Source organism: Helianthus annuus, chromosome 15, assembly GCF_002127325.2.
Source record: "Helianthus annuus cultivar XRQ/B chromosome 15, HanXRQr2.0-SUNRISE, whole genome shotgun sequence".
In the NCBI taxonomy this organism is placed as follows: domain Eukaryota; kingdom Viridiplantae; phylum Streptophyta; class Magnoliopsida; order Asterales; family Asteraceae; genus Helianthus; species Helianthus annuus.
This window is the reverse complement of record NC_035447.2, coordinates 21,964,735-22,036,823: the sequence shown is the minus strand read 5'-3', so window position 1 is coordinate 22,036,823 and position 72,089 is coordinate 21,964,735. Positions and strand designations below refer to the sequence as shown.

At 36.0% G+C, this 72,089-nt stretch overlaps 3 protein-coding genes across 3 annotated transcripts; all 3 read left to right on the top strand.

Annotated features, from left to right (window-relative positions):
- Positions 1–26,074: 26,074 nt before the first annotated feature.
- Positions 26,075–27,491, top strand: LOC118487430 (replication protein A 70 kDa DNA-binding subunit C-like). The gene is made up of 6 exons (XM_035984269.1): positions 26,075–26,227; positions 26,332–26,599; positions 26,713–26,812; positions 26,908–27,035; positions 27,162–27,246; positions 27,326–27,491. Exons 1-6 carry the CDS (start codon positions 26,075–26,077, stop codon positions 27,489–27,491), a joined length of 900 nt encoding a protein of 299 aa, XP_035840162.1.
- Positions 27,492–33,749: 6,258 nt separating this feature from the next.
- On the top strand, positions 33,750–43,852 carry LOC110913425. Its single transcript, XM_022158257.2, has 11 exons — positions 33,750–33,800; positions 33,914–34,225; positions 34,322–34,729; positions 34,851–35,045; positions 37,941–38,013; positions 38,562–38,801; positions 38,906–39,157; positions 39,256–39,694; positions 39,799–40,739; positions 40,883–42,103; positions 42,189–43,852. Exons 1-11 carry the CDS (start codon positions 33,750–33,752, stop codon positions 43,850–43,852), a joined length of 5,796 nt encoding a protein of 1,931 aa, XP_022013949.2.
- A 5,909-nt stretch (positions 43,853–49,761) lies between these two features.
- LOC110911018 (cyclin-D3-3) lies at positions 49,762–52,178 on the top strand. Its single transcript, XM_022155582.2, has 4 exons — positions 49,762–50,342; positions 50,996–51,200; positions 51,413–51,543; positions 51,774–52,178. Exons 1-4 carry the CDS (start codon positions 49,899–49,901, stop codon positions 52,044–52,046), a joined length of 1,053 nt encoding a protein of 350 aa, XP_022011274.1. The 5' UTR covers positions 49,762–49,898; the 3' UTR covers positions 52,047–52,178.
- Positions 52,179–72,089: the final 19,911 nt, after the last annotated feature.

The following is a 72,089-nucleotide window of genomic DNA, read 5'->3' as shown; positions in this document are numbered from 1 at the left end:
CTTGCCAAGCAATCAATCCTCCTCCTTTTTAACTTTTTACCTTTGTAAATATTAAGAGGACTTTTTGGGTGAAGGGTTAGGCTTGGGTTAAAGGTGGGTGGTTGGGTTAGTGGTTAGTAAAAGGGCGAAAATCGTAAAAAGCGTCGGTTTTTGTGATACGCCTTGTTTTTAGTGACTTTTTATTTTGAAGTATTTCTCCAAACAAGCTTTTATATAGCTTTTGTTTGTTCTTGACTTCATCATATTTTTTTTTGATAAGTCACATAAAATAGCGAGCTTACGAAAAACCGAGCTTGTTACTAAAATAAAGGGTGAAAAATAAAAAAGGGTTTTTGGTGGGTAAAAAGGGTTTTAGGGTAATGAAATGAAAGGTTTAGGCTCAAATGGGCTAGCTAGGGGGATTTTGGGTAGGTGGTAAAAAAATGAAAAATAATGGTGTAGAAAGAAAAATATGGTTAGTCCTAATGCCTCCATCACTTACTTACTTGGGTTTAAGTTGGTAAGGACCGGGAATGTATCGTCGTGGCAAGTTCTAGAGTTCTAAGAACCAAGCGGCTATTCACACAAGAAACGAAAAATGAGCATTTAGTCTAAAGATGTATATTTGTATGCTCAATAAAGGCTCAAAACTCACTTTTGTGGGAATGGGTTTTTAATGCGATCAAGTATATAATCGAATTTTTAACTAGACTTGTTATGCCATTTCGTAAGTTTCTTATGTTGGTTCTTTGTTATCACGACGCTATCGGTTGTAAATTTGTAAAAATATAACCTTTTTAGAACTTGTTATTCCCAAATTAAACCAAGACAAGTAAAAAAAACGAAAAGTTTTTGAAAAAATTTGGGGTGTTTAGCGGTTCCAATAGAGTTTTGTGTAAGGCTTGTATTTAGGATTTGCAAAATTCAAGGTTTTAGCATCCCCCCACACTTAAATTACACATTGTCCTCAATGTGTCCCAAAAATAAGGTTTTTGGTTGATTAGAATGTGTAAAAGTGGGTTAAAAAGCAAAGATTTATGTTACTGGCATCCTGGACACGGCCCCGTGGTGACCGGGCACGGCCCCGTGGTCAGGTGCCAGTAACAGAAATTAAAGAAATAAGACAGAAGCCTGGACACGGGGGCGTGTCCGCTGAACACGGCCCGTGTTCAGTTACCTGAACTGTGCGTTTTTCTGCAGGTGGCTCAGCACGGGGCCGTGTTGGTTGGGCACGGCCCGTGTTGAGCCTTCTGTGATGGAGATTTGTGTCGGGTTGCTCTGTTCTTTGTGCATGGGGCCATTTTTCTCGTTCCCTTTTTCATCCATTACCACCATGAGTGTGTTTTATTCTGCAAATTAAAACTAAAAGATTAAACTAAACTAGGGATAGTTCCGCGGAATGCCTCCGTGGTGCGCCACGTTTATAAGGGTCCTTGGCTAGACCCAATGCGAGGTTATATGTTTTCTGAGTGGGATGCCTGGCGTCCCATGTTACACCGTCGGAGAGCAGCATCCAAGCTCGAATCAATAACCTTCATGTAATTGACCGGGTCGTCGTCCTCTATTCTCTTCCCAACTCCGAACTTCACTTCATCATCCCCATACCTCAAGGTGAGTGTCCCGTCATTCATATCTACCACTGCTTGGGTGGTGGCAAGGAAGGGTCTCCCTAGTATGAGGGGGACCTCGGTGTCTTCCTCCATATCGAGTATGACAAAGTCAGCTGGATAAACGAATCTGCTTACTTTTACCAAGACATTCTCGATGACACCTTGTGGGAATTTGACGGATCGATCAGCGAGTTGTATGCTCATTTTTGTAGGGCTCGTGGTTCCTAAGCCGAGTCTTTTGAACGTTGATGAGGGCATGAGGTTAATGCTAGCCCCAAGGTCGGCTAAGGCATTACGAACGGGTGATTCCCTTATTGAGCAGGGAATCGTGAAGCTTCCGGGATCGATTTTCTTTTGGGGAAGTTTATTGAGTACGAGGGCGGAGCATTCTTCGCCTAAATTGACTAATTGCAAACTTTCAATTTTCTTTTTATGTGTAAGGAAGTCCCTCATGAATTTAGAGTACTTGGGCATTTGGGTTAGGACTTCGATAAAAGGAATATTGACATGCAATTGTTATAACAGACTTTCGAACTTTGCGAATTGCTCATTGGTCTTTTGACGAATTAACCTACCGGGGTATGGAACTCGAGGAGCCTTGATAGGCTCTGGTGACGGAGGGGAGTTCTTTTCCTGCAGAGGTGTGGGTACTGTTTCTTCCGTTGGTGGTGGCACTTCTGCAGGCCCTATGGTGCGGTTCCGTAGTGTGATGAGGTGAACTTGCGCTTTTGGGTTCGTTTCGGTATTGCTAGGTAATGCGCCTTGCGGTCTCTCGGCAAAATTTTGAGCTATTTGATTTAATTGTTTTTCTATGTTTTGAATACTAGCTTGTTGATTTCTAAAATTTGATTCTAATTGTAGAAATCTTTCCGAGTTTTTCTTATCAGTGTCGGAGACGAGGCGAGATACAGTATCTTCGAGCCTTTCTCGTCCACTTTGTTGTTGAGTGAAATTTTGTGACTCATTTCTTGGTTGCTGAAAGTTTGTTCGTTGGGTTTGTTGGTTACTACTATTGCCGGGTTCCCTCCAACCAAGGTTTGGGTGGTTTCGCCATCCTTGGTTGTAAGTTCCCGTTGGGGGACCCGACGGCCTAGGTCTATTATCAATGTAGTTTACCATTTCTTGTTGATCGTCTGTTTCTTTCATGTAACTCCAATTTTCATGTGACCCACCACACCCTTCACAAGCCATAACCGAGACTGTTTTTGTCATTTCCAATTTTTTTATCTTTGAAGAAAGGGCCTCGATTTGGGCTTGTAAAGAAGTGCTTTCATCGACCTTATGGGCGCCCGGGGCGATAGACTTATTTCCCCGGGGGGTGTGCCATTGAAAATTGGTTTGAGTAATTTTCTCAATTTGATTATATATTTCGTGTGGGGGTCGATTACCTAAAAGTCCCCTGGAGCTAGAATCAAGTGTCTGCCTAGTGTGTGGCAACAATCCATTATAGAAAGTGGATACTTGTTGCCATATTGCGAGGCCGTGATGGGGACACTTGCGTAATAACTCCTTGAACCTTTCCCAAGTTTCATATAAGGCTAGGGGGTATGGGGTTCGTCCCCACCCCCGTCGAGCTCCGGCGACGCCGGCAAGCCAACCCGCCCCCCTCCGTCCCCGTCCTCTCCGGCGTTATCTAGACGATCTCGACGATCCATTCTGGTGGGCCCCTTTGTTTAAAGTTACAGAAACATTCAACAATTGCAGAAAAAACAGTGGGGACCGTTTGACTAGATGACGGTTAAAAAAAAATTCAAATTCAGAATTTAAGATCTAACACATGCGATGAACAAGAACCTGGTAAAAAAGGTGATATTTTTCCTGTTGATTGTTGCAAATTCTTGATCTTTCTGGTCTTAAACACCACAAGGAACAAAACCCAGAAATCTTTTTGCAAGATTTGTAAAAATTGAAGAGAATTTGAGAGATTTGTGAAGAACAAACCCTAGAAATATTGAAAAGGGGTCAAAAATGGGAAGAGGGGGGTGGGTGGAGATCTTTGAAGATAGATAAAGTTTGGGGTTTTGACGAAGTACAGGCAAATATGACAATAGCAATTTTTTAAAGTTTATCTCTTTCTTAACAGTTTGTTTAAAGTTTAAAATTTTTGTTTAAAGTTTAAATTTTTTTAACAGTTTATATGTTTTGTTTTTATTTGTTAAATGTTAAAAAAAAGTAGAAGATTAAAAAAATTAAAAAACTAAAAAACATAAAAGTGGTGGGGAGGACTATGACTAGGACCATCCTCCATACCCTCTAGTTTTGTGAGATGGACCATCCTTGGGGGGACTATGACGTAGCGCCTACGTGGCGGATCATCCTCCCTTGGAGGACCATCACCATACCCTCTAGCCTAAGGATTCCCCGTCCTCTTGTGAATATGTATTAATTTCAGTCATTAACTTAGCAGTTTTAGCGGGAGGGAAATACTTATATAGAAATTTTTGGGCTAGTTCATCCCAGGTGTTTACCGAACCAGCTGGGAGGGCGTTGAGCCAAGCTTTCGCTCGGTCTTTTAGTGAGAAGGGAAACATACGGAGGCGGATGGCGTCGTTTGATGCTCCATTGATCCGAAAGGTATCACATATTTTCAAGAAATTAGTTATATGTAGATGGGGATCCTCGTCCGCAAGCCCATGGAAGGTTGCAGAGTTTTGGAGCATTTGTATCAAATGCGGCCGAAGTTCGAAGTTATTAGCTTCGACATTCGGAGCATTGATAGAGGCGCCTAGATTACCTACGGTGGGTCGTAGGTAATCCATAAGGGTACGTTGGTCCGCCATTGGAGGTGGGTCACCCGAAACCTTCTCTTGGTTTTTGGCTTTTAACCTTTTTCTGAGAAAGCGTTCGGGTTCTTCTAGTGGTTCTTTTATGTCTTTATTGGAACTGGAGCTCATACACTACGTGAGGTTGGCGTCGGGTTCCAAGTCCTACAATAAAAACAGAAAAGAATGTTGGTCAGAAGGTTCACCACGGCCCCGTGTTTAGCGAACACGGCCCGTGGTCGGAGTTTCAGTGATTGTTTTCTAGATCCCAGTTACTGGAAGTTGGACACGGCCCCGTGTTGCACCGGCACGGCCCCGTGGTCAGCCTTCTGTAACTTGGAAAACAAAAACTGCCAGTAACGATGCTGGGCACGGCCCGTGTCCGACCAGGCACGGCCCGTGCTGAGCCCTGCAGAAGCTGAAAAACTAAGAAAAATCCTAAAAATTAAAAAGAAAAATAAAAATATGATTAGGCCGTTGATTCCTAACTTTCTTAAAATCCTTGTGTCCCCGGCAACGGCGCCAAAAACTTGATGTGCGTGAAGTGTGTTATATTTTTTTGATGTATATTTAAGCCCCTTTTACACTTTTAGCCAAGTTTTAAATTTATAAAACACGATATTTACTAACACTAAACACACATATGGGCAAGTGCACCCATCATGGACGTAGTATAGTGTTGGTAAGATACCGAGGTCGTCCAAGGACACAAGAGCTTTTAATACCGCACGTCTAATCAAATCAAAAAGTGAGAAAAATGTTTTTAACTAAGAAAATAAAAACTAACTAAATGCTGAAAAATAAAATAAAATAAAATAAAAACAGATAGACAAGATGAATCACTTGGATCCGACACGTGTATTAGTATAACCTTTGATTATTTTCGCACTTTTGCACTTGTTTAAGAGATTATCTTAGTTATTGTAGTAGGCCCCTCTTTTGAAGGCGACGTTACCCTCAACCCAGTAGTTTGAGTCAGCAAGGATACAATCCTAAAGGGTCGGATTATTGAAAGATAATGAATTAAGTTATTAATGCAAATTGTGGTAGGCCCCGCTTTCGGCGGTGACGTTACCCTCGGCTAAGTAGTCTGAGTCAGCAGGGATACAGTCCTAAATAGCCGGGTTATAGTATTAATAGTAGTTAACTTATGAGGGGGTCAAAGAGTTTGGATCCCCGCCATCCAATACCTATGGGCATTGAAGGAGATCCTACTAAATTTGACCCAGGTCCCAAGCAGGACCTCTAAACGCTGAACAAGGGCAAGACCTTTACCAAACCGTTCCCTTAACCCCCGACCAGGTAGCCAACATACCTCCATATAGACCGTGGAGATATGAATGGTGAAAATCTTTTATTTTATATAGACAGTAAAATAATGCCAAGACACCACGGACAAACGATAAGGAAAGATCACCTTCAACATAAGCAACTAGTTATTAAAGTCATTAATACAAAACCAAATAAAAAGTGCAAAAGATTAAAAATAAAAAGTATTATACTAAACACTTGTCTTCACCAAGTGATGTAAGAGACTTAGGCAAACATGGCCTTGATTATCAAGAACTCTTACGATCAATCTTGGATCCCGAGACGACTCACACACTCTACGATGGACAATGGATGATGGTGGTGGATGATGGTGTTATGGTGGTGGTGGGTGGTGGATGAAGTGTGAGAGAGGTGGTGTGCCAACGGATGAGATGGAATGAAACCAAGCACTCCTATTTATAGGCTGAACAGAAGGCTGGGCACGGCCCCGTGTCCGCTGGACACGCCCCCGTGCCCGTCTGACACTCTCTCTCCTCATTAATTGTAATTCGCAATTACAATTAATGCGCCTGCTGTACTTTCACCACGCCCCCGTGCCCGCTGGACACGGCCCCGTGGTGGGCAATGGAAGCTTCTATAAGTTTGTCTTTTATGCTGCTTCTTGGGCACGGCCCCGTGCTGGCTGAGCACGGGGCGTGTTCAGACTTCTGCTTTCTCTTCTTTGCCTTGGAGGATGCCGTTGAGGGTCCGGGCAGTCTACTTTTATTCCTTTTCTTGTATTTATGCTAGAATTAGTTGTCTTTTTGCTTCTTTTGTGAATTTGAGCTCATTTCATCCTGAAAATACAAAAGAAAGACAAAAACACTCTTTTTCCAACATTAGTACTTAAAAAGGGTTAGTTTTATGCCTTAATTGATGTGATTTATATGTTGTATTTTACACACATCACAGTCCAATGACTTTCTTGGTTCAATAATCCGACGATAGGGCCCACAGATCTTATACCCACCCGAGATCGATCTCTGGATCACACATGATAAAAGCGCTTCTTTAGACAATCTGGGATTATGTTCCGTTTCTTCAAGATTTACGTCTGATGTCCACGTTTGATCACATTTGACTTCATCTGCGGCAGTTCAATGACTTTCTTGGTTCAATAATCCGTTCAATATCAGCGTTGTTTATCACCCTGTGTGAGCATTGGAAGCCCGACAAACAGTCTTGCAATTACATCTTCAATCGAGACTGCATTATTAATTATAATGAAGCAATGAAGATTGAATGTGCAAAACCGCAACCGTTTTTTACTACGGAAACGGTGGCTATGGGAAATACAAACCTGACACGAACCAGAATGGACTCAGACTCATACTACCCTTGTCGTTCCGTATTTTCTCCTTTTCTAATTCTCGAAGAATCTCGTAACGTATGACACATGATAAAAGCGCTTCTCTAGACAATCTGGGATTATGTTCCATTTTATTACAATCGTGAGTTGGTCAAACCTTTCTAAAAGTAGAAAAAAATAAAACAAAAGAAAGTGTTCCTCTTGTTACCAAGCATGTCATCTGAAACAATTAACAGGACATTGTTAAAAGGGGAAATTTATTGGAACACCTGACTGAGAGAAACTTCTTCGAGCTAATTGTCGATATCTCATCCTTCTGTTGTTCAGTACTTCCGAGACGATTCAAGTTATTTCAGTTATTTTTGTTGATTCAGTACTTCAAGGCATGCCTGTTTGATGACCGAATAGAGATCCAAATTGTGAGGAAAGATGACCGAATAGAGAACAAGTTCACCGCAGAATGAGACATTTCATAGAGAACAAGTTCACAGCAGAATGAAATTTTATTGAAAACTTCTAAAAATGTTAATTTCTGGAGAAATTAGCGACGGAGAAACTGTTTGAATTTGTGGATTTCGGTTGGTTCAGAAACTTAACAAGAGAAGCAACTAAAAAGCGGTGAACGGTATTTAACGTACACACCACATTCGAAGATCCTTGCATTAGACACAATTTGTTGGAATTTGTGGATCAACAGAAATAACTGAAATAACAGCTTCGGAATCTATTAAAACGATCCTTGTTCATCATTGTTCTTGAAGATGAAGATGGAGAAACGAGGGTTTATTCTCTTTAATCTATTAGAACGATCCTTGTTTTGAGAACCTGATTCTGTTGTTCAGTACCAACAGAATGCGTACACAAATAGTTCTAGTGTGATCCAGAGGTCGGTCTTGAACGAGTCTAGAACACTTGTAATCCTCAACCGGCTTTGAAACCAGACGGAATCTATGAAGAAACTGTTCGATTTCACGGTGAGTGGAGAAATTAGCGACGGAGAAACTATTGGAATTTGTGGATTTCGGTTGGTTCAGAAACTTAACAAGAGAAGCAACTAAAAAAGCGGTGAACAGTATTTAACGTACACACTGCATTCGAAGATCCTTGCATTAGACACAATTTGTTGGAATTTGTGGATCAACAGAAATAACTGAAATAACAGCTTCTGTTGTTCAGTACCAACAGAATGCATACACAAATAGTTCTAGTGGACGAAGCAAAGAGACCGCCTTGTTAATTTTAATGAAGCAATGAAGATTGAATCTGCAAACCGCAACCTTTTTTGACTACCGAAACGGTGGCTATGCGAAATACAAACCGCAATCGTTTGTGACTATGGGAAACTTGGACATCAGACGTAAATCTTGAAGCAAATATGTGGTCCCCAATTTGCGGAACATAATCCCATATTGTCTAGAGAAGCGCTTTTATCATGTGTCATATGGTAACAAGAGTGTGTTGTTCCAAGATTAATTCCAATTGCAGTTTTTTCAACTCTCATGTTCCAAATGCAGCTGATGAAACCGGAGCTGTTATCTTGGTTGTTCAGGACTTTCGTGATAAACACAATGTTCATCTTCGTTATCCTTTGCTTTCTGCAATTCAAGCAGGCACAAATGCTAAACGTACCGTTATTACATCCGAGACGATTCAAGTGAGTCCTATGAAGCAAGTGTCGGTCTATTCAATTGAGAGGAATCATTGCATTACATCCCTGTTGAAAAACATAATCGATAAATTTAGGGAAAATGGGGTTGAAAGATGATGACCCAACAGTGGAGGATCTCATTCTACAGCTTCGATAAATTCAGGGGTATTCTCAAATAATGTTTCCTAGATGTTTGAAGACCAACAAATGTCCAAAGTGCTGCTTTTTCGTTCGCATGACGGAAAGCTACCGCGTGATAGGAAGCTACATTGCAAAAATTAAAAAATTAAATCGACACCCTCAATACGCATCGTATAGGCCTATACGATGCGTATTACTTTTTTGGTAGGGGACAATGTCAACCTTTGGCAGACATAGAAGTTTGAACCCACCTCAATACACATCGTATAGGCCTATACGATGCGTATTGAGGGTGTCGATTTAATCCCCCAAGGTGTGCCAATAATAAGACTCTATTTATAATACTTCAGTTAGCAACTTATTTAAAGAGAATGAAAAGAAAAAGTGATACATAAGATAAATATGTGACAAAACATAATTATAACTTACAGTTTTGGTCAATATTTAAAAAGCAATTTTATAACTTTAACCAGAGCATTTAGCAAGCTACTTAAGCCCACTCGTTTGGTGCGGAAAATGATTTCTTTATGGGGGAAGTAGGATTTTACGGGTTTCACATGCCTTGATCAAATATTTTCTTAGATTATATATGACAATGTTGGGATTAAGAAAATGGTTCTCCTCGGTATGATGTATACATTCATTTGGCTGTTTTGAAAAGACAGAAACGGCAAGGTTTTTCAGGGAAACAAATGATCAATTAACAAGGTGTGTGATGAGATTGTTTCATCCTTGTTTAACTGGATTATTTATAGGTCGAAACACAACGATTGGAGCTGGGTGATGTGGTGCAATGACCCGCTTAACTGTACTTCATCTTCTGTTTTATTTTCTTTTCTCTTGTTTGTGAGCTTCTGTGTGTTCCTGTTTCCAGTGTTTCGCTGGAGGATTTTTTGTTTTGAGTTTATGTAATATTATGTCGTTCTAAAATAAAACCTCGTTAGAGGGGAGGGGTGTTGATGGGCTAGCGACGTGAGGAAGAATGGATCTTGTGGGGACCACCAAAGGGGAAGGAAGGATTGGTTGTTGGGTTTTGATTTTCCGGGTGATATTTTTTGGTTGGTGAACTTCGATCGAGAGTATGAAGAAGGCAAACTAACAATTGTTTTAAGAGTAAACTGCAATTTTACCCCCTAGGGTTTAAGCCAATTGGCACTCTGACCCGCTCCATGGAAATAATTGCAATTTGCCCCCCCCCCCCCCCCCAACGTTGACGTTCTGTCGCAATTTTACCCCCTGCCGTCAGTCAACAGTTGTTTGACTGTTATTGATAAGGGTATTTTGGTAATCTTACCCCATATTTATTATTATTATTATTATTGATAAGGGTATTTTGGTAATCTTACCCCATATTTATTATTATTATTATTATTATTATTATTATTATTATTATTATTATTATTATTATTATTATTATTATTATTATTTATAAAATCAAATTATCATCATCATCTTCAAGTATCACAGATCCATCATCATCATCTTCAAAATAACCTCACAACATACACCAGATTTACATCATCTTCAACATACCGACTCCATCTGTGTTAGATTTGAATCGCCCCACAAGACAACAAACTCTGCTTCAACTCTTTCATTCTCTTTTGATTTACAATAGCAGCAACACTTAATTGTTGGGTGATGTGGTGGGTGCAGCGGTGGTTATCGATCTGCAAAAAAGGCCACCTAATACTGAAATCGATCTGCAAAAAAGGCCGAATAGGGCTCATGAGCTTCAGCCACACCCAAATTCGCCTCAAACGTGAGTCTGCAACGATTCAGGGCCATTCAGGTAGAAATTGGCACCGCAGGGAGATGAAGAAGCCGCCATTCAGGTAGAAATTGGCTCCACCACTTCACCTCCTACCGAGTAGGTTTGATTAGCTTCATGTTTGAGAGATTTTATTTAACATAAAAAAGAAGCTCTGTTTTTATTTTTTTTTAACCTTTGGGCCCTGTTGCTTTAAGAATCGGTGACAGAGATTCTCTTTTATGATTATTAGATTCCCAATGTTACCAGATTGATTGATACCAAATACCCCATTTGAATGTTTCGTTTTCACCATGTGTTTTTGAGATATTGTTTTTAATTAATCAAGTTAAGTAAATTTGCCTGAATATCTCTGTTGTTCAAAGAGGCTACCATCTTCGCCGTAGTTAATTCGGATGAATTTGTTGGCAGATTTCAGCACATTGACTTGAAGATGTCATGTGTGGGTAGAAATTGCTATAATTTGTGAATTTAACTTTCGTGAATTCAAGAAACTGAGAGGAATTTGATGGATAAAAAAAGTATTTCTGAACAAAAAGAGTTAAATATCAATGTGGAAGGAAAGAGTTAAATAGCAATGGTGTGTGAAGTTTTTGAGGTGTTGGTCATATTTAAATCATGCAACAGGATGCAGGTATCTCCTTTGCTTGGAAGAAGTACATGTTACGTTTGATCATCCATCCTAGTTGTGGAGGTGGTGGTTGGTGGGGGAGATGGTGGTGGTGATAGGTGGTGACAGTGGTGGTTGATGGTGGTGGTGGAGGGCTTATGAGAGAGGGGGTAATATTACAAAGTAGAACAAACCATAGGGGGTAATATGAAAGGGTAACATAGTCATTTCACATTCCATTTAAGAGATCTGTTAACTTATTTGACGGCTGGGGGTAAAATTGCGACAGAACATCAACGTTGGGGGGCAAATTGCAATTATTTTCATGGAGGGGGTCAGAGTGTCAATTAGCTTAAACTCCAGGGGGTAAAATTGACGTTTACTCTTGTTTTAATTAAGAATTTTCGAAATACCCCCTTAGGTTAAAAAGTATTCACATATCAAACCCTATGATTTGTTTCAAGTGAAATTATAACCAAAATTTATAAATTCTACTTTTTTAGTTATTTTAATTTTTTTATAATTATAATTTACCCTTTTTTTGCTGTTCAAAAAAACTATTTACGTTTTTTAGTTGATTTTTTTTTTAATTTAGTTTACACTAGGTTAGAACCCCGTGTATTACACGGGTTGAATTAATATAGTTTTATATATCAAATAATAAAAAATTTATATCTTTAATAAAAACATGTGTATTGCAGTGCACCAGTTGAATAAACCCATGTATTACATATGTTGAATAAATATAATGTAATCAGTTAACATATATAGTCGTTAAGATATGTTTTAAAAAAAAAATAAACATTGATGTTCTATTTACCTATTAAAATATGAGAGGATTAAGAAATATTGGGATTATATTTTCATGTCAAAATTAAAAATACAATCTTAATTAACTATGTCAGGATTAGAATGTATTGGAAACTTTCTTCAGCTATATACATATTGTAAAACTTTACGCTAAAGCCTAAAAATGTCTAATAAATAAATTGCAATACATTGTAAACCTTTTTTAAACGATGAGGATAAACTTTATTTAAAACATTTATTAAATATAAATAGATTTAGTTAAATTACTCTTAAATATTATTATTCGATAATGATATCTTGTTAGAATTTATTGTTTTGGGTATCGCATTTAATCTATAATAATTCTACAACTTTTTTTTTTTTAATTTACGCCTCTCGGTAGCGTTGGTATAAAGATCATCGAGGGTACAAATTGCAAGAAATAACTAAAAGTTTAAAAAAAAAATAAGTTAGAAAACATATTAATAATGTATACATGGATAAGGTAATGTATAGCATACCATCTAGAATGTTAGATAAAAAGGTTTTTTCCTTACCACCTACAAAAGAGTTAGTCATATGTTGTATTTTTGCTATTTTACGTGTGTTACATTATAGTTTACAAATAAAAATACGTGGATCTCTCATATATTAAATATTAATATTGAATCATATTATTCCGCTTCTCTTTCCTATAAAATAATAATATTAAATCATAATATCCTTTGATCTCTTATTTATTTAATATTTCTTTTCTTCTTATTAATAACCATTTAGTATTTCATTAATCCAACCATGTGTAATACACAAGTTTCTAATCCAATAATAGATATATAAAACATAGTAAAATATTATAACACGTGTAATACACAAGTTTCTAACTTAGCAATAAAAAAAGTAAAATGTTATAATAAGTAAATGATACATCTAAGTTAATTTTTTAAAAAACATATCTTGACGCTTGTATGTGTTAATCATTTAAATTGTATTTATTCAACCCGTGTAATAAATGTGTTTATTCAATCCTTGCAATACACAGACTTTTAAAAAATGTAACTATTTTGTTACTGATATCGGGTTCTAAGATATTGTGTGTGTATATATATTAGAAAATATAACTTACAAAAGGTGCTAAAAAGTAGAATACTTATATATACTTTTATATATATGACTTCTTAATAAATCATATATCCGTAGTCATCTTCAACGTAAATAAAACAAACTTATCATATACATATTATCTTCAAGTTAATATTTTCTTTTTAAATTACGTTAATAAAAAATATTATCAAATAACATATGATCTTTAACTTAATAACTTGTTATAATTATTTAAATTTGATAAATAATGTAGGGATAATTGAGAAAAAAATATTTTAGGTGGGAAAAACCTATCTATCTCACAGAGAATAATTTTAATAATTATATGTATAGATATAGATTATTATTTTTAGTATTATTAATAATTTTAATCAATTAATGAGAGAATGACAAGTGTCCCCAAACAGGTTTCTTTTATTATATAGTATAGATTAAAAATGAGGAATAAACAAAATTACTTGCATTTTGTCGTTAAAAAAAATTATCCGAAAACTTTTCTTGGAAGTTCAAATGGTCAAAGAATAGCTTTTTATAATTGTTTGGCCTTTATAATTTATAATAATAAAAACCTGATTGAAAATATCAATAATCACTTTTTGTTAAATCCACGTCTCTATAATAGTTACATAATAATTTATTTTCCCAAATTACGACGTATACTTTATTAAAAGTTTATTAGGCTAGAGCGTATGGGGTTCGTCCCCACCTCCGTCGAGGACCGGCGACGCCGGCACACCATACACCCCCTCCCCCCGGCCCCGTCCTCTCCGGCTTGCACTTGACGTTGGCGACAATCCAAAAACATGTGGGCCCCTCTAAAAAATTACCGTTAATTAAAAAAAAATTCACCAATTTCAATTTAAAAACCAACTGTCAATTCACCATTTTATATAAATTTCAACCCCATTTTTACCTCCATTCACCATTTTAACCCCCTTTTTCTGATCTCTCTCCCTTTATTTTTTATAAATCATCATCCACTTTTATAAAGTTATATTCTACCATGGATCCCTTCAACAACCCGAACAATCCCAACAACCCGACGCAACCGAATGTTTTTTCAGTTCCGGGATATTATCCGACGATCGAACCGAACCAATTCTCCCAATATTCGTCAAACGCCTTTGCCTCATTCCAACACTCACCGAACCAATTTGCTCAATTCTCTCAAAATCAAGCCCTTCAACAAATGATGATGCGGGGTGCTTTTAATCTCCAACCGAACCCGACGCCACCCGTTCAACCCCAACCGATCCCGATGCAACCCGTTCAACAATCCGAACCCGATTACGATGTGGAAGTTGTTCCCGAAACCCAACCGCAAAAAGAAAAGGGCAAACGAAAAAAAGGCAAGCAAGTGGTGGTTGAGCAACTGTCCAAACCAAAAGCGAAACCGTAGGCGCCAATCGAAGAAGAAGCCTTAGCTAAGGCTTACATAGGCACGTCTACACACCCGACAAAAGGTTCGTAAAACTAACTTTTTTTTTTAAGTTTATATTTTTTTGAATTAGTTTTTTATTTTTTGTAACATATTTTTTTAACATATTTTATAGGTAATAATCAAACGGGTGATGGGTTTTGGACCAAGGTTTTGGCGAAGTTCCTTGAGCTAATGGACCAATGCCTGTATCGAGATATCAACTCGGTGTCATCAAAGTGGCGAAAAATGAACGGGTTCGTCAATAAGTTTTGCGATGAATATAATAAAATATATTCAAGTGGGCGTCATAGCGGCATGAGCGACGAAGATGTGTTTAAAAAGGCATTGGAGATGTACAAGGCGAACAATGGTAATACCAACTTCGCACACGTTCGCGCGTGGGAAGTTTTGCGAACGCACTAAAAATGGGCGCCGATTCCCAACGAGGTGGAGATGGCGAAGCGGCAAAGGATATTGGAATCGGGTAGTTTTAGCGCCGGTGGATCGGACGCGAGGTGTCACATAAACTTAAATGATGACACCGAGTTCGACGAAGAAGAATACGCCGTACATGAAGTGGAGCGTCCACCGGGCCGGGACAAATCAAAGAAGGAGCGGGCGAAGGGGAAAGAAAAGGAAAAGGTGGACCCGAAGATGGACGATTTTATGGAACACTTTAAAACGTACATGGACGTGTCGGCCCAAAAGGCGAAGGCGAAGGAGCGGGCCATCGAAGAAAAGACTCGTGTGGCGGAAGAAAAGTTACGCGAAAAGGTTCGATTGTCCAATGAGAAAATCCGAATTTCCGATGAAAAGATTCGGCTCAAGGAATGGGAAATAATAACGATGGATGTCGATGAGTATCCCGAGCCGAAACGTTTGATGTTGAAAAAACTACAAACCGACATCATGAAGAAGCATCAAATTATTTAAGTCTATGTTTTTTTATTAAGTTTATGTTTTTTTATTAAGTTTAAGTTATTTTTTTATATGCATGCATGCATGCATGCATGCATGCATACATACATACATACATACATACATACATACATACATACATACCGAAACACAGACGTACATATTAAGAAAGAGAAATATTCCGTTTATTGTCGCGCAACGCAGGCGATAGCCAACTATAGCCCGAAGGAAATCTTTTATCTTCTTGCCGGGAAAGAGTTTTGAGTTGTTGTACCAGCTCAAGATATGTTTTTAATATTAATGAAAATATTTAGTTAATTTATTTGTTAAATGTTAAAAAAAGTAGAAGATTAAAAAAATATAAAATATAAAAGTGGTGGGGTACGATCATCTAGGACCATCCTCCATACCCTCTAGTTTTGTGGGATTGATTATCCTTGGGAGGACTATGATGTGGCGCCTACGTGGCGGATCATTCTCCAAGGTAGGACCATTACCATACCCTCTAGCCTTATTGTTCCAAACTGTGACTGATTGGAATTTTATCATACTTGAGTTTTATGTGGAATTTTTTTTTAAACTTAACTTTCATTAAAACAAAAACCAAAAACACCAGCCACCTATTTCCAAGACGGAAATAGGAAGCCGAAAACCTCAATATTCATTACATCAAATCAAAAGAACACCACCTATCCTAGGTGTGTTCAGAATTCATTTCGAATTCGAAAAATTCGAAATTCGTTTAAATTGGATTCGATTATCAAGAATTCGTTTCGATTAAAAGAATTCGAATTTGAATACGAGTCAATTATATCGAATACGAATTTATAATTTCAAATTCGATTCGATTTGAAATTCGAATAAAAATTGTACATTTTTATTTATTATTTTTATATAATGCATATATAACTTTTGTTAAGCTATACTCTAAATTATTTTCAAATTTTTTTTCCAAGTATTAAAATTACCCATTATCAAACCCATTACATGGACCATAACTAAAATCTAAGTAATAAATCTATCAATAGATTTATAACACTAAAAATATTAACTTGTAATGTGGAGTGGTTATTCCTGACTTCTCGTTTTGAATTTTAGACCTATGGTACTTGATGGATGGGTTTAGGAATGTGATTTATATGTGTTTAATGTCTAATCTTATGCATATTTGGTTGTTTATATGTGTGGAATTGGATAACTATGAGAAAATGATGTTTTGCAGGTTAAATACGAAAATTGGATGAGTTTTGGGGAATGTTAATGGATTGAAAATGAAGATATTAGAAGATGGCATGATAGAGGGTTGAATTACGAAGACGTGGGCGAAAACGGTGCGTAAAACGGAGCTAAAACGAAGAAGTTATGAAGAAAACAATTTTGGAAGAATCTGCTGAAACTGTAAGCTACGGTTCACCAACCGTAAGCTACGGTTGGGTGCTGATGTTGGTCAGAATTCTGAAACTGTAAGCTACGGTTCCCAAACCGTAGCCTACGGTTGGGGTTACGAAAAAAAGACGCAAATAAGGTTATAGGGTATATATTAGGGTTTGTGATGTTGGTATTCATCATTTATCATCTACAATCGATTGAGGGCACTCCAAGACTCAATTTTCAAGGCTTCTTTCACCCAATTCCATCAAGATTCTTCATCCGATCATCGAATCAACCATGATTTCTTCATCAATTCAAGCTTTTGAAGATTCTTTGTGCGAGATGAGCGGCTAAACTTTTTGTGGTTTCTTCCGGATGGAGGGTTTTTGTAAGTTGATTGATATTATGTGTTGACACAATCGTTTTACCTGGTGATCTAAGCATTCGATGCTTTTCACCATTGATTTGATTTCTTGATTGTAAACAGTTACGTTTATTTAAACCTTAATTTCTAAGCATTCAGTTCCCGAGAGTTCTAGTAATTGGGATATATTTGACATGGGGTTAGGGTTTGTAAATTGTAATTGATAATCATTCGATAACCTCCCGTTATGTATTGACCGGAGTACTTAGTCATTGGTTATCACAATTAATGAATAAAAATTAACACCTATGTCTATGTAGGTAACGATTATACACATAGTTGAAGTTAATTGCAAAACCTGAAATCTGGAGGAACCATATTTTCTCTCATTGATTTAAAACACAAATTTTATTTGTTAATTTAGCTATTTCTCACAATCAAACAAACTGTTTTTCCCATTCAGTAATAGTTAATCAACCCTTTTCACTACGACACTTTCCACAGTCCTCCCTTGGTTCGATACCCTGCTTATTCTATACTAATAGTTTAAATAGGTTTTTGCATGTCCTTAACGACAGACATCAGTACTTTATTTGGAACTTCTTAATGTGATATCATGCTTTATGGCTGCTTTAATATTTATGTTTCATTTTGATAGAATTTTACATGGTTTTAAAGAATCTGAATTAAATCGAATTTATTCGAATTCGAATTTTTAATCGAATACGAATTGGGTTTTTTTATTCGAGTACGAATTCAAATCGAATTTGGTAAGTTTTAATCGAATTCGAATCGAATACGAATTCAAGAGAAAATAAAAAATTATTCGAATGATTCAATTCGAATAATTCGAAAATTCGATATTCGATTCGATGAACACCCTAACCTATCCCAATCAACTACACTACCTTTAAACCCATGTTTATACCACAAGAATCCCAACGTCTTAATATCCGCAATCATGTGCACAACCTTTGGCTCCTTACCTGAGAATATAGTTTCATTCCTCGCCTTCCAGGTCCTCCAACAAGCAATTATGATTATCCCATGAAGCACCATCTTCTTATTCCCGGGTGTGTCGCAGTGCTCGTGCCATTCCACCAAATCATTAACATGAAATAAAAATGTACCTGGAATCTTGCACCATGTCGAAATTCCTTGCCAGATTCCTGCTGCAATAGCGCAACCCATAAGGAGATGCTCAATAGTTTCATCACTACTCTCGCACCACGCACAATATTGATTATCTATCCAAATGCCACGTCTAATCAATGCCACCTTAGTAGGAAGGCGATCCAAGAACGCCCTCCACATAAAAATATTGCATTTAATAGGAACCCACTTACTCCACGAGAAGCCAAAGCGCCCAAAATTATTATTATCCGCTCCACGTAACCACTTCTTGACCGATGCCACTGTGAACCAAGATCATCACTGACTCTCCAAACCCAACTATCTTGCTTATCTTCTAACCGCACATTCTGCAACAACATCTCCATTTGATTTTTGGCCTCAATCTCTTCCACAGAAACTAGAGGTCGGCTCCATTCCCAAAACAACACCCTAACATTGTTTTGTAATCGCACTCTATCACAAACAAGCGACCGTTTATTTCTTTCAAGCGTGAAGAAAGTCGGAAATTTATCTTTTAACGAGTCGTCGCACACCCACGTGTCTACCCAAAAACGTATTTGCTTTCCATTGCCAAGTTGACCCCGAATCATACAACTAAACCCGAAACCTTGGACCTTGTGTTTATTCCAAAACGTCACACAATTCTTCCAAACACCGATAATAAAACCATTAACCGGCGCAACTCCCCAACTTCGACTAGCACCATGAATAGACACTATGACTCTCCTCCATAACGCCTGTTGTTCATTATAAAACCTCCACAACCATTTACCAAGCAATGCTATATTATTGACATCCAACCATGCCATCCCCAAACCACCCTCCCGAATAGGCTTTGTGACGACTTCCTACGCTACCCAACTCATCTTCCTTACCTCATCCGAACCACCTCATAGGAAGCGCCTAATAAGACCTTCCAAAGTATTAATTATTTTGACCGACGCTTTGAACATAGAGAAATAAAAAGTAGGCAGACTGTCGAGAACCGATTTAATTAACATCACCCGGCCACCAATAGATAAGGTATTAGCTTTCCATTGAGTTTTATGATTATTCCAAACTGTCGCTGATTGGTATTTTATTATACTTAGAGGCTGTTTGTTTACCTTTTAATGAGTCTTTTAATGTTTCAGACATCTATCTTACTGGTTCAGCATTTAATGGTTCAGACTGTTTGTTTCGTGAGCAGATGTCTGAATGGTTCAGACATTTGCCTCTGAATGGTTAAGTATTATATAGAGTCTGAATGGTTAAAACCTCTAATCTGAATTGGTCAGACATTTTCCTCTGAAGGGTTAAGCGTTACACTGCCTCTTAATAATTCTGACCTCTTACTGGTTCAGCACTTAACCATTCAGAAGTTGCCAAACAACCCCTTAACTTTTAAACACATAACCCAAAACTCTTTAGTTTAAGGGTTATTAGATTTTAGTAATCTAAATTTTGACCAATTGGCCGGTAATAATTTCACCTTAAAAATTCCTCCTGTCAATTTCAACTTGCAAACTATTTTCCTCCATCAATCTTTTTCTAAATGGGTTAACCCAGTTAGTTTATATTGATGTGAACGATGACATGGATGATGATGTGGATATACGATGACGTGGATGATGATATGGATATACGATGACATGGATGATGATGTGGATATGTCTCTCTCATCCCTTTCTCCCTCTACTAGGGATGGCAATCAAAGTCGAACCTGATGGGTAAATCCGAAACCCGACACATTTGGGACGGGTTTAGGGTCAGATAATCTGGTTTGGGACAGGTTTGGGACTAGTTTTTGATAATCTGGTTTGGGACAAGTTTGGGACTAGTTTTTATTTTTTCGCGGGTTTGGGATTTGGTGATATACCCGTTTACCCGATTGTATACCCGATATAATTTCTTTTATAGTTTTAAATATGTAAATATGTAAAGATATGATACATCTATTTGTATACATATATGTATTTTATTTCGTATGCATTATAGTTATTTAGTATATTTTTATAGTGATAATGCTAATTAGTAGTTACCGATAGGTTTTTGGTCAAGTATACCCAATGGGTATTTTTTTTTTAAATTAACGGGTTTACCCGAAACCCGCGGGTATACCCGATACCCGATGTGTATTTATCCTCTAGAAACCCGATGGGTTTTGGGACGGGTTTGGGACAAGCTTATCTAACCGGGTTTGGGTTTGGGATTTCCTAAACCCGTCCCAAACTCGACCCATTGCCATCCCTGCCCGTTACATTCACCACCGCCATCCCTCTCCCTCTACCTCTCTACCTCCACCACTACCAGCCACTCACAACCACCACCATCCCCCCTCTCTTTACTTTCTCTCTCTACCTCCACCACCACCACGACAGTTCTTTCGGGTCTAAAAGTGAACACAACAGTTCTAATGTATTAGTAGTGATTTCACCAATGTTGGCCTCCTCAAGCTTTCTCTTTTTTGAATCCTACATGTTTTCTCTTTTCTAAAGGATTTTGTGTCAGAGCAAGTGTGTTGTCGGGTTAGAACCCCCGAAACTGAAGGGTCATGGGCGGTACATTAGAAAACGGATCAAATATCAAATAATGTCGGATAGTTGAGGTGGGTGGTAGCAGATTGTAGTTGTGGTAGAGGTTGTAGAGGGAGAAAGTAGAGAGAAGAAGAATAAGAAGATAGAAGAGAAAGGGTGGGTTGGTGGTGGCTGATGGACGTAGAGGGAGAAAGGGGTGAGAGAGACATATCCACGTCATCGTATATCCACGTCAACCGTGTCATCATCCACATCAACATAAACTAATTTGGTTAGAACCGAGTTAGAAAATGATCGATGGAGGAAAATAGTTTGCAAGTTGGGACTCGCAGAGGGAATTTTTTAAGTTGAGATTATTCAATTGGTCAAAGTTTGAATTATTAAAATTCAATAACCCTTAATTTAAAGATAAACTAGAATTCCGTCACATAATCAATTTTGTGGTATAATATTTATGTTTTTCTTTGTAATAAAATCATCTATCTAGCCATATCAAGGTGTATAAAATAGTGTTCTTCAGGTAAAATTGAAGGTTAAAATCATGCGATGGACGGTTTATGTTTTCTTGGAGTTATTATAGTCTAGTTCTAAAACTTTTCCTATTTTTATTTTAAATTTCTAAATATTTTATAATAGTTATTTCCAAAAATACTTATACGCATATTTTTAATACATATAAAGTGTCGCTAAATTTTGCATCTACGTGTCTATCACACCCTGACTTTTGCGGAAGCGTAATTATGTGTGACTTGCTTAATATCATTGCATTCAATCATAACAATCAACTGTATGATAAAACCAAGATGTTCATCCATAGATAGTCTTAAAAACATTACATGCAACATTGTTTTAAATCCCAAAACACAGACTTCGCGTTCAGAATACAACACCAACAAGTTTTAAGTTCCATAAGGACTTCACAAAAGACACTAATGAAAACTAGGCTTTGGAATATGCATCCTATCTAGGATAGGATACACACACCAAATAATTCGACACCAGATGACATCTTTTATTCCAAACAACACTTGAAAACTTCAACGCCCGCCAGATCCATACTTAGTTTCCTGAATTACATGTAGTTTGAAAACATCAACAAACGTTGAGCGAGTTCATGTGTTTAATGTGTGAGCTCGAATAAACCTTGGAATCATTATAAGTAAGTATGTATGTATGTTTGTAAATCCCGGTATGAAAGCAACAAGGAAAACAGGTCATTAATGTTTGCAAGGCCATTAATATGTGTGACGTGATGGAGGAAGACTCAAACCTAGAAAATTTTGTCTCCGGCAATAAGACATAGTCACCTCATGGGCCAAACCCCGATCCACATGGGTGTGGGCTCGCTACACCGAAAATAGATCTACCACTCATGTCCCTCGGTCCTACAACGAGGATTAATGGTCTTAAGCGTTGTACCCACCACTCACATGATCTAGCCAGTACCCTTCCTTTAGCTAACCACACCACATATAACCGTTTGTAAACAGTTTGTAACATGTACTTCAACCCCCAAAATTATAAAAACCAAAAAACAGTTTAAAGAAAAGGGGGACATGAAAGTCACAGTTTTGCGTTCTCATCCGACTGTAACTCAAAAGGCCTTTTCTGTGTACATGACTACTGACAAACCATACTAAGGTCTATTGTCGAAGCGGGTCGTGCTTGACTTAGTATTAATTAGTAGTCTTTGAGTTACTGTTCATCGTGTCTTCAATATATTCCAAGTTATATAATTATTTTGTTAAAATAACGTTTCAAATCTTTGGACTAAGCTGGCAAAATGGCCAAAACACAGGGACTAAAATGACATTTAACTCTATATAAAACTATGGAAACAAGTTAACTTGTGGTTGCATTTGATTTAAAACGATATATCATAGTAGGTTTAGGTTCATCTGTGAAGAGTCCCCTTGATTGATAGTGAACTGTGTGAAGTAATCCTAGCCCTTGATTAAAATCAATGGCCATGATTTGATAAAGATTTGATGATGAAAATAGATTAGTGTATTTTACGATTTGATGATTAAATCAATGGTCAGGATTTGTTCAATCAGTTCACAAATATACCAGTGTTCACTCTAGAACCCCACCCTATCATAGTACGTGTGTAATTAAAACAATATCATTAATTATTTACAAATTTCAAAATAGAACTGAAATGTTGTTGGAGTGCCCGATTTGTTTGACTAGCACATACAAGTTTGCGAATCTGTCCCTTGTTTGCCATTACAACTTATTTACATAGATCCCAAAATTACATATACACGCACATGTAACTACGTACATATATACATGTATACAAAGAGGTTTATGGATACATGCAAGGTTATATACGCACATTTCTGCCTATGCAAGCATTTGTCCACACACAAATAAATGTATATGTACATCACCATTCAACTATGAAGTGGACCAAACACAACAATTGAAAGCTGTAGGGTTCACTGTTATATTACCAACCAATCTAGAAGTTCTGGCTAGTAGATATATAGGTGGACACAAGAAGTAGGTTTCTAGGCATTTAATTGTTTTATGTGCAGTGGTTTTTGTCCAAAATATAAATCTAGTTTTATGACATGTAATATATTCAGTACTTGATCCTCTAGGGATTGAGGGACGGCCTACATATATAAGCACAAAATGTGTTCATTTCGGTATTATGTAAAATATAATTGTTGTTAGATTATGATTTAGGACAGAAGAACCAAGATTTTGATACAGTTATTGGTACATGATTACTCGAATATATTACCTTCAAGTACAAAGATCAATTAATGGACAAGTTGAAAAAAAGTCATTAATATTGGATTCGTTCACCATCGAGCCTTTTGGTTGAGTGGTAGCCTCATGACTTTTCAAATGGGAGGTCACGAGCTGAGTACCGGTTAGTTGCTAATTATGTGGCAGGTGTGACGGGTCAAATGTTCAGAAATCAACTCTACTCGAGATGTACTTAAACACGTGCGTTCCTGCTGCTTATCTTTTAAAGGCGTTTCAATGATTAAGGAAATGTGTGCTCCAGAAGCTTACACTTCTCAACACCCACCAAACCATATGAATTAGTATACTACCAAATACTTTTCAACAAAATTAAAACTTCAAACATGCTTAAATACAAATTTGTTTTAGAATACGAGTTTTCATATGATCTAGCTTGCTCATGGTTTCATGAGCTTAATCTTTGAAACCAGAGTGATTTATACGAAACAATTTGATGTGCATGTGAAGGGAAATGTTTGGTCAATCTTGATGGTGGGTGTGAATTGATTATTTAACATTTTTTTCGTAAAATATGTTCTATTTAGCAAATAAGTAAGGTGGTGTTTGTTTTTTTAAAAAAGATCTGCGCAACCTCTTATGTCTGCGCCGCACAGACCATTGACCACACGCAGACATTGTCATCTGCAGACTGTTTGTTTTTACTAAGACGTTTCATTAAAAAACGTCTGCGTGAGCTCTTCTTGGTGCAGACTTGGCCCAACCACTTCTAAGATTTTTAACGTCTGCAAAAGGTTAAGCACCACCACGTCCACCACCACCATTACCATCACCACCGTCCACTACCCACCACCGTCAATCACCACCACCCACCACCACCGTATACCCAACCATCGTCCACCACACCACCCACCACCACTTATATCAAGTTCGTTAAAACCCACGTGGAACTCAAACTTAAAAAGCGCAAACAAGATCTCGGCTCGTAGTAGTTTTTTTTCCTTTCCAAAAAAATAAAATGTAATAACAATCCCACTAATATTAAAAGCTATATATATCAATTCTAAATACGAGTACCATTAACTAATAACGTTAAGGATAAAAAATTGAAGTAATTACGTGTGAAAAATCGAAAATCACTGTTTTATTGTAATCAACAGCATTCTATTAAATTTAGTATGGTTTACAGATTATTATTCAACAGACTAAAATAGTGTTATGATTTACTAAATACAATTTTTTATTTAAACCTTGAAAATGGATGAAATCTATATATATAATAAATGAATTAGATGTGGGACACGTGTCCCTACATCATGCAACTACATGGATGCTTTTGGCGGGAAACAATAGCCTCAAAGTAGATATTCGCATTCGGATCCCGTGTTGGGTATCCATATGTTGATTTGTGACCCGAGTATATAAAGACTTAAACAAAAACCCTACCTAATTGAAACCTATCAATTCTCCCATCTTCATCGGCCGACTGTGGTTGTTCTACTCTCGCTCACACGATCTTCAATCTTATATTCATTCATTCATGATCATTCCATATGATTCAAGGTTTGTATTATGTATATTTTGTTTCACTGATGATTTCCCCTAATTTCTGTGTTTACATTCGATGATTAACTTAGTTAGGGTTTACATCCGTTGATTGTTGATCATTGTAACTGATTCAACCTTTGTATGTTTCGTATTTTAGTTAACTTTTCATTTCTACATTTCTTATTACACTTTTCGTAAATCACATTCTCACAAGTGTTTTAACATTTGTATGTTTCGTATTTAGTTTTTACATCCCCTGATCGATTTTACCTTAATGTTTGTAGGATTTTATTGAGATTTGTCTTTAATTTATTTGTAAATCACATATAATGGTGTTGTTTATCCTCCATTACTTAACTTTTACATCCCCTGATCGATTTCGTCTTTATGTTTGAAGGATTTTATTGAAGTATTTCTTTTATTTATTTATAAATCACATATAATGGTGTTGTTTATCCTCCAGGTATAGATACGTATCAGAAAATTATGTTATTTGACTTATTGGTATAGATTTGTATAGATTTGTGTCTTTCTTTGTGTTTACATCTGATCGTTATTCCGTATATAGTAGCAGAGTGCAATTCTACAATTTCGTGTTTTTGACTTTTGCAGTCTGCTGTTACTCTTTATGTGTACCCAAATTTTAAATTGATATGTTATTTTAAATTTTAGCAGTCCGTATACAGAAAAAATATTCTATGTACGTATCAATCACATATACAGATTTAATAAATCTTCTATGTAGGGTTTTTTTAACTGCTGAAATGTTTTTTGAATTTTGTAAATGATTATACAGAAAAAACAGACCGTATAAATACAATGTATATCTTATATTAATTGCATGATTTTTAAAAATTTTCAAAACGTAATAAACTAGGAAATTGAATCTTCTATATTTGAAATGTAACCGACAATCATTTCTTAAAATAATATGTGATTGATTGTCTTTTTTAAACTTCCAAAAATACTTACCAATCATTCCAAAAAATTTACATTGCGTAGTTTATAAATTAGTTTACGGATTAATAGATAATACTTGTATACCACTTCAATGGAGAACAATAAGATTACTATGTTCCGGTCACTCGATGCTCACCTAACTAACTACACCATCAAGGCGAAGATCATATCATTGTGGCATAAAAAAATGAATGGTGATGAAAAGCAAGTATATCGAGTTGATATGGTTTTGATGGATGAGGAGGTTACTGTTTTTATTTTAGTTTATGAAACTTCCTAACAATTTATTATAGATTTTTTGTTATGCATGTTGATGAATTTAAATACATTATGTAATTTTGATTTCAGGGTTCGTTTATGCAATGTAGTTGTTTGAACAAGCTTTTCAAACGCTTCCTCAAGCATTTGGTTGTTGATGACTGTTTATTGATTTACAAACCATCTCTTGCGAAAGATACTACAAAGATAAAGGTTACGGGAAAGGATCAGAAGCTATCTTTGTATCCATTCAGTTCTCTTCTTAAAATAGATAATTGGTCTGGGCCTCGGTACTATTTTCGTTTCACTGATTTTAAATCTGTGTTGACCAAAAAGGTTCCAGCGAATACTCCTATAGGTATGGATTATATACCAGTTATAGTTAACTTGTCTGTATTTATATCTAAACTATGTTAATACTTTTTAAAAAGTCAAACGTATATTAAACTAACACATCTTTCTTTTTCGTAGATTTTCTTGGATATGTGGTTGTGTCTTATCCTATTGAGGATGTGGATAAAAAGGATGGCACTAAAACCAAACGAATGAACCTAACTCTCAAAGATCTCCAGTACTCACTTTAAATACATTACATATATATACATATATATATATTTTATATTATATAAGCTTTTATTCTTAAAATGTAAACAATTTATTGTACAGTGATACCAAGATTAGTCTTACATTATGGGAAAACTATGCAATCGAGATGTCCGATTACATGAATGGTAAGGACCGAGAAGATCATGTGGTTCTTCTTGTGCATTTTGGCACGGTAAACATCTATCAAGGTACTCATTTGAAATAAATTTAATCAAGAAACATAGAAAATTTTCATCTATTTTAATTTCTTATATATATACTAATAAATAAATATGCTATTTATGTTCCTTTTCCATTTGCATAACGATGTTCAGAAAAAGTTGGCCTTACCAATATGTTTGAAGCAAGTCGTCTTTTCATGAATTCTGATATTGATGAGATAAGAGAGTTCAAAGAAAGGTATTTCTGAGTCATTTTCGAATTAAAGTTAAACTGTCATTTTTGATTTTTCTTTTTAAATACATTACTCCATTTCTAGGTATGTTGAGAAGGAGTTTTCTCAGTCGTCTTCAAGTAAACAGTCATGTTCTCAAGTGATATCTAATGTTGAAGAACAGTTTTTAAATGCTGGTGACTTTGTGTTCAATGCTTTCATTTCTTCCATTGAAGTGGTACATTTCCTACATCATGTATTTAATCGTTAATTGTGGCTTATATTCTAATTGTTTATTATAATAGGAAAAGAAGGTTGTCATCGTTGGTACTGTTATTGCAATATCAAATAATAAGCCTTGGTACTATTTAGCATGCAATCACTGTAAGAAACAAATTGAAGAGAGATCTCAGCTGGTTGAAAAAGAGGATGGCAGCTTTGACGTTTTAGATCAGAATATCATTGAGTGTTCAAACGGTGATTGCGAGGCTGTTGAAATTACCCCTATTCATCGGTATAATATATATCTTTCAAACTACTGGTTTTTTTGTAGTCATACATAAGATATAATCTAAGTGCATGTTTGGATTTTTGTTGTTTATTGCTGCCTACTAGATACAAGATACCTCTAAGGGTTCAGGATTCGACAGGGACTGTGTCTTGTACGTTGTTTGATTATGAAGCTATTAAGCTTTTTAAGAAAACCGCCAAACAACTCCTGGATGTTTATACAAAGGTACACCATTTAACTATTTTTCCTCAATTTAAATAGCTTGACAGTTCGATTGAAGGAGGCTTTCAATCAACTCCTGGATTTTTTTAATAGGTTGACAGTTCGATTGAAGGAGGCTTTCAAGCACTTCCAGATGAGTTTGATACGCTGATCAACAGAAAGTTTGCTTTTCAAATCAAAGTTTCCAGTTATAACATTGCTAACCAGTCGGAAAACTATGGTATTTCTATGTTATCTTCTGACGATGACATACTCTCAGCGCTAGAGAAAAAATGGAAAATTAATGAGGTATATTAGTAGTACCCAAGAAATATCTCTATTATAAACATCTTTTAATTCCACCGAGCACGCTCCCCGCGGGTGATCCAATCACCGTTTTTCTTAATATACAATTTTTTTTATCTATATGTTTTTTTGAGTAGGTTGATCAGTCTGAGTCAAATGTTCAATCACTGTCTGATTCGGTCAGTAATGTAAAATTCATATCCAAGGTAACATTTAAATTTTGCACAGTGTCACTTAACTTAATACATTAATAACCATAGAAATTAATTTTGAATGTTATTATTTTATTTATTCTGCAGGAATCACAATCTGTAATTGGTGACAATGTTACACCAGAGCATGTTGATGTTGCCGATCATGGTCAGTCAATGTTGGAAAACGTCAAACGTAACCTTCAAGAAGTTTATGATGTTGATGCTGTTGACAGTTCTTCAAGTAAACGTCCGAACATTCCGGGTGATGTTGAAATAAAAGATGCTATCAAGTTTGACCTCATCACTCCAAAATTAGAGAAATGAAGGAATCTGCCCATGGTCTTAATTTGAATTTCCATTTTACAAATTTTTAAGACTTATGTGTTGGAATAAGGCATTATATGCTATTGATGTTTTTATGGATTTCATTTTGACAATTTGTTGGAGGTATTTAAGGTTTTTTATATTTTCATTTGGTGATATCTTATGCTTTATTTGTAGTTGATTTTTGGTAGTAAATGTACCGGAAAAGGTGTTTTGAATATCACGTTATATTCATACTTTTGAGTTGATTAACCTTGATTAACCTCAAGCAGTTAAAATGTTGTTGCTTCAATGAGACTTTTTAAGAATCTCTACTTCGATACCATTTTCACATATTCATAAAAGTATAGAATTTGTGTTAACCAATTTTATTATGTTTATAGTTGTTATCTAAAATTATTTTATTAATACACACTTATCCTAAAATAAGAACTGATGCATAATCAATTTTGTGTGAGTCGCAATGAAGTTTCGCCATTATGAAAAGACTATTTTTAACACCTAATATAATTATGATAAACTAAGTATGTATTTCAACTCGATAACTCTCACTATAAACTGACCCCGTATCACAAGTTAAGAAAGTTATATGTAATACACATGCTAAATATGGTATGATGTGTCATGTTATAGTGGCCTTCGATAATGAGATGGCATCACCATAAGGGTCTTCACATTGGTTATCCCTACAAAAAAGAAGGTACTACAGCGAAATGAATGAACCTAACTCTTAAAGATCTCCCATATTCACTTAAAATACATTATATATATAGTTACATATATAACTGATATATTGAATAAGTTTGTATTTTCAAAGTTAATATATTTCTTGTACAGTCATATTATAAGTCAATTTCAATAACTTATAAAGTTTAAAACTTGATCTTACAAATTTATAACATATTCCACCTTATATGCAATAAAACCCACCAAAAATACATGTGTATCAGCACTATATATAGGGGATATTTTAGTAATATATCTCACACAATATATCAGTTATTTCTATTCCTTCATCACGAGTACCAAGGAAACCTTTCATCTTCTACAAGTTCATCAAAAAACCTCTAAATCTTCATCGGTAATTTCATGTATTTTTCATACCTAAACTGGTGTTTGTGTATTATTATCATCTTATTTACTTTAAATGTAAACCTTCCATGTCCGATTATGTATCTATACATGCAATCGCATACATGAATCTTTTCTTTGTCTTCATGTATTATTTCTGGTTAAATGATTGATTACATCTCCGATTGGTGTGTTTTTTCATCTTTTTTACTGGCAGTTATTTGTTCTTTATGTTAATAATCTATGTCTTCAATCGTATACAATTATTTGGTATAAGGTTATCTCGAATCATATGCTTGGATAGTATGTTTTTGTTGATGTTTTATCTCTGAGTAAACCGGAAACCAAAACAATTTTCGAGATTGTTTGGTCTGGATGATAATAACAAATGTCTTCATTCGTATACAATGGATTTTTGTTTATATGGTTAAGGTATAGTGATCGAAATTATTTGGTTTGACATAAACTTATTTGAAGATTTCGTTTGTTTTTAATGGACTATGTTTTGATTAGGTTTACTTTTGATGGTTAGATTTGGCAATTTTATATAAAATGTATCTATTCTTTTATTGTCTTTTTTTTTTTAATATTTTTTTAAAAGCCTGTTGGCAGTGTTAAAGTTGTTCTACTATGGTTATTGTATGAAATTTTACTATTACAAAATATTTGCTATTCAAATGATACTTATGAAGTGTTTATACAACAAGTTTATATGCGATCGTTGTTTGTTCAATTTTTAAATTTTTTATGTTTTCAGCGTATTAAGGATAATGGATCGTATTGGTGATGACATGTTGTTTGAAGAAATTTTATCGAGACTACCTTCAAAGGTAGTTTCTCAATTCAAGTGTGTTTGCAAACAATGGTGTTATGAGTTATCTACACCAAAGTTTGCTTTAATACATACACGACGACTTTCAAAGTTACAACAAAAGAAGCTGCTGTCTTTGGATGAACATACCATTGTCGTTGACGACATACTATCTGGCAACTTGGAGGTCGATACCAGAAAAGTCATCAATTTTCCATACGATGTCCAGCCATCAAGACTACTAATTATAGCATCGTTTAACGGACTGATGTTAGTTTGCATTAGGCGGACTGATGCGAATCAGCTCGTCCTTTGGAATCCAACAACTCGGCGTTTTAAGTTGATATCGGACGACTATTTTAGTCGTTATTTTGGTCGACATGACGATACGGGTGGGATGTACTTTGACGAGAACAACGATCTGAAGGTTCTTCATATTAACTGTTTCGCAGGTGCAGTTACAGCTCGTGTATACTCACGATATAATGATTCATGGAGAAATCTGAGTTTCATCAAAGGATGTCTGTTTGGTTCAAACTTTTATTCATGGTCGACTGGAATTTATTCAGGCAACACAATTTATTTCACTGCTTCTAATTACTGGATTCCTCCTGGTGAATGTAACATTGTTGCATTTGATGTTGTATCTGAATCCTTCAGTATTCTTCGTTTTCCTGAACGTATTCAAGCGAATCCTTGCCAAGTGCATTTTATAACAATTTCGAACAAGCTACATGGCATTCTTGTGCGATATTCTGATGAGGTAATTGCAGAATTGGTGAAATACGAAGATGATGATTGGATAACGGTTTTTTACTTTCAGCAATGCTCGCAAAGTTCAACAGTTGGAGCCGCACCAAAGGACGAATATAATTCAAGAGAATAAGTGGTTGGTAACAAGTATTTGGGGAGATACAGTTGAAGTTCAAATGTCCAACGAATCTTTGAACTACATTCAACAACTTTAACAGCTTTAACGGACCTAAAGGCGCATTATATATGGAGACAATCGTTTCGCCTTTCCGTTAGGAAAATGGATTTAAATTGAAAGTATTTTCTGTTTTGTTTATCGAATTATAGTTATTTGTTTTAAGTGTCTTGTGTTTTATATTTTGGTTACCTTAATATTAATAGAATTATGTCTATTGCTTTTAATGTTTATTTTTGTCCAAAATTTTGGTTTATTAAATTACATATGTTTGCATACATTGTGGTGATATTCCTTCTTTAAATAATTAATTACCGTAAGTGAATCTGAAACAATAAAAAAAAATAAAAAAACAAAACTTCCTGAAGTATAATCTCTATTTATTTATTTTTAAAAATTATAGATATTATTTTCTAACACCACAATTATCGTTAAACATTAATCTCCAAACATTATAATAATTGTATTGAACGCGAAACATAAAAGTTAATAATTACATAACAAACTTTAAACACTCATGGATGCCAAATTTTAATTTGACTTAAACCGAATACAAGATTTTGTTAGGAAGGGAGAGAAGACACTAATTAGTTTACTAATTTGCTATATGTATTTGTAATTCAAATATAATTTTCCCTCTCCTCGATGTTCCAAGTTATATTTATGTTTTCGAATTGATTAACGTTGATTAACCTCATTTAGTTAAAAATTTGATGATTAAATGACACTTTTTAAGAATCACTATTTGGATACCATTTGACATATTATTAAAAGCTTACAATTTGTTCATGCAGTCACAAAGATGTTGCCCCATTTTGAGAAGAATATTTTTATCACCTTATACAATTATTATAAACTAATTTTCTATTTCAAGTTGATAACTGTCAATGGAAAATTACCCCTCTCCCGAGTTAATAAAGTTATATATAAGACAATCCGTTGTGGGGCGAAATTTTTAAAAAAACATTGCAAAATAACGCCTTAAAAAGCCGCCAACCCCATTACATGGGGCGTTAAACTTTAATAATTTTGAAAAACAATCCTAATAGCTTTTGAAACAAAACGCCCAATACCCAAATTGGTCCAAAAGTTTCTTTTTGACTAACCAAAGTGGGGTGACTTTAGTGGTCCATGTGGTTATCCCTACATAAAGGAAAGCACTACATCCAAATGAATGAACCTAACTCTCAAAAACTCCCGTACTCACTTTAAATACATTACATTTATATAGATAGAAATATAAATTGCATATTGTATAAGTTTGCATTTTCAAATTTAAAATATCTAATGTACATGGATACACATATTAATCACTTTCAATACATTATATATTTTTTAATTAAAACTTACAAACCTTAAACATGTATCCGCGAGACAGAGGACTAATACCCGACCCGCCCAACCATTTTGTTAACCGGACTATTATAAATAGATATTTTAGTAATAATAACCACAATATCTCACCTTTTCTAAATCTCTCAACACAAGAACCAAGGCATACTTCATCTTCAACAAGTTCATCAAAAATATCTCAAAATCTTCATCGGTAATATCATACATTCATAGTTAGGTTTCCATCTGCGATTATGTTACCTTAGATTCAATCGCATATCTGGATCGTTTTTTTGTGTTCATCTTTTAATTCTGGTTAAATGTTTGATTTCATACCCGCTTTGTGTATTTTTTTTCATCTTTTTTACTCGAAAATCTTTGTTCTTTAGGGTAGTAATCAATGTCTAGAATCTTATACGAGTTTTTGGTATAACATTTTAAGTATGTATAATCTTAGATACTAAGTGTTTGTTGATGTTAAATTTGTCTCTCATTTAACCGTAAACCAAAACAACAATCGGAATCGTTTGGTCTGTAGTTTAGTAATCTATGTTTGCAATCTTGTACTTTTATAAAGTTGTTTATATTGTTATGGTACAATTATCGAAAGTATTCGGTTAGACATAAACTTATTTTGAAGATTTCGTGTTTTTATTAATGGATTTTGTTGTGATTAGGTTAACTGTTAATGGTTAGATTTCATGATTATATAGATACATTTTTTATTTATAATTTTTTTTTTATATTTTTTTAACATCCTGTTTGAAGTATTACAATTTTACTATTATCTTTTGCCTTTATAAATATTAAACTAATGGTGTCATGTTGAAGGCATAAGTAGGAAGAACGAAATGGTTTATGGATTTGCTGCTCGTGTCCATAACAAGGACAGAAAATCGTTGGTTAGTTTTAATCTTATAAAATTTTGGACCAACATAATTCAATTTTTACTTAATGGTTGTTGCTTATTCATGTTATAATTAACATTAACATTACATACTGTGTTTCTTTATAGAAACTTCCGGCATTATATGGCGACTGGATTAAAACATTCAACTACCCATCTAAGAATGCTGTCATCCGCACTGTCGATGGGATGATTTTCAAAGTAAAAATTATTAAGATTGCAGGCGACTACTTTCTGTATAACGGGTGGCTTGATATGGTCACGTCTTTGAAGTTACCGTCATCTGCCTGGGTGGTTTTCCAATATGAAGAAGCTTTATCTTCGTTTCGTCTCATCTACTTTTATCAAGACATAAATCTTGCGCCGGGAGAGTATTTCTACTACCAACCTGGAAATCCTTGGGACCGTGATAACTGCATGGTACGTATCCCATTTTAAATTCTATGTGTTTAAAATTTTGAAGTGAATAATTGTTTTGAACGTTTGAACTTATATATGTTTGCATATCACGTGTAGTATGTGAGTAGGTTGTTTGTTGATCACAAGATGCTTTCAACTTGTCCATATTATCCTGTTGTGGTACGTTCCTCTTGTAATCGGAAATGGTTCGTTCGTATGGATATTTTTGACAATGATATCTATATTACAACTGGTTGGAATCGAATCAAGAAGGAGATGTCTATTACTGATCATCATTTGGTCGTTTTTGAAATGGTTGATTTGCATACATTTGAGATTAGTGTTTTCTGTTGCAAACCCACCCTACTAACTCTACCACCAGAACTTTGTGTTGTCAAAGAAGAACCTACAAATGAGGTGATTGATATTTCTGATGATGACTTGCCTAATCCCATTCCGGTAGTTGGTGTTGAAGAGAGTACGGACGATGAAGTACCGGTTGTATTTCGCGTTGACAATCATTATGTAAGTTTTTGAAATTTACATATTACTTCTGCAATTGCATGTGTTGTTTTGTATTCATTATAAATCGATGACCAATTTAATAACCAATATAAATATTTAATTATTTTATTTTTATTCGTAGCGACTAAAAAAGAAGTGGGCACAGTTGCACGGTTTGGATCGTAAAAGGGATTTGATTATTAAGGACTCTGCCGGTTTTACTTGGGACGTGTCAATTGGTGTCGAGCACTCTGAAGGATATCCGCACTATAACGTGACTGGTATGAAGAACTTTGTTCGAGACAAAAAGTTAGTCAAAGGTTCCGAATTTCATATGGTATACGTAAAAAGTAAAGGTATCTTGATTTACCGTTGACGTGGTGGTGCTTGATCGGATGTGTTGGGTGTTAAAAACAGTATTCTTATCCTTTTGTGTTTACTTATTAGTACATTAGCCGTTTTTGTTGGTATGATACTTTAGATTCACTAACGACATGTTCAGACACTTATTTTTGCATGTTATGTACATGTTTTAGTATTTTCCCTTTCCAACTTCCTCAATCATGTTTTCTAAATCTTTTAACTTTACGGATTTGGAATGTTTGCGTCATGATGTTATGAATGATAACTGTTTGGACGCTTGGTAGGTTGTCAAACTTACTATGATATTGTTACTATAGGAAGATTCTAATTAATTATCTATTAGACAACAATTAATGTTATAAACTTATAACACATCCTAAATTTTCTAAAGTCTACATTGAATCCCGGTTAAATTTAGGTTGCTCTATATTTTATGGCCTTTTTTAAAGTTCTATTTAGACACTTAATTAAAATACGAAGATTTGGTGTTCATTTAAAATTAATGTTAATACACATAGTTAATACATATTTATAAACTTTTATGATATAATATAGGTTTTCCATTATTTTCCTAAATTAAGTATATGCAAATACACCTTCCAAGTTTTTAATAATTCTTAAATTATTGTTCTCATTTTTGGAAAGTTTTAAAATTCGGTAAATTAGTTTATTGATTGATGATAATAATTATGAGCAAACTAATCCTTCTCTCAATAATTATGACAAATTCGAAGATAAGTTTGCAATATTTTTCAAACATAATATTAACATATTAAAGAATTATAATAAACATAATAATTAATTTCTCATCCCACATATTCCTAGCATATATCTATCCCAATTATATAATCTCACGTATGACAAAATCTTGTAATGAATGATATATATATACATTCCATTTATAATTTTTTTTCATATAAATTAACAACAATGTTTTCATTCAATACATATCAACTTCTATAGTTTTTTTCTCTTTCTTCTATAAGGTATTATCGAAATATCTTTTGTAATACCTACTCTCTTTTGTTTTATGATAACGAAGTACTTTAGTTGGTTATTATATGTGTGTTTTTTTTCCTAGGTTTGCTTGTATCATGGAGAATATGCCATTTGAATTGTTGGTAATGGAAATTTTTTTTAGGCTCCCACTCAAATCAGTTGTTCGGTTCAGAAGTGTGTGTAAAGATTGGTATGAAGCACTAACAAGTTTTGAATTTCTGATGAAGCATTGCAGCCGCGTGAATAATAGATTGGTAATATATTTTTTTTCCATATAATAAATGGAAAGAAATTTAATTTGCTATATTTATATTTAACACTCCTTGTAGTGATTGTCAAACTATTTTCGAAATTTGTAACAGGAAAAGCTTCTTGAAGAAGGCATCCATCCTGATCCGTTTCTCATCTGATAATACGAGGGGGCCGTATTTTGTGTCGAATTGTCTTCTGGGTTTTTCAATAAATATCTGTTTTTTATATTTATGGATAATATCGTATTGGATTTTTGGTTTTTTATGTTTGCAAAATGTTCGGTGTTTTATGTTTTCATTATCTTAATTCAATGTGACTGATTTCATATAGCGTTGTTATATTTCATATATGTTCTAATTTTTTATTGGTAAGTAACAAATAATACATCAAAAAAAGGTGTACGGGAAAACTTACTTTGGCCATTATGAAAAGACTATTTTTGCATATATAACACTTATACATAATCAATCATAGCCCAACTTACTTAAATACACCCCTTTTTTCAATTATAACAAAAAAACAAACAAACTTATTAGTCAAATTAATTTACATATTATGTGAACTTAATTTTGTAAAATGGATGAACTATAAATTTTACATACATTTTCGGGTTATTTTATTAATATTAAAAATATATTAAATAACTTCAAAACTGGAAAAGCAATCGAATTTTTTGTTTCTACAATATTTAGTCAACCTATCATATGAGTTATATATAGATAAAACACCACTATATGGAAAGAATTTAAAACCTTATTTAAATTAGGCGTGTATTATTTTATACTAATTGTAAATACAAGTAATTAATAATTCTTTTAATTACAATATTCTAATTAAAGACCACGTATTTTTTTTTAACGTAACGAAATTTTTAATATTAATTAGTTTAATTTACTTCCTTATATATTATGAATGTAATTATTAGTTATCCTACATACGTTATATAAATAAGTTCATTGTTTGAATAAAAGTAGTTATCATTTTTGTTATTCATCAACCACTTACTTGAATTCCTTGTCAAAGCATCTAACAGTATCTTTTTTTCGTCTTTAGCTATCCTTTTTCTTTTATTCGTCGTCATACCAACGATTCTACATAACCTCATTTCTCAGGTATCTGCAAAACTCTTATTATGTTATATGTTCAAGTTTTAAACATTGTTAAATTATAATATCCGATGCTTGTAAAATTGTTTTTTTAAGTTGAATGCAATACAGATTCCTGATCATCACCTTATATCATCCAGTCATTCCATATTCTCAAAATACACGGTTACGTAAGTACTAATAACCTGTACATATGCAGATTTACTCATATTACAGATTAATCATCACCTTATTGCATCACACTAAACCAATTGAGTCACCTATTAACTTCTTATTGTCAATTTTATTAGGTTCCATCCACATTTCTTATATCAGCAACTGTTTTCAAGTTACAAACGTGAAGTAAAAAATGTAGTCATACTTCATACGAATTGGTTATGCATCATTTTAGGGCTTTTAACAATTGCCTAACCGACCTAATTAACACTTTATTATATTTTGATTTTGTTATTCCTTTATATCCTTTTATTATCAATTTAACGTATGTTGTCTGCTTTGACTTATGAATACAGCAAATGGCAAGTAAGAGAAGATTTAAAAATACACCGTTGATTGATAATACTTTAGTCGGGGAATCATCTAACAGTAAGTTATTTTAGTACAATTGATTTTGTTAACAATTACAATTACATGTATTCCATTTGATATTAGTAATCTCTATATATAATCACACGTTAAAAACTATGTGTTTAGGTACGCTTCCAAGAACACCGTTGTCCAATATTTCCAATGGTAAAATTGTTATATTACAAGTTTTTATTGATTGTTGGATCATTATAAATTCATTTATTGTACAATATAAATATATTTATATTTTGTGGACAACTTTTAACCACTAATCTAGGTATATCATTCGCTCATACACCTCAAACAGTTATTGGTATGTTATATATTTCATTTTGTTCAGTTATTTAACGGTTTCATATCATATGTTGTGCTTATTGATTTTGTATATACATAATTTATTAGGTACAAATGATTCAGTTTCGATTAGTTATAACTCAAATGGTATGTCATATCTTAAACTAACTTAATATATGTTATCTCAGTCACTACACTTCTTACGTTGTTATATTAGTTTCTTACACGAATACGATCTAATCTATAGAGTTTTATTAAATTGAATATTTCAGGATTACTTGCTAAAGAAAGAAGAAAAATGCGGAAGCTCTATCTTGATAGCAAACGTTCGAATTCAAAGAAACAAACTACTGGTCCTGTTAGTAGAGGACGCTCAAAAGTCAATAATCGGTCTCAGGTCATCGACAAAGAGAATTATAATTCAAATATTTCTTCATCATCTAATAATTTTCACACCGTGCGGAACTTGAAATATGTAAACACATCAGCATCATCAAGTACCATCACGACAAGTATGTTATCTCATCAACTTTTATTTCCCATTATAGTCTACAAATTTTTAGACTTTATGTATTGCTAAATATATCTCAGTAGCTACTGTATTTTTATTCAGTAGGTGGTCTTCCTTTGAATAACGAATTTACCACTTCTACAAGTACTCGGTTTTCTATTGAGTCAAACATTGTTACACAAAGCAGTAACTCCATTGGTCAATCTTCTTCAACGTTAACAAAGTTGAATTCCGGTAAACAAAAGCTTTTACCTAAGAAACGCCGTATTGATCCTATTCCAATGTTAGATCTTACGTCTGATGATGAGAATGTAGTGTTTGCACCCATCCAAGACCCTTGTAAGGGTGTATCAACAGGTTATACTAATTCTGAGTATTTGTTATTTTTTTATTAGTTACTTATACTGTATTCGTTAATTTATTCATTACTCAGTGATCAATTTGTTTTATGTTAGAATATTTGGATCACGGTAATCAAAGCCTTAAATGTGAGATGTGTGATTCATTGTTATGGACTGACGAAGGTGGTAAAGGGAGAATTACATTGGGTAAGTTAACCTATAGCTTATGTTGTGGTTATGGAAAAGTGGAGCTTCCGGATTTGAAAGAGCCTTCTTCAATATACAAGGATCTATTTGCAAATTCTAATGAAAACAGCAAGTATTTTCTAAAGAATATCCGTCGATATAATTCTATGTTCGCATTCACATCCATGGGTGGAAAAGTAGATTCAAGCATCAATAGTGGGAGGGCACCTTATGTATTCCGTATAAGTGGACAGAATTTTCATACATTAGGTGGTTTGGTACCTGCACCTGGAAAACAGCCAAAGTTCTCCCAGCTTTATATTTATGACACTGAGAATGAAGTTTCAAATAGAAATAAGTTGTTCAGGTATTTCATACAAACTATTGTTTTTTTTATTTTTTTTTATTTACCAATACACAGATGTTATGTTATGTGCTAAATTTAGTTAACACGTCTTTCTTAATTCACAGTGACTCCACAAATAAGTCCGACTTGCATTTAAAGCAAATAGATCTTCATCTCATAAAGTTTTTAAAAGACTTCCTGGATAATAATAATCAGTTGGTTAAAAGTTACAGAATAGCACGAAACCACTTCACTGATAATCCTAATGAGAACTTCAAACTTCGTATCATTTACAAAAGAGATCTTGATGGTCGTACTTACAACTTGCCTTCATCTTCTGAAGTTGCTGCATTGATTGTTGGTGGTATCCAAGAAATAGTTGACCATCGTGTTATTGTTGTTGAGTCTCACACTGAAGGTCTTCAACGAATAAGTGAACTTCATCCATCATATCTTGCACTTCAGTATCCAATTCTTTTTCCCAATGGTGATGACGGATATAGAATAGACATTCCTCATAGGGATGGTATAAGTACTTTAAAGAAAATTGGTCCCAAGTGTACAATGAGAGAATTCTTTGCTTATAGAATCCAAGATCGATCAACTTCATTTTCGGTAATATTAAATGCCCGCAGATTGTTCCAGCAATTTTTGGTTGATGCATATACCATGATCGAGAGTGAAAGACTTAATTATATCCGTTTTCAACAAAAACATCTTAGGTCTGAATCATACACAAATCTTCAGAAATTTAAGAATGAAGGAAAAGAGGATCTATCTAACACTGGGGTACGGTTAGTACTACCATCATCTTTTACTGGTGGATCTCGATATATGCAGCAAAATTATCTAGATGCTATGGCTATTTGCAAATGGTTCGGGTATCCTGATTTTTTCATTACGGTGACATGTAATCCTAAGTGGCCAGAGATTATCCGATACCTTCGAAATACTTCTATTAAGCAAGAGGACAGACCAGATATTATGTGTCGTTTGTTTAAGATGAAACTGGATTCAATTATAAAGGATTTGAAAGACAAGAAAGTGCTTGGAGCACTAAGTGCAGGTATAAATACAATGTAAATGTTATTATTATTATTATTATTATTATTATTATTATTATTACTATTATTATTATTATTATATTATTATTATTTTTAGTATTAAATTGTTACACTTACTCTAATACTATTAATTTTTTTTTTGTAGCGGTTTATACTGTTGAATTTCAAAAACGTGGGTTGCCACATGCTCACATTTGTATTTTTTTGAAACCTGAATCCAAGCTTCTCTCCGTTGATCACATAGACAAATTCATATCTGCTGAGATACCAAATAAGATTCAAGATCCCGCTCTTTATGCTCTTGTATCCGAGTTTATGATTCATGGCCCATGTGGAAATGCAAATCCCAAGTGTCCTTGTATGGTTGATAATAGATGTTCAAAAAAATTTCCAAAAAAATTCATTAATGAAACAATTACCGATGCTGAAGGTTTCCCTGTATACAGAAGAAGAGATAATGGAAACACCATTATCAAGTCCAAAGTTCAATTGGACAACAGAAGTGTCGTTCCATATAATCCGCTTCTTTTGAAAAGATACCAAGCTCACATTAATGTAGAATGGTGCAATCAAGCGGGTTCTATCAAATATTTGTTTAAATACATTAATAAAGGTCCAGACAAAGCATCGCTTGTGGTGTCAAATGGAGACGGTACAGAAAACGAAAAAACATCAAAGGATGAGATAAAAGCTTATTATGATTGTAGGTACGTTTCCGCTTGTGAAGCTTCTTGGAGAATATTTGCAAATGAAGTTCACTATAGGTTTCCTCCAGTTATGAGGCTTCCTTTTCATATGGAAGGTCAACAAAATGTTGTTTTTGGTGCCGAAGATGATATTGAAGAAGTGTTGGACAAGCCATCAGTCTCTTCATCAATTTTTTTAAAGTGGATGGAGATGAACATAAATAATGAGGAAGCACGGAAGCTTACATATGTTGAGTTTCCTACAAAATTCTGTTGGAAACTAAAGGATAGAAATTGGGCAGAACGTAAAAAAAAATTATTACAGATTGGACGCATTCATTCTGTTTCCCCTGCTTTGGGTGAACCATATTTTCTTAGAATTCTTTTAAACAAAGTCAAAGGACCAAGATCCTTTGAAGAAATTAGAACTGTTGATGGCCAATTGTTTCCAACCTTCAGGGATGCATGTTATGCAATGGGTTTGTTAGACGATGACATGGAATACATCGAAGCTATTAAAGAAGCCAGTTTTACGGGAGATGGTCGGTATATTCGTGCATTGTTTGTCACTTTGCTGTTGTCAAACACATTATCAAGACCTGAATTTGTTTTCGAACAAACATGGAAATACTTGGGGGATGACATTTTATATAAAACGAGAAAAGAAACAAAGAACAAAGGTTTGTTTTTGATTTATTAAGCATAATACTATTCATAGTTAGTTTTTCCCACATATTTTAAATGGCTTTACTTTTTGCTGTACAGATCTTGTAATGTCAGATGACAGATTGAAGAACAAGACATTGGTGGAGATTGAGAAGTACCTCATTCGAAATGGGTCCTCTTTGACACGATGGCCAACAATTCCTTATCCTGATTACGATTCGTTTGCAGTTGGAAACAATCGTCTGGTTGACGAAGAACTGTCTTTTAGTGTTCCTGAGGTACAGAGTGAGTTGGATAGTCTAAAATCTTCATTGACTGACGAACAACTATATGTTTATAATCAGATAATGACAGCCGTTGAAGGCGAGAAAGGAGGTGTATTTTTTGTTTACGGATATGGAGGAACCGGGAAGACGTTTTTGTGGAAGACGTTAGCCTTAACCGTTAGGTCGAGGGAGCAGATTGTTTTAAATGTGGCTTCAAGTGGTATTGCTTCACTTCTAATGTCAAGAGGTAGAACGGCTCATTCTAGATTTCACATCCCCATTAATTTAGATGAGAGTTCTATGTGTCACATAAGGCCCGATGGTGATGTAGCTTATCTGCTTAAACAAACTAGGTTGATTATATGGGACGAAGCACCCATGGTACATAGACATGCGTTTGAAGCTTTAGATAGAACATTAAAAGATATTTTTGTCGATAAAAGCAATTGTCAGTCGGATGTTTTGTTTGGAGGTAAGGTTATCGTTTTTGGTGGTGATTTTAGACAAATTCTTCCTGTTATTCCAAACGGAAGTAGGCAAGAAATTGTTAACGCTTCATTGAGTTCTTCCTATATCTGGCCCCATTGCAAGTTACTTACTTTGACCAAAAACATGAGATTGACTGTTGGTGTTTTACCATCTACAATCGAGTCGACAAAGAGATTTGCCCAATGGCTTCTTGATATAGGCGAGGGTAAAGTTGGAGGGGACAATGATGGTGTAGCAACTGTAGAAATACCATCTGATTTGTTAATCACAGATTCTTTGGATCCCATCGAAAGTTTAATTCCATTTGTATATCCATCTGTTCTTGAAAGATATAAGGATCGAGATTATTTTTCTGAAAGGGCGATTCTGACACCAAAAAACGAGGTCGTACATGAAATAAATGATCGACTACTAGAATTGTTTCCTGGTGAACCAACAGAGTACCTGAGTTCTGATAGTATATGTGCGACGGAGAAAGGTATCGATTCATTCCAACAAGAGTTGTATTCACCTGATGTCCTTAATGGTTTAAAGATATCTGGTTTACCTAATCATCGTTTGGTTTTAAAACTTGGAGTTCCAATTATGCTTCTTAGGAACATTGATCAGCAAAATGGTTTGTGTAATGGTACAAGGTTACAGGTTACATTTCTTGGAAAGAGGGTCATAGAAGCTGAAATTATATCAGGTGCTAATGTCGGAACCAGAACATTCATACCAAGAATTAGCATGATTCCCTCCGACAAAAAAATTCCTTTTGCTTTTCAAAGACGACAGTTTCCTGTTGCTGTGTGCTTTGCTATGACGATCAACAAGAGTCAAGGCCAATCTTTATCTAAGGTTGGATTGTTTTTAAAAGAGCCCGTTTTTACACATGGCCAGCTATATGTAGCATTGTCAAGAGTTAAATCAAGGGAAGGTGTGAAGATGTTAATTCTTGATAAGGATGGCAAACCTACCAACACAACAACTAATGTGGTTTACAAAGAAGTGTTCACACATTTATGATATGTGTCTGAATTGAATTTTCATTCTAATAGGTGTACTAAAAATTACTTGAATTGTTGTTATTACTAGAATGGTTGTTATTAGTTATTTTTTATCATATCACCTTACATATGTTGGTGTTTACTAACAGTAAGTAACCTCAGTCACTTATAATTTTATTGAAACACTACTTGAATAACATTTCACATATTCATAAGAGTATAGTATTTTTTTAAACGATTTCTTATTGTTTCCATTTATTGTGTTAAGTTATTTCACTAATACATAACTATCACAAAGCAACATAAATTGCATAACATATTTTGTGTGAGTCAAAGGGAAGTTGGGCCATTATGAAAATACCTTTTTATTTTGCCTGTAGAAGGTTTCAAAATAATCATTTGGAGCCGAAGACATGATTGCCCAAATTGATTCAATAGAAGGCGAACCAAAAAAAATACATTCACCAAACATTTTAAACGACCCATTACTTCTAACTTATTTTTGTAAACTTTCTGCAATAAAAGCATTTTAAAATAATAACAAAGCGAACAAACTTTCCTCATGCCGTTACCCCATGTAAAAAGTTAATAATTCTAACTGAAACCTTTAAACACACATGGACGCCAATTGTGAATATTATTCAAACCGAAAAAAAAATATTTGTTACTAAAGGAAAAAATCCACTCATTAGTTTATAAGTATTACTTATGTATTATTTTTTTAATCCAAATATAAATTTTTTCTACCCCGCGATGTTCGCGGGTGATAGCCTAGTGTCTTATATGAAGAAAAAAGATCCAATATCAAATCAAAATAAAATCCATGGTGAGGCCTCATGTTGGCCGTTTACTAGGTGGGGGGGGGGGGTCTAGGCTTAGGTTTCAACCAATTAGTTAGTTTATGTTTAGATTTCAAGTATTTAGTTAGGTTATTTAGTTACTAGTTGATATATGATGTGTTATGATGTTCGGGGACCATAACTAGCTTGGTAATGTTAAAACAATGCTTCTAGTGAAAATTTGGTGTTTCGGGTAGTGTCCGGTTGTTTGGTTGGTTACCGGTTCGTTAAGGTGCTAAACTTTGCAGTTTAGTGTGCTTTATGTTACCTTTTGTGACAGTTTTGATTCCCGACACTTAGGAAAGCATTCAGGACCATTTAACCATATTTCTGCATGATATTAGAATGTTTAAATGCTGATTTTGCTGATTTTCTGCAGAATTCTGCAGTTTATGTGAGTTTTAGGCATTTTCCGACACTTAAACTATCACTAGGAAGGCAGTTTTGTGATCCTTACTTTCCTACACACTATACTAGTGTAATACTTGGTTTCTGGCTCATTTTGTACCTCAATACCATATCTGTCTATGTACTGAACTCCGTCAGCATTTTCTGATTTGTCTGATAACTATGCTGCCGGTGTTTCGTGCATCATTCGAGTCAACAAAGTTTGTATGCAGTAATGATATGTCATTTGCAATATATGATGCACATGTATGTATATGGTAATAATCAGGAAGCAATTCAAGTACTTAATTGTAATCCAGCACAGTCATTAAGCATTAATCGTTGTCTAATAATTGTACGGATGCATGCAATTTTGACAGTTGTCACAGTGTCCAATATTGATTTGGTTTGGGTCGACTTTAATTTATAATGAAGTTCATCGTTAAAAAAAGTACTCGCGAAACAAAATATATACTATATTGTATAAAGGTTTAATGGTGTGTAGGTTGTAGCTTAAATGGGTCAGTATGTAGGTTTAATGGCATGTAGGTTGTAGCTCAAATGGACATGTAGGTTTAATGGTATGCGCACAAGTTGGTTTATGTAGGTTTGTTCAGAAAGGGTAAAACAGTCAATGTTCATTTGGTTTATGCAGGTTTAGTCAGAAAGGGTAAAATGGTCATTTGATTATGATAGTCCCGAAAAGGAGGTGGAGCCCGAGTACCATAATCCAAACGTAGACGAGCATGACTCAGACTTAGACTGGTCAAATGATGATTGTCATTGGAAATAATGTTGGTGACTATATGATGTTGTAGTTTATGTAGGTCATGGTTATATAGGTTATTGTTACGAGTCATTAGGTTTGTGAAAGTTTTAGTGTATGGGTAATCTGGTTACTAGTTTTATGTTCATGTGTGCAAGCATTTAGTTTCAAGAGTACACTGCATTTTCATTAATCAAAAGCACTTTACATAATATTTTCATCAATCAACTTGAAGTCATAATAAAACAACTAAATAACATTAAACATAGCACACCTAAACCAATCTACTAGTCATTAAGTACATAACAAAGTAAAACCAACTAAAAACTAATATAATCTTTGGCCTTCTTGCTTCATTAGCCTTTGCAGTTGAAAATTACTAATGTTTGTTCATTCTTTTTAACAATCCATGTATCAACTTTTTGACCTTCGACACATTGGAGGATCACACCATTTCATGAAACCACACCATGTTCTCTGTTAATTAAATTCAGAGAGATCATATAAGTAGAAAAATATGATAAAATTTAAGTAGAAAAATATGATAAAATTTAGGAATAATGGATTTTAATAATCCTAATTATTAGTCATTTGCTGGCAACAGTCCCAGCTTAAAAAATAACCAGCGATTGTCCCACCTTTTCACATATTGTAAACCAATAGGCCTTTGCTAACAGAACCTTATTTCTTTTTGTCTCCTTTTCCTTTTCTATTAGCAAAGGTCCATTGGTTTACAATATGTGAAAAGGTGGGACCACCGTTGATTATTTTCGAAGTTGGGACTGTTGCTGTCCAACGGCTAATAGTTGATATTATTAAAATCCATTATTCCTAAAACTTAGGATTAAGGATACTTACACAATAGTGAAAGCGACGACCTAGGTTTGCATCCTTCCATGAAGTTCGAAAGCAAGGTAAGAGACCCACTAGAACAAACTGGAGGCTCATGATTCATGTTTGAATACAAATTAGACCCCTCATGCCAATTGGAGCTTGAGTTCGACATCCTATACGACGAATTTGGTAACAATGATGTCATGAAAGGAAATTGGGTTAATTCAGGAGGAATGGTGTCAAATTAAGGTTTTGTAGAAGAAGACCAATCAAATAAGGGGGAAAGATGAAAATACCCCCACGTGAGGATCATGTGAGGGGGAACTAGTGGTTCTGTGGACCGACGTTAGACGAAGGGACAATATCTGTTAAGATATGAAACATTAGGCACTTAAGGTGTTATGAGTGAACTCAACCGGTAACTAGTGCAAACCCGATAGACAGTAACTAGTGCAAACTCGATAGACGAAAACTGCAATTTGCTCTTAGTAATTAGTAAATTTTCATTTTTTATTATTGTGACTATCATTATAATTGTTAATTGTTATAAGTAGGTAAATATAAAAAATAGTTAACTAAGTTTTAACTCTATGTAGTTTGAAACTTTTGACACTTTTGACCCAATAGTTTAAAAATGGCCAAAGTACTCACTAAGCTTTTAATATTATTGCTTCTTGACTCTAACTTGGTTGAAAATTTTAGTTAAAAGTAAGTATAGTTCTGTAATTTTACATATAGGTATTCGATTTTATTAATTCCTTAAACATGTTTTTGTCTTTTATTGATATTAACATTTAAAATATAATTTTCTAACTATATATTATATGTATTATATTACTTTTATTAATATACATATATACAATATCATTATACCTCACCTATCATCATCATTCACCAGAACCCTCTCTTTGTAAGCGACCACTATCATGATCCAACCACCACCACCTGTCATCACCGCCATCGTCCACCACAAAACTTTCTGTTAAACCATCATTACCTCCCTACCCCTCTCTACCTTCTCTACCACCACCACCACCACCTGCCACCATCGCCATACTTCTAAATCGTTTCCTGATAATATCTCTGGTGTAAAAGGTTCTTTGGGATAGAAGGAAATGAGCGGCTCAAACCGTTTCCGTTGTAACAGGTTCTTCGAGTTCTAAATCGTTCCCAGTTTCACCCATTTCAAATCTTGCTCAAAAACAAGAAAAAGGTAGAAGGAAACAAGGGGCTCAGACCTGCTTCGAGTTCTAAACTGTCGTCACCATCTAATCTCATAACCTTAGCCATCCTTTCAACCGCCAGGTCTAATGCATTCCGCACCGAACAATCGGTCTGGGTCAAACCATAGGAAAATAATAACTATAGGGAGGGAAATGACCATTTTAACTATTGAAGAAAAAACGTTAAACGTTAAAACTATCAAACCCAGGTGGAGCAAGAGCAGAATGAAGTTAAGTCTAAAAAACAGTTAATTGCCCGTATAGTCAATGTAGTTTGCCATTTTTCACGTTTAGTCCCCACCTTTTCAAAATAGCATGTTTGCTCCTTGTGGTTTAACAAATTGTTACTCAGATAATCCCTACACTATATGGGGGTTAACTTTTGGTGTTAAGTGGGTGTGAAATGACCAAAATGTCCTTACTAATAAATAAAACATAAAAAAAAAACAAACAAAGCCACCCCCACCCCCTTCTTTCTTTCTTTCTCTCTGCTTCTTGCCCTGGAACACCATGAACGACCATAACCACCACTTACAAACCTCCAAACACACACACACACAAGAAATAAGGGGTCACCGGGAAATCGTCATTACAAGAACCTGTGTTAAAAATAGAAACTTACAGGAATAATAAAAGCTAGGGTTTTTCCAGAACCAGTTTTGGTCGCACCAAGTATATCCCGCCCACAAAAAGAACGAGGCAACGAAGCCATCTGAATATTCATCATATTCTTAATAACCAGCTTGCCTCAACCCATCTTTCAAATTCTTCAATATCGGAAGCTGCTGGAACTTCGTACACCCTGCGTGTTGTGAGTACGTGTTCTCATCAATTCACCCGATTAGAGATTTGGCAGGAAGCGGAGGTAGAGATAGTGGATTTGAACCAGATTCTGTTTTCAAAATTCGATCCGTTTTCTAGTAACTGGATTTCTTGAACCTCGGTGTTGCGGCTCTGTATACATACTTGTTTGGATTTTGGTTTCTTCATTTGTGTTGTTGTGGGGGTTTGATTGTTGTGGTTAGGATTTAACACAGGTTTTTGTAATGGCAATTTTCCGGTGACCCCTTATTATTTCTTGCGTGTGTCTTTGGAGGTTTGCAGGTGGTGGTTTATGGTCGTTCATGGTGTTCCAGGGCAAAAAGCAGAGAGAAAGAAAGAGAGAGGGGGTAGGTTTGTTTTTTTTTTTTTTTATGTTTTAGGGTGTAAGGAGTGGTTAAACACTTTGGAGTGGCAAACCAAAAAACCGACCAATCAGAGCGTTATGTCAATCAGTCAAAAGTGTTTAAACTTTGGTGAAAAGTGTTGGCAATGGTTTAGACACTTGGTGAAGTGGTAAACTATTTAAAAAAAAAGGAAAAAGTTGTGATTGGTTGAGATAGGAATGGACCCCACCCACAATACCCTCTCTCTCTCTCAATCACCTTCCCCGCATCGGCATGCCATCCCCGCACCACAACCTTCGCCGCGTTGGCAAAACCTCGACGGCGGTGTTTGCCGCTCAGCGAAACGGTTTGCCGAGTTTTGCCGACTCCCGCTCCACACACCCTTATTTATTAGTAAGGGCATTTTGGTCATTTCACGCTCATTTAACACCAATAGTTAACATCCATCTAGTGTAGGGACTATCCGAGTAACAATTTGTTAAACAACAGGGAGCAAACATGCTATTTTAAAAAGATATGGACTAAACATGAATAATGGTAAATCACAAAGACTATCCGGGCAATTAACTCCTAAAAATATTGGAAATAGTTATTTACTTATTTATAAAAAGAATTTATAAGTAAGTGAAGGGACCATTTTGAAAGAAATCAAAAGATGTAGCAAAGAGCATAAAATAAGGAAAAAAGCTGCACCATCATCTCCGTAGATACGGTCAAATGTTGCCGTTACCTTCCATTTTCCCCAGTCAACACCACTTCTCTAAATAATCAAAACTCTCTCTCTCTCTAAAACTCCATTCTAGAGAGAGAAACACCCCAAAACAATGTCACTCATCCAATAACCAACAACATGAACCCCCAAAACCCCACATTCCCTCTCGACGATCATCTTTTATGCGACGAACACGAATCAGACTTCAATTTTGACCATGAAAGTCAAATCTCGAAGCAAAAAGATCATCTTTTTACGCATTTTGAGCACGATTTATCATGGGATGAAGATGAGCTTTCGTGTCTTTTGTCTAAAGAGAAGAATTGTTATTCAGAAGGGGGTTTGATAGATTTGAGGAAAGAATCGGTTGATTGGATGATTAGGGTTTGTAGTTGTTATGGGTTTGTTGCAATGACGACTGTTTTGGCTGTTGATTATTTTGATAGGTTTTTGTTGAGTGGGGGTTTTAAGAGGGGTGTAAGTGTAAGTATGCCGTGGATGAATCAGCTTGCTGCTGTTGCTTGCTTGTCGTTAGCTTCGAAAGTTGAAGAGATTCAAGCGCCTGTGCTCATGGAGTTGCAAGTATGTGTTTGTTTTGAATGCACTATAGGTGTTTGTTAAAATGCCTATGTGACTGTTTTGTTGTAATTGCAGTAGATAGTAGGGGTGTTTTAAAAGCTCGCCTGTCTGGTTGAAAAACGTTTGCTTGAAATCAGCTGGTTTATTTATTAGTTGAGCTGAGCTGGCTTGGTATGTATGCTAGCCAAGCCCAAGCCATGGGCGATGTGAGTATTTCGTTATTAAACCACTCCCAGTTCGGTTGAAAAAAGCTGGCTCGAAATCGCCACTCACAGCCGTCTTGGTCTGTAAATAAGCCTATCCTAGAGCGGTTTGGCTCGTGACTTGCTCGTTTGAGTTAAAGCTCAAATCTTTAATCGGGCCAAGTCACTCCAGGTGTTTGTGAAAATGCCGATGTTAGCATTTGGTTATTAAGGCACCTCAAGTGTTTTTGAAAATGCCACTGAGTATTTTGTTATTAATGCAGTCCAGTAGGGCTGTTAAAAAGCTCAATGCTCATGGTTCGGTCGAAAAAAAGCTCGCTCGAAATCAGCTTGTTTAGCTGAGCTGCCTTGGTCTGTCCATGAGCCGAGCCGAGTCACTCTAGGTGTTTGTAGAAATGCCAATGTGAATATTTTGTTATTAATGTAGGGTTTTGTTTTGTGGGTGTTGTTTAGGTAGAAGGAGCGAAGTTTGTGTTCGAATCCAAGACTATAATGAGAATGGAGCTTCTTGTGCTTGATTCTCTTCAATGGAAGATGAATCCAGTGACCCCATTTGCGTTTACAGATTACATTATGCGGAGGCTTGGTTTGATCGCTCATCATCAATGTTCAGAGTTTGTTCAGAGGTGTGAAAGAACTGTTCTTGCTGTTGTCAATGGTAAGTTTGTGAATATGCATTTATAGTTGTTGTAAGGGGGTGTTTGGCAATTCGTTTCGTAAGTGGTTATATGATATGAGATAATCAGAATAAAATAATCGGTCATAACAAAGCGGTTTATCGCTGCAGAAAATGGTGTTTGGATGTTCTTCTGCAGTTCTGCTTTTTGAATTATGATAATGAAGTGGCTGATCTTTGTAAAACACATGCAGATTCAAGGTATCTGGATTATCTTCCATCCGTTATTGCAGCTGCGACAATGGCCCTTGTGATCAAGGAGGTTGATCCCGATAATGCATTCGATTATCTAAACGGGCTCAAAGATTTTCTTGAAATTAGTGAGGTTTGTTCTTCGACATTTTTACCTAAACGGGCTCAAAGATTTTCTTTGTAGAGAAGAAAAATATCAAACGGAAATTTTAAATACTATCTTATTTTATCTAGTTAATGTATGGGGTAAGCCTGGCAAAACGGGCCGGTCGCGTCAAGCAAGTGGTTAACGCGGGCTCAGATCAAATTACCAGTCTCCGATGTTAAATATTCGAAATCTGAAGTTTGTGTAAACAATGACAGGAAAAAGTAGACGAATGCGTGAAATTTATCCTGGAAGTATCTGATAATCATGGAAGTAACCACTTCGTAAGCCAGAAGCGAAAGTACCAGTTTGCCCCTGCAAGCCCGAATGGTGTAATAGATTCCTATTTCAGCAGTGACAACTCTAATGATTCGTGGGCAGTTGCATCAACATCGCCGGTTTCATCTTCACCTGAACCACTGTTGAAGAAGATCCGAGCTCGTGACGAGGCAGGCTTTACCGACTCGTGTATGGTCAGTAACCTTCGTTAGTTTTCGTAGTAGTTTGGCGATTTTATTTCTCAAAATAGGATGTTAAGGTGCGATTACATCACTAATCAATAATTAGTTCTTGTTAGAATTATGTATGTTGTTTAATGAAATCTTGATTATTGAGTTTGATAAGTAAGAACTAAAACATTAGTTTTTGCAAGATTCTGGGATTGTTGACTTTTATTTAGTACTGTTTACGATCCATTTCAGACGGTGTTGACGAAAGTTTTGGGCAGGGTTGGGCCGGGTTGGTTGGGTCAGCCGGATCGACCAAATGCTTTCTTTTATAAACGAGTACGTTATAACTTCATATTTCAAAAATGAAACATCATCATCATCATACTCAGTAAATCCCACCAATAGCAAAGTAAAGGTAGGGTCTGAGGAGGGTAAGATGTAGACAGCCTTACCTCTACCCCGTAGGAATAGAGAGGCTGCTTCCAGTGAGACCCTCGGCTCGATAGTAGTTTTGCATCAAGCCTTGGACATAAGGCAAATAACACTCAGCAATCGGGACAAAGACCGATTAGTGCATGTACCCTTTTGTCTTTCCGCTATCAACGCCACCACATGATGCATGATTAACCTTCCTCAGCTTTTAACGTTATTTTCACGAAATTAGTAAAATAACGTTAAAATTAGAAAAATAACGTTATTTTCAAAAATGAAACAAAAACTAAATAATAAAGTTAAACGGACGTTTCAGTTTATACAACCGGTTTCTTGTTCTAAAGCGTGAACTGAACGAACCACTAAATCCCATTTTTCAAAACATATAATTTTTGAACCGGTCGAATCCATCTATAATGCATCATGAACCCTAAATTAATTTAGGAATTTAGTGTCATGAATATATATTGATTTTGTGGGTCTTGCATTCAAGTTTGACTCATGGGGTTGCTGCCATTACAGAGATGAGTGATGACACATTTATCAGTCTGGACAAATTACCATTGCATTAATGTGAGAATTAAAGGGTAAAAGGGTCTTTTACTTGAGGGTCAAGGAGTAAAGAATAGATTCCAAATAAAACTGTACATGTAAAGAATTTGGAAAATGAAAGACAATAAGGTCACAAATAATATGAAAAAACTAAATAAGATGTTGAAAAATATGGATGTGGCTAATGTTTGGAAATCACCTCCCTTGCGGATTGAAGGGCGGATGAAACCGACGCGGCAGCATTTTCCAAAATTGCACCGCTAGTATTGCTACCTTTGGTGGTGGCAACCGGGGCGGCAGAGGCGGGTGGGTGAGGTTGGTTTGGAGCCTCCGCCACCCTTTGCTCTTGCCTTTGCCCTGGTGTCACACGATCCATTTTCTCTGCGTGCATGGCTTCTCCATTTTGTTTCTGATGTCAGAAACAAATTAATTCCTCGAAAACAAAAATAAGAATTATTAGAAAAATTTAAGAAAAACCTTACCGTATCCGATGCTGATGCCTGCATAATAAGTCTTGAATTCTTTTATGGGATCTAAGATCATAAATTATTTTTAATTTGTAAAAAGAAATACAGTTTTGGAGAAGATGTTTTGTAATTGGTTAGTTATAGATTTGTGTTGTTAGATTGCTCTTGAAAATGTATGGGAGCCAATCACTTCCAATTTACTTGGATCTAAATTGTTTGGAATTAAAATAACATAAATAAGAAAATTAAAAATTAATAACAACTTTCACGGGTGATACACTTCACTTGACAAGTATAACTCATTTTTTAACAAACTGTTGTAAAACAACGACCTACTAGCAATGTATAGAGAAGAATGGGAGAATGGGAGATGGATTTCTTATTGATTGATTTCAACTTCATATACAAATGCCATTATATATAGGCCCTTACATTAGTACAATAGTAACCAAAGAGATAGGATAGAGGTGGATAGTCACTACATAATGGATACATTCATAACACTCCCCCTTGACTATCCACATGATATACTATTCTTTAATACGCTTGGTGATGCTGCCTCGTTAAAAACCTTGCTAGGAAAACCCAGTGGGACAAAACCTCAGCTAAGGGAAAAAGAGTGCAGCGCGCATTTTCTCCCCCTGATACTTTTGGATCAGATATGTTGCCTCATTAAAAACCTTTACTAAGAAAACCCAATGGGACAAAACTTAGTCAAGGGAAAAAGAGTGCAACTTGAATAAGTCTCCCCCTCATTTTAACATGTATCATTTAAGTGACGTGTGTCCATCTTCCTTGAAAGTCGAATAAAGCCTTTGTAGCGAATGATTTGTTGCTTGATCCCTTAATGTGCAATCCTTTATGTTGAGCAATGTTGTATAATCTTCTAACGAGACTTTAGGTGCCTCTTTCCAAAAATTATCATATTTCCATTACTGTGTTTTGTTACATTCCTTCATCTACAAGACTAACCAAACTTGTTTTGATGGGTTAGTAAAATATAATCAAATATCATTTATACCTGAAATGTTTCTTTGAACTCATTCAAATGCCTCTTCGCTTGACACAGGTTATATCATGACAATAAGCTCAAGTGAAAGATATTATAACCATACATAGCCAGCAAAACATATTAATGCACTTATGCATTTAACGATGGTACTTCTAGAATGAGAATCTCTACTTTGATAGGAGATGATAATAGGCATTTCTTATAACAAATGACTTAACAACCTTTAACATACTTTAAGGTTCAACTATGTCCATACTAAATATCCAAACATCATCTTCTAGATGTACTTGGGGGATTGGTAAAATATAATTACATATATACGCGAACTGCAGTTCGAGTAATAATTAGACCGTGCCAAGGTCATTCAAAAATTCTCCCTCTAAAAGCTCGACAATTTCTCTCGATGATGCCTAGACATCATCACTGTAAACTGCGATTATAGTGAACTTTTAAAAGTAGAACGTCGATAAAACATGGCTAATATAATCAAACTTATATCGCTCTTTCTGCAAATATCTCGAGTTGTATAACACTCGATCTAACTATTTTAGCCCATACATATTCTATGAACTTGATATAGTACGTTCTTGAGGTTTTGACATCATTAATGCTTCTAGCATTATCAATCCATGAGGGAATTCTTTCCATCTTATCCAAATATGTATGTGCTTTCACTCTTAGAAGTTTTGCTATATAAACTTGCCCTTTTAACACATAGATATCTAATCATATGTAAAAATATCAAGAACATTTGCTTTTATCTCCAAAATTCATATTGTACCATGTGTGTACACAGTGTACATTGAGATGCCATAATAACCAGGTACACATTTTCTATGTATGTTTATTGGAGTATTGGTGCACTATAATTACATCCATAAGGTGTTTCAATTAACCTCTTAAGCACTCAAATGCTTTAGGATACTCATGGGGAGTTCCAATTATATTCAATTCAATAACATATACAACATGTATATGTATTCAGATCTGAATTTATATAATAATCATAATATTCTCGAGAACTTATTTTATATGACTTAGTATCAAGTGATACATAACTTTCATAAGATGCGTGTCAATTTTCTTTTATATATTACCAGACTAATAAGATATTAAAAGTCAATGCATCCACCACTGAAGAATGCGTTTTCTCATAATCAATCATAGGTATTTGTGAAAATTCTTGTGCCACCGATTTTGACTTATATCACTTAGTTTGATTTTCACATGATTCGCGTAAAAGACACTTTTGTATCCAACATATTTTACAACTTCAGTTGTATGGACTGTTGGTCCAGAAACTTTCCATTTCATTAGAGAACTAAACTCTGCCTTATTTGCGTCTTTCTATTTTGGCTAATCATTTCTTAATATTCATTCGTAGGCAGATCTTAAATCTTGATCCTCATCATTTAATCATTTAAGCGCTACAATATATACAAATGTATAACGACGTCGATTTTTATTTCGATTCCATACATATCTTAGACATGATACAACTTATTGAGATCTCTTTATTTTCAAGTACCTGAGGTTCTTCTTGAACCATCATGTCTAATGTCTCTGCAGGAGATCCTATTAGTATAACCTCGACTTGACCATCTTAATTACTTGCTCCAATTTTCGAGGAATATTATTATTGGAATCGACTAGTCTACCACGCTTCAGGCGTGCAATAGACTCATTACAAAATATGTGGTTGTCCTCTTGGGACACAAATATAACTGGAGCATAAGCAGTTGATTATGTGACTTACTCAGTCACTCTGTTTAGGTCAGTGAACTTGTCTGGTAACTTGTTCTTTAATATTGGTAAATGGATTATACTTTAAACTTCTAGTTCATAGTTTATAGTCTAAGGATCAAGATGACATGATAATTCATTTAACTTTTCACTTTCCAACTGCTTGTTATCTCCCCCTAATGTTGGGAACATTCATTCACTAAAGTGAAAACCAATGAGCCATAAACAAATTTCTCACTAATGGCTTTAAGTATTCAATCATAGACGATTATTTATACCCGACATATTCTCAAACTTTTTAGAAGTCCCATCTTTGTGCGGTGTGGTGGATGAGATTCAATATATGTCGCACAACCAAAATCTTTGATGAGACATCTTTGGTTTCTGACCAAAAAACCAACTATATGGGGAGAACTATAACATATTGGCTTGATATGAATTGATGGTACTATATATAAAATTACATGTACCTAAATGAACTTTTGCTCCTCTCATGATTATTGGCTTTGTAACCAATAGTAATCTGGATTAATATGCTTGCTATCACATTAGCTAAACCACAATCACACAAGCTTCAGGTTGTGGATTTGATAACCATTTAGACGATGCATCAATTTTAAAACACTAAATGGTATCATATTTGTATAATTATTTTCATTATCATTTCCAGAATATTTGGGGATTCACACCCTACTTTTGTTGATCAATACTTAACTTCACTTGAGAGCAAATATGACATGTATAATTATCAAGACGAATCTTTTGGTTCTTCAATACTTTTCACATCGTCATTAATGACTCGGTATGGTCTGGCCGGTCATGCCAATCATTAAATAATTATGATCATATATACTTTACTTGCACTCATGTTTGTTTAATACACGATACTAAATACGAGAGGATAATGCATTATTATGTTTTACATATTTTCCCATTTCATTTATTCTCGTATATTCAATCTCACAGTGCGCTACTTCTTGCTATCAATTTCATCATTAGCATGCTTAATCTCATTATCAACATGGGCATCATTAAACCTTATTTTTTATGTACATGATCATGACCTTTAAATTGATATTTTCTTCATCACATTCTCTTCAGGGAATGAATTATAACTTTCATGGTCGCATCATTACAATTTCTTCACTATGTACATAATCACGACCATTATACTAATCAGTATATCATCACATTTACTTCAAGGAATGGATTAGAGTCACAAAACTTTCATGGTGACTGTTTCAAACCTTATATATCTAGAGCGCATTTGAGGTTTGACAAGTGGAATTTTTTTCAACCTTCTTATCTATCTCATTAGATGATGTAAATCAAGAAGTAGTTATATGACCGAGACAACAAAATTTATCGATCGAAAATCTTACGAGCTTCCACAAATTTATAATGAGCTTACGTGAGACCCACACTTCATATGTCATGTCTTTACTTCAATTTATTTCAAATAAACGGGTTTTTTAAGCATGCGTATAAACTTTCATGGGAATGACAATAATACACAACTTTGGTCTTTATTAGCCTTATTCAATAATATCTATATAAAAGATAATCTCCAAATGAAAATCATTATACATCATTAGGCAGCGTCATATATGTTTTCAATATAATGTTTTTACCATAACGGAGATAATGGATATAAAATGAATAGAATTGTTCTTCAACTACCACGAATAGAATTGTTCTTTAATGAACCAGAGAACTATAAAAAGCAAATTATTATAACTCCAATGTACAATTCTTTAGGTCTGATGGTTCTATTTCTTTTCATAATTATATAGACATAAAGCAAGATTCATTCATATTAATAATATAATAAAATTCAATAATTGAAACCTTTCGTCGAAACTTTTCATAATAATATAATAATACTGTAAAAAAACTAAGATAATGAATATTCATTTATATGTTGTGATAAATCCAATTTTATAAATAATAATGGTAACGTTTCATCTTCTTCATTTATATGTTGTGATAAATCCAATTTAATAAATATTAATGGTAACTTTTCATCTTCCATATTTTAGATCAAAAGACAACCACCTAAGATAACCAAAAATCGATTGCCTAGCCCCATAAGATTTCCCAATGAGAAAACTTAAAAGAAATTTGAGTGGGTTTTAAACCGATCGAACAATAAATATTCATGGTTGTAAAGAAACCCACATCATATCACTGATCAAAATAACACAATAATAAAGACAATGCAAAGTGATAGATATGCAATTAACCTTAATATAACTCTAGAAACACAAAAAACAATGCAAAGGTACGCATATAATTATAAGTTTATTATCAATATACAAACTATTTCCTTCTTTGACAATTCTTATTTGCATAATTTTTTACTTCAACAACCTGTAGCATTGTCTACACATACTTGCTCTGATACACATACTACATAATTAATAAGTACAATTATTAAAACATTATAAACGAGTCAACATCATTACAAAATAAAACTACATTACCTATGAATTATTAAGTATCATTTTGATTATTATCACATTTTTCGAGCATTTTCAACAAACTGTTACTCACAAAGTCTTCTAATCATTGCATCACAACCAAATTCTAGCAAATATTTTTATGATCACAAATTGTCATATAATACAAAACATAGTTCACCATCATTAACAATTTAATTTCATCACCTCATTATACAAAACATACAATACATTATTTTATAGCCGTTAAACACAGTTTAACACTTTCATCAGAATATTATTATATATATAACAAAATTCAGTTATGCACTTATCGATTATTTTGGTATTATTTAATTTTTAAGAAAAAGTACCAAGAAATCACAACATTTTTTTTTAAACGAAATTGTTAAAATTCACTCAGAACCAACTTAACACAACTAATACTTTAGAGCAATCACACTTAAGTATAAGAATGTGCACAATCGTTTCATACTTTAATCGAAAAAATAAACAACATACGCTCACACAATTAGATACATATCATAATATTAATAGACTATACAAAGATTAGTAATTAACCTACATTTTCAGCCTATACCTAAATAATGAATATCATACACCACTATATAAATCAATTGGTCGGTCGACTCATATGAAACAGTTTCTATATTCTAAATCTCAATCTATCTAAAATTGTATGAATTATAATATGGATCTTTTGGTGGACGAAAAGAAAAGAAAAGAAAAGAGGAGCATCTTTACATGAATTCTATTGGGCCGTGAAAGACAAGTGAAGCAAAGCAATTTTCGTGAAAGTCATGAATGGGCCTTTTGAACAATTATGAATAATATATCATAATCATTAATAAAACCCTAAGATTCCTATTGGACCATGGTGAACCCTACGTGAATCAGACATTAATTTAAGAGCCATATATATTAATAATAGCCTTGGACAAAAAAGGAAGGCATCAGTAGACATATATATTAATTTGGGGGCTGCTACTAGAGAAGGGACGAAAACAGAAGACATAGTGAGAGTCCCAAAATTTTGAGGACATATAGAGAAGAAGATGATAACAATAACAAGTTAATGGCATACCTTATGATAATGTGATCCATCATCAAGACCAACTCGTGCTAAAGCAACTCGTGCTGATAATGTGTTGTAAAACAACGACCTACTAGCAATGTATAGAGAAGAATGGGAGAATGGGAGATGGATTTCTTATTGATTGATTTCAACTTCATATACAAATGCCATTATATATAGGCCCTTACATTAGTACAATAGTAACCAAAGAGATAGGAGTTATAGAGGTGGATAGTCACTACATAATGGATACATTCATAACACAAACAAGCTTATTTGGATAATTTATGTTTGTTAGGTGGATTTATTAGGGGATTAATGTAGGGTCTACGTATTCATAGACCTAATGTAACACCTTGAAATTTTGTGTCTAATAATGTATTGACACGTGTCTTAAGTTTACACGTGGCGTATTATATTTAATAAAGGACTAATGTTGACAAACCTTGAAAGTATATAAATTCGAGGGTTATAAATGTCAAACAAGGGTAAGTATACTGTATAGTAACCCTAAATGGTGCTCGTACCTTCAAACGAATAAATCATGGATCGTACGGAAGCGAAACGCGGAAGAAAGTGAGAGATTACAAGTTGCGAGGGTTAACTGTGTCAACATGTTTAATTATACCTCTGAGTGACCCTTTGACGTACCCAAGGCTTGTAACAGTAAAATACGCTCACTAGAATATACTGTATAAATTCCGCGAAGTTCCGTTTTAAAACGAGAAAGTTGTGATCAAATTCGTACGAGAAGGGTTAAAAGCGTCAACAATGAAAGTCAATGCTTTACGAATAATTAACAAGATAACCGGGGACTTAACAATGCGGGTAAATAACATGAGGCCCTTAGTTGTAAATAATCGAGGGCCAAACCGCAAAATTACTCCTTCAAACCCGAAAGATCAGGTTAATAATTACGAAAGATTTCGTTATTAATTACCAGATTCTGATCATGATTACAAAAGATTTAAAAAACTGAAAATCTTGACCTCTCGCGGGCCGCGTAAGGTTTTAGAGTAAGTTGAGGCGGGCCGCGAGCCACCTCTTTAATCACGTCTGATTTTAAACTTCAGGCGGCCCGCGTTAAAGTGTGCTTAATCTCCCATGCGGGCCGCATGGGACGCCCAGATGCAGAAAGTTTGGACTTGCATGCCTTTTGAGCTTGTGAACGATCATATGGCCAATAAGTGAGGCATGGGCGCCCCCTACTCGACCTATAACACCTTGGGACACCTGCCCATCATCCATACTCAGTTGTAGGGTGTGTTGTGATGATCTAAGTGCATACATTTCACTATAAATAGACATCCAAGGTTCATAACTAACACACACCTCAAACACACTTCTCTTGTCATTCCTAAAGCTCTCAAGTGTTCTTCTCTTGTTCTAAATCTTTCAACAAATCTCTGTAAGTATGCCATACCTTCCATAGCTTTGTTTTTGCTTAATTTAGCCTAAAAGTCAATCCGTCGTAACTAACGATTGACTTTGCGATAATTCACAAATGGTCCAGTGAATTGTCGAATCAAAAGTAGTTATGTGTTGGTATTTATGTGGGTAATAAACCCCTAAAAGGGTTCCCTCTGATCACCACTCTAACTAGTTCAAATGTCGAGTCAAACGAATGCTTAAAAAGTCAACAGAAAGCTATTTTAGCGATTCTTGTATAATTTGTAATGTAGATGATATGAAACCTGTTTTGACACTTATAAAACATGATGTTAAGTATATAAACTTATCTAAACTCGTTTGAATCGACCATTTGCTATATTGACCCGGTTCGGAGCCGAATGTCGCAAAAGTTTGACTTTTGCATTGACTTCAGTTCTGACCCGTTTTAGTGAGGTATAGATATGCCTTAGGACTCTCTTAGGACCAGGTTACATGATGGTATAACCCTCTGTGACCGGTTCATCGTTTATCCGAGTCTTTTACGCATTTCCGTTCATTACTTAAAAGTTGACCGTAAAGCCCTTTTTAAAATAAAACGAGTATTTCGGACACGTGAAGGGACCATAACCATGTTTACAAAATTCTAAGCATGTCCCTAAAATTTCACGCCAATCCGAGGTCTAGAATGGGAGTTATGCTAAATAGCGCATTTATAAGAAACTTTTGTAATAAACGGCGCAATTGGCATAACGCCTACCTAAACCAAGATTTCGTCACCAAAACTTTTATCCACTGTATTAAAATAATATTTTGGGATTTTTAAAGATTTTTAATTAATTTTAACCTGCTCATAACCTGCGGTTATGGCTACGGTTCGGTAAATACCGAATATGCCCTTTTCGGCCAAAACTTGAGTTCTACAAGGTCTTTTGACCCGATTCCAGTTGCTACTGATTTTAAATAATAAATAAGATATTTTTGACTTTATAAACTGTTCGGGAAACTCAGATTTCCTGTAGGACTCGAAAAGCTCTTTAAAAGTCTTTAAAATGACCGAAAAACCCCTACGGGGCGTAATATTAACTTAAACTCGTTACGGGCATCACGGAAGGTATCCTACTGATACCACAATCTCTTTAAAGTATATTGACTTAGGAAAACAGTGTAGGACTCCTACGGTTACCCGTTGCACCTATTGCGCACGGTTCGGCTTATGTAACTAGTTTACATAAATTAGCCAATACGGGTCAAACCATATCATTTTGGCCCCAAAATCCAGAGTGTGAATATTAAACCCATATAAAACAAGTCTCCGAACTTGTTGGGTCAGAATCACATTCCATTCTCGGTTTTCGCCTTTCACGCGATTAAACCGTATCTATCCCTCGAAACTAACCGGTCTAGGCTACGGCTAATATAAAGACCCGTTAGGATTCTAATAGGTTATTTAAAACCTTCGTTCCAGAATAAGGAGCCCCAGTAAAAGCTATCGGTGATTTAATTGATTAAGGAATATACATTGCAAAGGTAAATACTTTTAACTTATTTTCCCTTATACGGGCTTGGGTTACGGTATATAAAATACCGCTTGATTGAGCATCAAATAATTCCATCGCTTAGGTGGTTAATTGAATAGTTTGATCGGCTCATTTAAACAGTCTTGTTACTTAAAAGCCTTTGGGGGGTTAATGACCATGTCCCGGATATCCTTGGCATCATTTTACGAAATGGCCACGACCTCGACACCCGGGTGTAGGCGTACACCCGGTTGATGTCTATACTATTAAAAGACGTAGCCGATGGTTTACCCGCCTCGGTTTTACGCAAATGTGGTGTGTCTATTGATCTTTAACCCGGCACGATCCGGGCTACTGAACGCAAAGAAGGAACATGTAATTCGTTCACAAGATTATAATTTTTAAAATAATTCTCCCAAGTTAAACAAACATGTTTATGCCACGTGCATCCAAACCAATTTTCAATCATTTTACAAAATGAGTCAGTTGATTGTATTTACCAGTGTAAACTGACGTATTTTCCCAAAAAAAAAAAAGATTAAGTGCAGGTACTACACGTAATTGGCTGGCATTAGCTCCATAGCATCATTAAGAAGTCTCGCAAGCTTGATGTCTTATCTGTTGAACAACATTTTTATTTTATTTTGATCCATCCTGTGGATACTATTCAACTACTTGTGATACATTTGATATTACAGTAAATGGTTGAATTATATTTATCTTTATGCTTCCGCTGTGCATTCATATATTGTGGTTTGACTATATTGTTGCCAACTACGTCACGGTAATCCCCCACCGGGCCCACCGGTGATACACGTAGAAATCGGGGTGTGACAGGTTGGTATCAGAGCCAACATTGAGTGAATTAAACACTATCCTAATGTGCTTAATCTCAGTGACACAATTGCACATACTTGAGTCTAGACAAGAACATAGGACAAATTCGAATTGTTATTCCAATTTTGTCTTTTTCTTTTATTATTGGTATTTAAAGTTTTATAAAGCAGGAAATATGCCGCCAGTGATTTTCCGAGGTAGAGGAAGGGGAAGAAGAGGCAGAGGAGAGATCGTTACTCATCACGATCACGAAGCCGGACCTTCAAATACGCGAGCTCCTTCGACCACAAGGAGTGAAGAACCGCAAAGGCGAAGAGACCTTTATGAACCTGCGAGGCATTCCACCTCGCATAGCTCGACGCCGTCGTACCGGCACTCATTCGGGCCAAATTCAGAAAATGATCCCAACAACCCGCAACCCTCCTTCATACCTCTACAACGTTCGGTATCGCACCGAAATTTTGACGACCCTACTCCATACTTCAGAGGTCAGTTTAATCCAGCTGACTACATACAGGAGCCTTCAGGCTTTGTTCCGTTAGGGCCGCAAGATCACTTCTCCGAAGATCATATGGACGAAAATACTGATCCGACAGAACCTGCTCGTGGTACGCCCACGCATCCAATAGAAGTCTCTGATGGGTCATCCTTCCATGGCACACCCTATCAGGGACCTGATAGCTTTCAAGCGTTGTTCGACCGACATGAGTGGTACTACACGCCACCTCAGCAAACATCACAACAACCGCGACATCCACAAGATCCTTCCGAGGATTCACGCTTCGTGGCAGTTACGCCACCACCTCCGCCACCGGCACAACCAGTAATGCCTGATCCGCCAAGGCGTAGGAGGACAAATGCCCGTATGTCCACACGAGGAGGAGGGGATTTCCACTTCAGCACCCCTCGACACTCTAGTAGTAGCCACTACCCGCCACTACAAGAAGAAGGACCTTCAAGTCCTGTACAGGAGGCGAACTCCGCACCAGCCGCACCAAATTCGCCACCATTTGGGTATGACCAACCCATACCTGCTTACACGGGTCCAACGGCTTACAACCCGTTCGAACCGTCATCACAAGCACATTACAACTACAATTATGAGCGCGACCCATATGTGGTGTCGGCTAGGTATAATGCACGCTATCCCGACGGAGCTCATGGGAACATGGGAGTACCGGCCTACTCAGCACATGGGTATCCAGCACCTCCCAGACCTCCAGTTCCGCAACAGGCGCCACAGCCACGTTTCTCTCCTCCTGAACAAGAAGAAATACTCCACCGTTTGAGCCGTGTGGAAAGGGACTTCGAGGAAGAACGTAAGAGCCACCGAGGATTCCTCAAGGGCTTAGCAAACCTACTAAAGGGCAAGAAGAAGAAACGTGATCATTAGTCCTTATGTATGTTCTAATGTAATGTTTATTTTAAATGAGTCCCTGCGTGGACGTTTACGGTATTTCAGTCCCTACGTGGACTTATCTTTTAGTCCTTGCATGGACACTTGTCTTATATTAGTCCCTGCGTGGACTTATCTCTCGTTTTAAACCTCTATGTAGGTATATACTATTTAAAAGTCCCGTTAGGGCGGTGTGTAATCGTATTAAAATTTTGGAATGTTATATTATGAATTTCATTTTGTTATCACTATATATGAAATAAGTCAAAACCATTCCTTTTAACTTGATCTGCCTAAATAAAGAATCTTCAGAGTGAAACCTAGCCAGGTGTCTTTTAAGATCCGGCCAAGATGGTAAGACCTAATTGAAAAGATTCCGATTCCCTGTTAACCTCTGTAAGCATGTTAACAAATCATGACAGATGTGATTCGTTAAAGTCACACACGTCATTCTTATACAAGATCCCTTAAAGGATTCCAAAGCCCAAATAAATGATATAATAAATCACGGGTTAAATCATCAATAAAGATGATCATTTGTTAAACATCCATTAGAGATGTAGTGCCTAAGGGCCGAATTATCAAACATCCGTTAGTGATGTAGTGCCTATGGGCCATAATTGTTGTCATAATAAGACAAAAGACAGTGGTGGTTTAGGACTCCCTGTCAGAAGGAGTAAAAGGACTACGGTTCAAACCTTCATACCGTGATTCTCTGAAATCTCGGCTAATATTATAATAACGTCCTCGTGACTAGGCTTTTATGCCACTAGCAATATTTATTGTAATTAGGATAAGTATATTCAAATCCTAAATGAAAAGTGAGTAACAAATTAACCAGATATGGTCTTCAATACCATGGTTAATAAATTGCCATAAAAGACAATTCAATGACAAACTCCTAAATAGAATTTTCGTTATCTTCTGCATCAGATACAAGCTACTATAGCAAATCCTAATGAAGGAAGTAGTCATACAAATGAAGATGAGTATGATAATGCCCAAATAAATCTAACGGGCGCTCAACTCAAGGCTCTTGTCAACAATGCTGTGCAAGCAGCTCTGGATCGACAATATACAGAATCGCGAAGCAGAACAGTTTCCAAACCACCATCAAAGCCAAAGACACAATCAAAATCCCACAGCAAACCACTATCCAAACCAAAGAAGGACGACGATAAACACTCGTCCAAGCCCAAGAAAGACGACGACAATCACTCGTCGAATGAAAATAGCGTTCGTCGCAAACGGGAGTATACTGATGCTTCCCGCGCCAGGGGCTGCACATACAAGTACTTCGTATCTTGTAAACCTCGAGACTTTACGGGGGAGAAGGGTGCTGTTGAATGTATGACATGGTTGGACGAGATGGACACAGTAGTGGACATCAGTGGCTGCGCTGAAAAGGATGTAGTGAAGTTTGTGTCACAGTCATTTAAGGGCGAGGCCCTAGCTTGGTGGAGGGCGTTGGTTCAAGCCTCAGGAAAAGCTGTGCTTTACAGCATGACGTGGGAGGAATTCGTTTCTCTCATCAGGGAAAATTACTGCCCTCAGCATGAGGTAGAGAAAATAGAGTCCGATTTCGTGTCATTGGTGATGACGAATCTGGACTCCCAGGCCTACTTGATGAGCTTCAATACGATGTCTCGCTTGGTTCCTTATCTAGTCACCCCGGAACCAAGGAGGATTGCTCGTTTTATCGGGGGGTTAGAACCCGCGATAAAGGCTAGTGTGAAGGCCTCTCGGCCAACGACCTTCAGGTCTGTGACTGACCTCTCTTTGTCCCTCACGATGGACGCGGTCCGACTGAGATCGCAGAGGAACAAAGAGGCCGAAAAGAGGAAGCGTGAGTATGATACCTCGCGAAGGTCAGGAAAGAAACACCGTGGAAACGGTGATGGCAAGAGAGGGGGCGAGTCGAGAAAGGATGGGCAACAATCGGGAGAGAAGCCCAAATGCAAGAACTGCCAGAAATTCCACTTCGGGAAGTGCAGGCTTGGGTCGAACTCATAGTCGCAGTCAAAGACGTATGCTTGTGGACTGTGCAAGTCCAAAGACCACAAAACTGTGGACTGTAAGAAGATCAAGGACGCGACCTGCTACAACTGTAGTGAGAAGGGGCACATCAGGAGCAACTGCCCCAAGTTCGCCAAGAAGACTGAAGAACCCAAAAAGAATAACACTAGAGTCTTCAAAATGGATGTGAAGGAAGCCCTGCATGACGACAACGTAATAACAGGTACTTTTCTCGTGAATAATATTTTTGCAAGAGTACTGTTCGATTCAGGTGCTGATAAATCCTTCATAGACCAAAAATTTTGCAAACTGTTGGATATGCCTGTCAAAACCCTAAATGTAAAATACGAGGTAGAGCTAGCAGACGGCACTGTAGAAACCGTCTCCACTATATTAGATGGATGTATTATATCCATTAAGGACCATTCTTTTCCGCTATCTCTACTTCCTTTTAATCTAGCTGGTTTTGACATTGTTCTGGGCATGGACTGGTTGTCACACAACCAGGCCCAAATCGTCTGCAATAGAAAACAAATTTTGCTAAAGACCCCGACTGGTGAATCGCTCACCATTCGAGGGGATACGCAGTATGGACTGCCCGAGAACGTATCTATGCTCAAAGCTTCTAGGTGCTTAAAAAGAGGCTGTGTCATCTACATGGCACAAGTGATTATAGAAGAACCCAAACCAAGGATAGAGGACATTCCTGTCATTTCGGAGTATCCAGAAGTTTTCCCCGAAGACCTACCTGGGTTGCCACCAGATAGGCAGGTGGAATTCAGAATAGATATCATCCCTGGAGCAGCTCCCATTGCTAGAGCACCCTACAGACTAGCACCCACTAAAATGAAGGAACTGAGGACCCAACTAGATGAACTGTTAGCAAAAGGTTTCATCAAGCTTAGTTCGTCTCCCTGGGGAGCACCTGTCCTGTTTGTGAAGAAAAAGGACGGATCGATGCGTCTGTGCATCGATTATCGTGAACTTAATAAAGTCACGATCAAGAATAGATACCCATTGCCAAGAATCGACGATTTGTTTGACCAATTGCAAGGGGCTAGCTATTTCTCAAAGATCGACTTGAGGTCGGGCTACCATCAGCTGAAGGTCAGAGATGAAGACGTGCATAAAACAGCATTTAGGACTCACTACGGTCACTACGAGTTCCTAGTGATGCCTTTTGGGCTCACAAATGCACCGGCTGCGTTCATGGATCTCATGAATCGCGTCTGTAAGCCGTATTTAGACAAATCCGTCATCGTATTCATCGACGACATCCTCATCTATTCAAAGAATGAAGCTGACCATGAGAAACACCTACGATGTATTCTCAAATTGCTACATCACGAGAAACTCTATGCCAAATTCTCCAAGTGTGAATTCTGGCTAAGAGAAGTCCAATTTCTTGGACACGTCGTAAGCGAGCGTGGTATCCAGGTGGATCCCGCTAAGGTAGAGGCGGTCATGAATTGGCAAGAGCCAAAGACGCCCACAGAGATCCGTAGTTTCCTAGGATTGGCAGGATACTACAGAAGATTCATTGAGAACTTCTCAAGGATTGCTGTGCCCTTAACTTCTCTAACCAAGAAGAAGGAAAAGTTTATTTGGGGCCCTAAGCAGCAAGAATCCTTTGATATTTTGAAACAAAGGCTGAGCAACGCTCCTGTGTTGACGCTACCGGAAGGTACTGAAGAGTTCGCAGTCTACTGCGACGCGTCACACACCGGCATGGGGTGTGTGCTCATGCAGAAAGGCAAAGTGATTGCCTATGCTTCAAGACAGTTGAAGGTGCACGAAAAGAATTACACCACCCATGACTTGGAGCTGGGTGCCGTTGTATTCGCACTAAAACTGTGGAGGCATTATTTATATGGAATCAAGTTTGTGATCTATTCAGATCACAAAAGCCTTCAACATTTATTCAATCAGAAGGAGCTAAATATGAGGCAACGCCGTTGGATGGAGACCTTGAATGATTATGATTGTGAGATCAGGTACCATCCCGGCAAGGCGAATGTAGTCGCTGATGCCCTGAGCCGGAAAGAAAGGATGAAACCCATCCGAATCAATGCGAGGAGGATGGAAGTAAAGAATAACTTGATTGAAAGGATATTAGCTGCACAGCGAGAGGCTGTGTTGGAAGCTAATTATCCTAAGGAAAAGTTAGGAGTAACTGAGGAGCAGTTAACTCTTCACAAGGATGGACTTTTGAGATTGAATGGGCGGATATGGGTTCCTATTTATGGAGGACTACGAGATGTTATCCTCTAGGAAGCCCATAGTTCCAAATACTATGTCCATCCCGGAGCAGACAAAATGTACCAGGATTTAAAGGCAAATTATTGGTGGATAGGCTTGAAAAAGTCTGTGGCCGCTTATGTAGCCAAATGCTTGACTTGTGCGCAAGTCAAAGCTGAGCATCAAAAGCCATCTGGCTTGCTACAACAGCCTGAACTTCCTGAATGGAAATGGGAGTGTGTAACTATGGATTTTATCACCAAGTTACCAAAAACGAGCAAAGGAAACGACACAATATGGGTTATAGTCGATCGACTGACTAAGTCAGCTCATTTCTTACCCATCAAGGAGACTTATAGCTCCGATACATTGGCCCAGTTATATGTTGATAAGATTGTCGCCTTACATGGCATACCTGTATCTATTATCTCTGATAGGGATACTAGGTACACGTCACATTTCTGGAAGAGTTTCCAACAATCTTTGGGCACACGTTTGAACTTCAGTACAGCTTACCATCCTCAGACAGACGGTCAGAGTGAGCGTACTATTCAAACGTTAGAAGACATGCTGTGAGCATGTGCTATCGATTTAGGTGGTAGTTGGGATAAGAACTTACCCCTAATCGAATTCTCCTACAACAATAGCTACCATACCAGCATAAAGGCTGCGCCTTTCGAGGCATTATACGGTAGGAAGTGTAGATCGCCTGTTTGTTGGGCGGAAGTGGGAGAGGTCCAATTATCAGGACCAGAGATAGTTTTCGAGACAACGGACAAGATTGTCCAGATCCGGGAACGTCTCAAAGCTGCCCGTGATAGGCAGAAAAGCTACGCTGATCCGAAGCGTAAAGATTTTCACTTTGAGGTAGGTGAAAAAGTGTTACTAAAAGTATCACCCTGGAAGGGGGTGATGCGTTTTGGTAAGAAGGGTAAACTGAGCCCGCGATACATAGGACCTTTTGAGGTTATCGAACGTGTCGGATCAGTTGCCTATAAATTGAACTTACCAGAAGAGCTCAATGGAATTCATAATGTGTTCCACATCTGCAATCTAAAGAAGTGCTTCGCTGATGAATCATTAGTGATCCCACACACAGATGTGCATATAGATGAGAGCTTGAAGTTTGTGGAGAAGCCTTTGTCGATTGAAGACCGACAGGTGAAAAAGCTCCGAAGAAAGCATGTGCCGATAGTTAAAGTTAAATGGGATGCCCGGAGAGGTCCCGAATTCACGTGGGAAGTTGAATCCACGATGAAAGAGAAATATCCCTATTTGTTTGAGTAAATCTCGGGTCGAGATTTATTTTAAGGGGGTGAGGATGTAACACCTCGAAATTTTGTGTCCAATAATGTATTGACACGTGTCTTAAGTTTACACGTGGCGTATTATATTTAATAAAGGACTAATGTTGACAAACCTTGAAAGTATATAAATTCGAGGGTTATAAATGTCAAACAAGGGTAAGTATACTGTATAGTAACCCTAAATGGTGCTCGTACCTTCAAACGAATAAATCATGGATCGTACGGAAGCGAAACGCGGAAGAAAGTGAGAGATTACAAGTTGCGGGGGTTAACTGTGTCAACATGTTTAATTATACCTCTGAGTGACCCTTTGACGTACCCAAGGCTTGTAACAGTAAAATACGCTCACTAGAATATACTGTATAAATTCCGCGAAGTTACGTTTTAAAACGAGAAAGTTGTGATCAAATTCGTACGAGAAGGGTTAAAAGCGTCAACAATGAAAGTCAATGCTTTACGAATAATTAACAAGATAACCGGGGACTTAACAATGCGGGTAAATAACACGAGGCCCTTAGTTGTAAATAATCGAGGGCCAAACCGCAAAATTACCCCTTCAAACCCGAAAGGTCAGGTTAATAATTACGAAAGATTTCGTTATTAATTACCAGATTCTGATCATGATTACAAAAGATTTAAAAAACTGAAAATCTTGACCTCTCGCGGGCCGCGTAAGGTTTTAGAGTAAGTTGAGGCGGGCCGCGAGCCACCTCTTTAATCACGTCTGATTTAAAACTTCAGGCGGCCCGCGTTAAAGTGTGCCTAATCTCCCATGCGGGCCGCGTGGGACGCCCAGATGCAGAAAGTTTGGACTTGCATGCCTTTTGAGCTTGTGAACGATCATATGGCCAATAAGTGAGGCATGGGCGCCCCCTACTCGACCTATAACACCTTGGGACACCTGCCCATCATCCATACTCAGTTGTAGGGTGTGTTGTGATGATCTAAGTGCATACATTTCACTATAAATAGACATCCAAGGTTCATAACTAACACACACCTCAAACACACTTCTCTGGTCATTCCTAAAGCTCTCAAGTGTTCTTCTCTTGTTCTAAATCTTTCAACAAATCTCTGTAAGTATGCCATACCTTCCATAGCTTTGTTTTTGCTTAATTTAGCCTAAAAGTCAATCCGTCGTAACTAACGATTGACTTTGCGATAATTCACAAATGGTCCAGTGAATTTTCGAATCAAAAGTAGTTATGTGTTGGTATTTATGTGGGTAATAAACCCCTAAAATGGTTCCCTCTGATCACCACTCTAACTAGTTCAAATGTCGAGTCAAACGAATGCTTAAAAAGTCAACAGAAAGCTATTTTAGCGATTCTTGTATAATTTGTAATGTAGATGATATGAAACCTGTTTTGACACTTATAAAACATGATGTTAAGTATATAAACTTGTCTAAACTCGTTTGAATCGACCATTTGCTATATTGACCCGGTTCGGAGCCGAATGTCGCAAAATTTTGACTTTTGCATTGACTTCAGTTCTGACCCGTTTTAGTGAGGTATAGATATGCCTTAGGACTCTCTTAGGACCAGGTTACATGATGGTATAACCCTCTGTGACCGGTTCATCGTTTATCCGAGTCTTTTACGCATTTCCGTTAATTACTTAAAAGTTGACCGTAAAGCCC

Coding starts and splice junctions, on each gene's coding strand:
- LOC110911018 (XM_022155582.2), top strand. CDS start 49,899: ATGAACCCCCAAAACCCCACATTCCCTCTCGACGATCATCTTTTATGC. Junction 51,201..51,412: donor TGTTCTTGCTGTTGTCAATG/GTAAGTTTGTGA, acceptor AAACACATGCAG/ATTCAAGGTATCTGGATTAT. Junction 51,544..51,773: donor ATTTTCTTGAAATTAGTGAG/GTTTGTTCTTCG, acceptor AAACAATGACAG/GAAAAAGTAGACGAATGCGT.
- LOC118487430 (XM_035984269.1), top strand. CDS start 26,075: ATGGAGAACAATAAGATTACTATGTTCCGGTCACTCGATGCTCACCTA. Junction 26,813..26,907: donor CTAACTCTCAAAGATCTCCA/GTACTCACTTTA, acceptor TTTATTGTACAG/TGATACCAAGATTAGTCTTA. Junction 27,247..27,325: donor ATAAGAGAGTTCAAAGAAAG/GTATTTCTGAGT, acceptor CTCCATTTCTAG/GTATGTTGAGAAGGAGTTTT.
- LOC110913425 (XM_022158257.2), top strand. CDS start 33,750: ATGGTTTATGGATTTGCTGCTCGTGTCCATAACAAGGACAGAAAATCG. Junction 34,226..34,321: donor GGGACCGTGATAACTGCATG/GTACGTATCCCA, acceptor TATCACGTGTAG/TATGTGAGTAGGTTGTTTGT. Junction 39,158..39,255: donor TTGTAAGGGTGTATCAACAG/GTTATACTAATT, acceptor GTTTTATGTTAG/AATATTTGGATCACGGTAAT.